General features: G+C 40.9%; 1 protein-coding gene across 2 annotated transcripts; it reads right to left on the reverse strand.

Annotated features, from left to right (window-relative positions):
- Positions 1 to 22,726: 22,726 nt before the first annotated feature.
- LOC118794352 (coiled-coil domain-containing protein 28A-like) lies at positions 22,727 to 45,813 on the reverse strand. Of its 2 annotated transcripts, XM_036552587.1 has the most exons (6): positions 45,718 to 45,813; positions 45,100 to 45,275; positions 36,710 to 36,873; positions 24,134 to 24,288; positions 23,962 to 23,984; positions 22,727 to 23,557 (listed from the first exon to the last, which is right to left on the reverse strand). In XM_036552587.1, the coding sequence occupies exons 2-6, from the start codon at positions 45,249 to 45,251 to the stop codon at positions 23,503 to 23,505; spliced, it is 549 nt and encodes a 182-aa protein (XP_036408480.1). In that variant the 5' UTR covers positions 45,252 to 45,275; positions 45,718 to 45,813; the 3' UTR covers positions 22,727 to 23,502. The 2 variants fall into 2 exon arrangements, with proteins under 2 accessions (XP_036408480.1, XP_036408481.1); XM_036552588.1 differs by lacking the exons at positions 22,727 to 23,557; positions 23,962 to 23,984; positions 24,134 to 24,288 and adding an exon at positions 24,798 to 25,063.
- Positions 45,814 to 72,089: the final 26,276 nt, after the last annotated feature.

Raw genomic sequence — 72,089 nt, forward strand, 5'->3', positions numbered from 1 at the left:
TGTTTTTCCCCGGTACATGAGAGATTGTGTATCTGTAACGCATTAATCTCATGCGTAGTCTTTGAATTCTTGGAGGTAGCTCATCCAAGTCTTTTGAACCTAACAGGGGTACCAGTGGTTTGTGGTCAGTTTCAATGTGGAAATCTATGCCTACCAGAAAGTCAGAGAACCGTTCACATGCCCACGTTGTAGCTAAGGCCTCTTTTTCGATCTGGGCATATCTTCTCTCTGTGTCGCTAAGGGCTCGTGAAGCATATGCCACTGGTTTCAGAGTGTCATCCTCTTGCTGCTGTAGTAGGACAGCTCCTAGTGCATACGAGGATGAATCTGCAGACACAACTGTATGTGCCTGTGTGCTGTACAATGCCATAACAGGTGTGGTGCTCAACTCTTTCTTGATGCGGTCAAATGCTTGCTGCTGGTCGTGCCCCCACGTCCACATGTTTCTTGCCCGCAGAAGATCTCGCAGTGGCTGTGTCTTCGCTGCCAACTGAGGTATGTATTTCCCGAGGTGATTAACCATACCTAGGAAACGTCTCACCCCACTGATATCTCTTGGTTCCTCCATTGCAGTCACAGCTTTCACTTTATTTGGATCTGCTCGTACTCCCTCAGCATCAATGATTTGACCTAGGAATTTCACTGAGTCTTTTGAGAATTCACATTTTTCTGCTTTTAATGTGACTCCGTTCTCCTCTAGTCTTTTCAACACTTTCAAGAGGCGCTCATCATGACACGCCTGTGTTTCTGCATACACCAGAACATCATCCATCTGGCATACTACGCCTTCCAAGCCTTCCAGTATGCGTGACATCCTTCGCTGGAAGTGCTCTGGCGCCGAAGAAATGCCAAAACACAGGCGGTTGAAACAGTACCGCCCGAATGGCGTAATGAACGTGGTCAGTAGTCTGGAGTCTTCAGAGAGGGGGATCTGCCAAAATCCGGAATTGGCGTCCATCTTTGAAAAGACTTTGGCTCCCTCTAGCTGACCTAAGGTGTGCTCTACTGAAGGCAGCATGTGTTTTTCTCTCTGCACCGACTGATTCAGCTTCGTCAAGTCTACACAAATGCGGACCTCACTGTTAGGCTTTGGAACCGGAACCATGCCATCACACCAATCAGTTGGTTGTTCGACTTTGGAAATAACGCCTAGGTCTTCCATGCGCCTCAACTCCTGTTTGACTTTAGACATGAGTGGTAGTGGTACGCATCTTGGGGTTGAGAGGGAGTATGGCTTTGCATCTTGTTTGAGCTTAATCTTGTATTCACCCTCCAGTTTTCCCAGACCGCTGAACAACTGTGGGAACCGCTCAGTCACAGTCTCTGGGCAGAAAGTGGCGTCAATTCTAGCAACAAGTCCCAGTGCTACACTTGCAGTGCGGCCTAATAATCCTGACTTCAACCCTGATACAACATACACCTCTTGTAGGCTGTTGTTTTGGTGGCTGCTTGTCAGTGTGGCAGTAAATTTCCCTTTAACTGAGAGACGATTCATTCTTGCTCCGTATAAAACTTTGTCAGTCGTCTGTAAAGGTGGGAAGTCTTTACATGCAGTGTACTCTGTTTCCGGAATGACTGTAACATCTGCTCCTGTGTCTATTTTCAACTGTGTGCTATGATCATTAATTTTGACTTCTGTAATCCATTCATTTTCTGAGTTCTCTGAGTTTACTAACCCCAAATATGCTGTTTCCTCATCATCTGTTGCTTCATCAGGCATGATTTCTATTTCTCCTACAGCTCTGTTCCTGCACACCCTTGCAAAGTGCCCTTTCTTGTGACAACTGTTGCAATTTTCCTCCCACGCTGGGCACTGTTGTTTGCTATGTGCTGGAGCTCTCCCGCATCTGTTGCATGCATTGTCCTTCTCTACTACTAGCTGTTGCTTTGGAATAAAAGTTTTCTTTTTAGCCTGTGCGCGCGGTCTGTCTTGGGTTTTCGTGTATGCTTTCTGATAGAAACGAACACTGTCTACGTTTGTGCCAGCTTCAGCTTTGAAGTTAGTTTTCATGAGCTCCTGCTGTTTCTTTACATGCTCGCTTTGCCGTGCACGAGTAACTGTTCTTTCTAGCGTTAGCTCAGCGTCCATTTGGAGTTGCTCTGATAGCTTTTTATCTCGTAAACCCACAACAAGTCTGTCGCGTATCATCTCGTCATGTAAGGCTCCGTAGCCACAGTGTTCCGCTAAACAATAAAGCGCAGTGATAAAGTTGTCTACAGTCTCTCCGTTTTCTTGGTGTCTTTGGTTGAACTTTGCACGTTCGAAAATCACATTTCTTCTCACTACAAAGTGCCCCTCGAGTCTGTTCATTACAACTGCATAATCTGCCTGCTCTTCTTCTGTTAGAGCGAGAGACGTTATAACGTCCTCGACGTCCTCTCCCATAATGTAGATTAAGGTGTTTACCTGATGTTCACCCGGCTGTGCGTCTAGCCGTGATGCTATTCGGTATCTTTCAAACCTTTTTCTCCACTTTGGCCATTCCTCTGGTTTCGAGACGTCGAATTTTGGTGGTGGGGGGATCTGCAAACGCTCCATGTTCGGTCCTCTCTTCCACCGTCAGGCGGCTAGGTCCCAAGCTCCCAGGCTAGCTCACACGTGTTTTCCAATTTCCAAATGTCCTTAAAGTTAGACCGAAATGGTCTCTGTTCGTGTCTAATACACTTCTGACACCATGTTATGTTACCTGATGCAGACTTGATGTATGAAATATAAGTAGGCAACACTGGAATTATACTTGAGTTGGAGCTTTACTGAAACGTGTCAACATCTCCATACAATTGAACATTCTCCTAACCTCCTGCACCAGTAGGGGGCAGTAATAACTCTTCTAGTTATTTACTTGCTAACACAACACAATGTATCTATTGCTTTGAGGAAAGGTTATGACACAGGAGGCAGAATGAACATTACCTCAGAAATGCTGACACACAAAGATTCACTTCAAAGGATTTTTAATTTTGATGAGGGCTACAAATTTCTGAGACCCATAAGAGGCACTCCTGTCTTTTGGCAAAGCGTACAAAAAGATCTATTCACTATGGTCAGACAGCTGGGTATCCCAACATGGTTTTGCTCTTTTTCTCCAGCTGATATGCGATGGAAAGAAATGACGGAAAGTATTCTAAAACAAGAAGGCCGAGACATGAGCACTGATGATTTAGACTGGTCAGAGAGATGGCATACTGAAAAGAAATCCTGTAACTGCTGCCAGAATATTTGATCACCAATTCCATTGTCTTCTAAAAGATGTGATCATGTCACCAGCACAGCCAATTGGTAAAATTATAGACTTTTACAGAGTGGAATTTCAGCAACGGGGTTCACCTCATACTCATTGCCTGTTCTCGGTGGAAGATGCACCTCAAGTTGAAAAAGATGATGACCATGACGTTGTATCATTTGTTGACCGCTATGTGACATGTGAGATGCCACCTGTTGATGATGCAGAAATGCATGAAATAGTGTCCAGTGTGCAACAACACAGCAATAAACATTCAAAGACATGCAAAAAAAGGGAACAACCTGCAGATTCAACTCCCCACGCCCACCATCTGAAAAGACTTTTATCACAAGAAGTAAAGATGCTGAAGAACAAGCTAAGCCCACCTATGACAAAAGATGTAGCCGAAGTGATTATGAAAAGAGTAAGGGAGGTTTTGACAAATGCTGAGATAAACTTTGATTCAGTAGAGTCTTTGTTTGCTTCTATTGGTATATCTCAAGTCATATTTGAATCTGCTTACAAGAAAATGAACAAAAAAATCAAGTGTTGTTTTAAAAAGAAAACCCAGTGACATTTGGGTAAATCAATACAACAGAGACCTTTTGCGGTGCTGGAATGCAAACATGGACATTCAATATGTTGTTGGTGCATACTCTTGTATAGTTTACATCATCTCCTACATTTCAAAAGCAGAGAGAAATGGGATTGCTGCTGGATCATGCACAAAAAGAGGCATCAAATCAAGGCAATCTTGACGCCAAACAAGCTTTAAAAAACTTGGCAGCGTCTTTCTTCATAATCGTGAAATTTCTGCACAAGAGAGTGTCTATCGCCTGACAAACATGAGGCTAAAAGAGGGTTCTCGAAAGGTACAGTTCATCTCAACTGGTGAACATGCAATAAGGATGAATCCTCCACTCAGTGTTATTCAAAAGAAAACTGTGTGCGGTGACATTGACCAAGAGAACATATGGATGAACAGCATCATAGACAAATACAAAGGGAGACCAAAAACAAAGGAAGTTGCTGAAATGTGTTTGGCAAGCTTTGCATCTGAGTACAGAATATTGTCAAAATGTGAGCGCTTAGCACCAAACAGTATAAAGCTGGAAAATGGACTAGGATTTGTAAGGAAAAGGTCATGCACAGATGTTGCAGTTGTACGATATGCTTGTTTTTCACCAACCAAAAACCCAGAGAAATATTACCATAGCATCTTACAACTTTTTTGCCTCATTATGTTGACTGTCAACTGAAACCATTCAACTTAAGATTTCTACAACACAGGCTTTGTTAAACAGTTTGATCATGAACTCGAGTCTGTGAAATTCATTGTGGACTCAAACAGGAAAATATTTGAGAAAGAAGCTGATGATATAGAAAAAGCTCAACAAGATCTGGAAATGAATGGTCTGATGGAAGATGCTTGGGCACAAATTTGTCCAGAAGCTGACCTGGAACTGTTAGAATGTATTGAGAGCATGACAGCTCAAAGTACAGATGCTGAGAAAAGTGGTGAAATCATACCAGATCTCGAACCAAATAAACATAACACTTGCACAATTGATCATAACCCCTATGGAATGTGAAAGGAGGATGCAATGCTCTTGCCCCGTTCACTGAATGAAAAACAGGTCACAGGTTTTTTATACAATTCGTTACTGGTGTTTAGAAAAATCACGTGGTGAAAACCCTGAGCCATATCATGTGTTTGTATCTGGCAGTGCTGGGACTGGTAAATCTCACTTAATAAAGGCAATACATTACAAAGCATCCCGTATTCTATCACAGTTGTCACACAAACCTGATGAGACACGTGTTATTTACAGCTCCAACTGGTGTTGCCGCGTAGAATATTAATGCTTCAACAATTCACAATTGCTTTTCAATTGGAACAGATGTGACACTACCTTATCAACCACTCAAGGAGAAAAAAATCAATTCTTTGAGAGCAAAGCTGGGAAACCTCCAAATATTAATTATTGATGAAATATCAATGGTTGATCATAAAATCCTTACATATATTCATGGAAGACTGAGACAGATTAAACAGACAGGTGATTACTCTCCTTTTGGAAAAGTTTCTATAATTACTGTTGGGGATTTTTAGCAGTTGGCACCAGTGAAAGGAAAACCTCTATATTCTCAGCCAAAAGGTTTCAATTTATGGTCAAATCATTTTGCTCTGACTGAACTAACATTGACATTGTTCGACAGAAAGACGCACAGTTTGCACGACTGCTGAATCGCATAAGGAAACACACAGAAACACACAGAAAAGACGAACCTTTACAAGATGCTACTGTGCTAAAGCAATGTGAGACAGGTGAAGGAGAAGAGAATACTGACATTCACATTTATGCAACTAACAGTGAGGTTGATGATCATAACTTTAAGATGTTGCATAAAGTATGCCCTGATGTCATTTCCATTGAGGCTCAGGATTTTGAAAGGATCGCTAAAACTGGTCGATTGGAAAGAAAAAATGTGTCAAAGTTTTTAATACTTGTCTGGAAAGATCACTCACGCTTGGTGTACATGCACGTGTAATGCTACTTAAAAACATGTTTCAGATGGACTTGTAAATGGGGTATTTGGCACTGTTTCTAAAGTATGTTATGAAGATGATGAAACTTTCCCATCAAGAATATATATTACCTTTGATGATGAAAAGGTTGGTACGACAATTAAAAGCCAAGAGGCAATCTTTAGAACCCGGACTGCAAACAGCGACCCCAATTGAGGCAGATGAGGAACAAGTGACAAATAGTGGTGGTATAAGGCGTCAATTTCCTTTGAAATTAGCTTGGGCTTGCACTGTGCACAAAGTACAGGGTTTAACAGAGGAAAAGGCTGTTGTCTCACTCAAAAAGATCTTTGCTCCTGGACAAGCATATGTGGCATTGAGTCGTGTGACATCTTTGAAAGGACTTACAATAGAAGATTTTAAGCAGACAGCTATATATGCAGAAGACACAATTGAAAAGTCAATGGAAGACATGCCTGCATTCATCAAACCTTTAAATAAAGTCCCAGAGCCATCACACAAGATCATTTTACACAATGTTCAAGGACTCACATCATATGTTGAAGACATAAGACAAGACCAAAGGTATATGGAGGCAGATGTCATTTGTGTGACAGAAACATGGCTAAAACATGAACATTCCATTGAGGAAACTCATCTGACAGGTTTTTTTATTTCACAGCAAACCTAGATGCCTTGCATATGACAAAAGTGAACAAATATTTGCTGAATTGAAAAAACAGCAGCATGGCGGTGTTGGTGTGTACTACAAAGAAGGCACTGATTGTAGTATTACAGATTTGCCATGTATTAATATTTTATGTCTGATGTTTACTATTGATCCTCTGAAAACAGTTGTGGCAGTTTTGTATAGACCTTATAGCTTTGATTGATCACATGAATACATTTTCAGGAGGCAAGATAATCATGGGTGATTTTAATGAAAATCTGTTTGTCAAGTCATCTGTTCAGAAGGTTATGCAGCAATATGGATTCACTCAAGTTGTAAAAGATGCAACCACTGAAAATGGCACATTAATCGATCACATATATATTAAAGATATTACAACTGATTGCATTGATGTTGATATAATGCCAACATATTTTAGCTGCCATGAATGTGTTGTAATACATTTTTTTCATTAAAGTGGTCCAGAGAACAAGATGTTTCTCCAGTTGGTGGTCCAAATGTGAAGATGTTTTTCCAGTTGGTATAGTGTGATGATCATCCGGACTTCAATGACATGGTTGCATCCCAGAAAGGTCATCGATGTGAGCTTATCTTCAAATAAGGTAGGCTCAAGTCTATAGATCTCTTAAAAGACCATCACACGTTTCCTTTAGCTTTCCTGTCTACGTATTGCCTGTCTCTCTTCTATAATGACGATTATTTTTGCTGTGGTTACCAAATTGTTTTATTCGGGACATAATGTTTAACACAATGTGTTGCAAAACGGTTGTGATAAAAACAGTTGCAGTATCTATTGGCAGTCGTTACACTTGGAACACGTTTTATAGTGCATCCCTCGGTGTACCCTTTTCTGACATTGTAGGCTACATGATAGACAGAGCATTCTGTTCTATCATGTAGCCTATCATTCCATCATTCTTGCATATTTTGTTTTTGTTAAAAATGGCATGTGCTAATGTGTACAGAGAAAATAGTCAAATGGTATGTGTGTGTGTTTGTGTGTGTGAGAGAGAGGAAGAAAGAGAAAGACAGATACAGAGAGAGTTTTTTGGCATCAGGCCATTCTTGTGGGCACTCCTCTATAGTGTTGTTGTAGAGCACTTGTTATAACAGGGTATGTAGTGTTGTTGCTGTGACTTGGTATCTCGGATGTCATGCTGCTGTTGCTGCAGCATGAACTATTGATGGGACACATGTAGTTCCGTGCAAAACATTTTATTATTGTAAAGTGTAATACCTTTTAATACCACCTTTGGCCTGAAAAACTGCATTACTGTAATTTCTGATAACATGAAAGTGGGGTAGCCATCCATTCCTCCTTTAATGCAACGATGAGCTTGTTGATTGGCAACACCCATTTTGGATGTACCCTAAATCTAAAAAGAAAAAAATCCAAATAAAAAGAAAAGAAAAAAATAAACAAAAGAAATAATTAAAAAATGTAAAAATTTCAAAAATAACTAAAAGAAAAAAAACACACCTAAAATAATAATTCTAAAATAATTCTAAAATAAAACTTTTAGAACTTTAAAAAAAAACAATTAAAAATGAAAAGAAATAATAAAAAAATGTAAAAATGTAAAAAAAGAAATAATAAAAAAAATGTAAAAATGTAAAAAATAACTGAATGAAAGTAAGAAAAAAACATACCCTAATTCTGAATTACATTTCATCCCAGATCAATTCAAATCTGGGTTTTGTGCTGGCCAATCAATTGTTCTGCCATTGTTGTCATGAAACCATGCATGTGCAGTGCCCACTTTGTGACACAGGGCATTATTATGCTGAAACATGTAGGGGCCTGTTCCATAGAACTGCCACAGTGAAGGATAGATAGGGTTGTCCAGATGCAAAAGGTGGCATTCAGTACTGAAATTCATCCTAAATGGCATCCTACAGTCACTGCATCTGAAAGTCTGTTATCTCATTACCTTGTGGCATTTTCTACTGTCTCAATTTGTAATACCCCCCACTTAACCAACCAGTTTCCCAATACTTTTGGCAGGGTAGTGTATATGGGTATAAATGAGTGTTTTCGTAAATTAGGCTGCCAGTTTCTGACATTAGCAATGTCTGCCTGAAGCAGAAAAGCAAATAACCTACTAACCGCATATGATTACATTGTCTTCATATGATCGGTTTATTGAAAGGTGATGAATATAAAAACATTAAGCAGTTTATTTCTTGAATGTGTATAAAATGTTACAATAATATAATTAAGTGCAGATGGTGTCTTTATGAGTTATTGTGTGTGTATCAAGTGACTGTGAACGGAATAATTTAACTGACATTGATATTGTACATTTGTATATGAATGTTCAAATCGAACCTAAACTTTTATACCTAGAGATTTATGTGTGTTTCACAAATGTACATGTTTTCTGATCATAAACCAATGAATGTTTGTACAAATGTATGTATTTATGTATTTTATGTAGTGTCAGCTGGGCAGGTCAGTTATTTGGGTCTGTAAATATGTATGTGTATACTGTATATAAATATTTGTCATTCAAATGTTAAGCTACATGTTTTGTGACATCAGCTGATAAAACATGATATATCATGTCTGTTTGCAATTTGGAAGACGGAACACTGTTACTCAGTGTAGTATAGCTCAGTGTAGACCAGAGGCACATATCAATGACGGGTAAGACCTCCTAAGGGCGGGAGGCATCCTAAGGCAGGTGTGTGCCGCCACTGAGATTTAATAAAAGATGGCAAGATATGCCTATCAAAGCTTTACCAGTGAAGCTGTGCAAGTTTGAAAAGTGTAAGATCTCCTGCCCAGAGTCAACCAAAGGGTGTTGCACCACTGCTGGCAAAAATAAAACAGACCACTCTAATCCACCCAGGCAAATACAATAACATTAAGAAGCTTAAAACAGCAAACTCCTTTTTTTACTTTCAAAATGTTCTGCTAATGGAATTATTGCCATTTACCCAACCACATACATGTCCTGAATGCAGAGCATCCACACCAATCCAGGACTGCAAAGACTACCACATGCCTCCTTCAGCCACCTAGCAGCATGTTGTTCCCAAGGACTGATGACAACAGATAGCCATTATGGCACAGCTGACATTCAAAACTGTCATCTCAGATGCAAGACACCTGTCAGGACTGCAGTGCAGTGTATGAACTGGATGCAACTCTTAAAGAGGAACTTACAACACACAAGATGCAGTTATTCCCATTATACTTTCATGTTTTCTGTTATATTTATCATCTCTGTTGATTGTTAAATTCATTGATTGAACACTGAAATAAATGTGAAATATTCAAGTATATTTTTGTGCTTTTGACATTTCATACATATGCTTAATAAAACAGGAACTGCAAAAATGGGGTGCAATTTCATTGTACCAAATGGGAGATGTAAGAAGTGTTCCTTTAGCACCACCATGAGACTAAATAGAAAAATTCAACAGCAAAGCTGTTTGTCTCACTGTAATCAAGAGGTTTCATGAAAACTGGTCGTGACATTCCAAAGTTGAAGTACCTTTACTCACTAGTTAATTTCATTGGATCATGGTAGCCATGTTGCTTGAAATAATTCCACTGTTCAAGCAGTAGTAGCCAGCTGCACAAAATACGCTGCAAAACTCAAGACTTCGTGATCCAGTTGTTATGATTAAGTTTGTAGCTATGTAAGTAAAGTCTGTTCTGTGTTCTGTCTTCATTTTGAATAATTGTGAAAAATGAGATCAACTTCCAAAATGCAATATTGGCATGTTATGAACAAACAACAGATTTAACATTGTGAAACAACCCATGCATGGACATGAAGTGTAAAAAGACAATTGTTTTACTTCTTATTCCCTATGACATCTATTAAATAAATTGAACAACTGGTGGCCATTTTTTGACACACACTTTTCCTTCACAATTTAACTAGAGAATAGCACAAAGATGTTAATACCAAGTTCCATGTCAATATCACTTACTGTTCATGAGAAAAAGCATAAATTCCATTTCCAAATAGCTGAAAATCCAATGTAGCACATCTTTTTGGTCCAAGAGACCAAATTTCATGTGTCCAGGACAAACAGATGGAAAAATACCTTAGTAGTGGGTCACCATAGGAACCTATCTACCTAAGTTTGGGTAGCTCTAGCATCTATAGTTTTTGCTGTGAAAACACTTTTAGGGCAGAAAAAAAAATAAAAATAATAAAATTCAGAACAAACACAATAGGGTTCCAGAACTACGTGCTTGGACCTCTAAAAATCGGAACAAACACAACAGGGTTCCAGCACTACGAGCTTGATCCTCTAAATATAGCTGCAAGCGGCAATGAAGGGGCCAAGCACCTCAGGGCCACCAGGTAGACAACTAATGAGAACAACCCCTGACCAAGACACCAATCCATCACAAGCTGAACAGACACATTGACACCCATTCTTGCACTCACACCTATGGGCAATATAGCATGTCCAATTGACATTACCTGAATGTGTTTAGAAAACACTGTGGTAAAAAAAAACAGAATACCCAGAGGAAAGCCACATGAACACAGGGACAAGGTACAAACTGAATGCAGACGCACCCCGAACTTTAAACCTCCATAATGTTAGGCAGTACTGCTACCCATTTGCACCACTTTTGCGTATATGTCAAGCTTAAACATAAGCAGTGCCATAAAATGCAGTGTGCCTTCTTGGGACATTGCAATGAGAAGTGCCAATGCTGTTGGAGGAGTGCAATTTTTGGGTATTTGAAAAAATCCAAAATCATGGGGAAAATGGCAGAGAAGATACCATATTAGCTGAATATAATAAAATGTCCCTGATTAGAAAAGGACCCCTCATTTTTTAACACCTTTTTCTGGCAAAAGACTTTTTGAATATCAAATCTTCGCTCCGGACGCTCTTGCTCTCTACCTGCTGCTCCTCACTTGTTTCCTGCTCCACACTTACTGTTGCTTGTTCCCTGAACGCCAGACGCAAGACGCTGATCGGCTAGGACCCAGCCAGGACCCAAACCCGGAGTACTTGCCGATTCCAACACCCTCACAGACGTAAGTAGCCAGCTAGTTACGTACGATGGCCCCTCGCAGCTCTGTCTTTCCCATCCTTAGCTCTCCTCCCTCTCGCTGTCTCCCCAGCTCTGTGTGCAACATGTTTAGTTATTCCTTCTCCGCCATTACCACCAACTTAACTTGTGTTAAATGCGAGCTTAACGCTAGGTTGACGGAGAAGGTAGCAGAATTAGAAGCACGCATCCGCACCTTATACGAGTTTATCGAATCTTTTTCAGTACCAGATGTGTCAATTAGCCTTTCCCCTAGTTCAACCCCGGCAGAGCCTTCGCAGCAAGGCGAGTGGGTTACGGTTCGGGAAAATAGACGCAAGCGCAAGCCCCCGGTGCACCACCAACCCTCGGTTCACGTTTCCAACAGGTTCTCCCCCCTCAGTAACACACCTGCTGAGAAGCCTGTTAAAAGAGCCCTGATTATTGGCGATTCTATTCTTAGAAACGTGAACGTAGAGACACCAACGACCATATCCAATTCCATTCCTGGAGCCAGAGCTTCCGACTTAGAAGCCAATTTGAAAGTACTTGCTAAAGCTAAAGGTAAAAGTAAAGCTAAATACTCTAAAATTGTTATTCACGTCAGTGCTAACGATGTCCACATGAGACAATCGGAAGTAACAAGGTTAACTATTAAATCGGTATGCAGGATTGCTAAACAAATATCGGAATCAGTAATTTTCTCTGGCCCCATCCCCATGCGGTGCGGTGACGAGATCTATAGCAGATTAATGTCACTTAATCGTTGGTTGTCTGAGTGGTGCCCCTCTAACAACTTGGGTTTTATACATAATTGGCACAAGTTTTGGGGTAGGCCTGGTCTTTTAAAACGAGATTGCATCAACCCCTCGTGGGAGGGTGCAGCTATCATCTCTAGAAACATGGATCATAGTGTGACTTCCTCTAAACCTTGACTTATCAAAGCTATCATTATCAAAGCTGTCTGAGATGGGCATCTCTGGAACCGCCCTCTCCTGGTTCACGTCCTACCTGACTGGTAGATCCTCCCAGATCTACTGGAAAGGCTCCACCTCTGAACCCACCCCCCTCACTACAGGATTTCCACAGGGTTCAGTACTGGGACCCCTACTCTTCTCAATTTATATCAACTCTCTTGGCTCAGTTATCAAATTACATGGCTTTTCCTATCACTGCTATGCTGACGACATCCAACTCTCTTTCTCTTTCCCTCCCTCTACCTCCCAGGTCAATGAAAGAATCTCTGCATGCCTGGCTGACATCTCCAAATGGATGACATCCCACCATCTGAAGCTGAACCTCAGTAAAACGGAACTGCTCTTCATCCCAGCCGGCCCTTCCCCCCTGCATGACCTCTCCATCACCTTCGATGACACCACAATACCATCCTCTCAGTCAGCAAAGAGCTTGGGCGTCATCCTCGACAGTAACCTGGACTTCAAGGAGTACATTGCTCGCACGTCACGGGCCTGCCGATTCCTCCTCCACAACATCAGGAGGATTCGTCCGTTCCTGACAACATACGCCACGCAGCTCCTTATCTAGGCCACGGTTCTCTCTCGACTAGACTACTGCAACGCTCTCCTCGCAGGCCTCCCAGCCTGTACCACCCAGCCTCTCCAGCTCATCCAGAATGCAGCTGCCCGACTGATCTTCAACCTCCCCAAATTCTCCCATGTCACTCCCCTGCTGAAATCCCTCCACTGGCTTCCTGTCGCTGCCAGGATCAGATTCAAGACCCTGACCCTCGCCTTCTCTGCAATCAACAGGACAGCCCCTGCCTACCTCCAAGAACTCATCCAGCCCTACATACCAGCCCGACCCCTGCGCTCAGCAGCAACTGGACGCCTCCCTCCTTGCATGGTCAAGGCAGGAGGTGCTTGTTCTGCCAGACATCGGCGTTTCACCTACATCGCTCCCCAGTGGTGGAACGAACTCCCTGTCTCGCTACGAAAAGCTTCTTCACCCCATTCCTTCAGACGGGGCCTGAAGACGCACCTATTCAGACTCTACCTGGACTGACTCAGCACACAATTGCTGCCTCCCCCCACCCCATCTGTGCTGTCGTAAATTGTACTGTTGTTGTACCGTGCAGTGTTGGACAGTTGTACCGTACTGTTGCTATACTTGCTGTATGCACTTTTGTAAGTCGCTTTGGATAAAAGTGTCTGCTAAATAAATAAATGTAAATGTAATGTTATCAGGGCCAAGGCCAGGCAGCAGACTTTCTGTCCTACACAGATGTCTTTTTTTTTTCCCTGGAACCACCACTTAAAGTCAATCCCATAGAGACAGTGTCTGTTCCACGACCCTCGGTCCCAAACTTCTTAAAAACATCCAGTAGGGGCATTTGTGCTGATAATTTGATAAAAATTTTGATAAAAAAAAGTTTGACAAACCTGAAAGTAGTACCTGTAGACAAATGGTCCTTAAGATTGGGTTAATAAATATCAGATCGCTAAGCTAACCTAAAGCTGTATTAATAAACAAATTGATTACTGATCACCAATTTGATATCTTATGCCTGACTGAAACTTGGCTTAAACCTAATGACTTTGTTGCTCTTAATGAATCAACTCCTCCCAGTTACTGTAATCACCAGGTCCCTCGACCTACTGGTAGAGGTGGCGGTGTTGCTGCTGTACACAGCCCCAAACTCTGTGCCACCCTTCCAACTTCCATTCATTTGAACTGTTAGTACTTAGCTTTGCACATCCTGACAAGACTGCATTTCAGCTATTTACCCTTGTAATAGTTTACAGGCCACCTGGCCCTTACAGTGTTTTCTTATCGGAATTTGCCAACTTTTTATCTGACCTGGTTGTCAATACAGAAAAGGCTGTGATAGTAGGCGACTTTAATGTGCATATGGATAATGAACATGACCCGTTCAGAACAGTATTTTTGTCCATCATCGAATCCATTGGACTCTATCAAGCTGTGGATAAACCCACACATTACCGCAACCATACTCTAGATTTGGTCCTCACATATGGAGCAGATATTAACCAGGTATAAATTATGCCACACAATCCTGTGTTATCGGACCACTATCTCATCTCTTTCAATTTACCACTAACGTGCTTCACATACTCAGAGCCTAGATCTTCTTCTAGGCGCACATTTTGCTCTCTTACAGCCAATGCCTTTATCGACGAGCTCCCTACATCATAGTACCTGCACAATGAAATCTCCTCTAGTTTATGTTCAAACCCTAGCTCAACTGAAATTAACCTACTCGCAGACAGTATTGACTCTACTTTCCGTAAAACTCTGGATGCCGTTGCTCCCCTCAAAAGGAAGAAAATCACAGACAAGAAGCTAGCACCTTGGTATAACGACCATACTTGTGCTCTCAAACAAGCTAAAAACCTGTTTGAGAGCAACTCAAAAACTCGAAAGAAAATGGCGCTCCACCAAATTACAGGTTTTTCTCCTGGCATGGAAGGAAAGTCTCCTAACCTACACGCATGTCCTCACAGCTACCAGATCCAAATATTTCTCTACCCTTATTGAGAGAAATAAGGACAATCCTAGGTACCTGTTTAGCACTATCACCAGATTAACCAAGAGTCCTGCATCAGTTAACACTACCATACCAGCAATTTATAGTAGCAATGACTTCATGAACTTCTTTGATAGGAAAATCTTAAAGATAAGAGACACAATACAAAAATTCTCATCGACTTCTACCTCCTGCCTGGCCAGTCCCGTTCCAGATTATGTAGGTATGTCTATTAGGCCCGCCTCACGCTTTGACTCTTTTATACCCATTGAATTTAGCGACTTTTCTTCTTTTATCAATTCATCTAATAACTCTACCAGCCAACTTGACCCCATACCAACTGGCTTCCTAAAACAGCTATCAAGCCCCTCTCCTGTGGAACAACTTACCCACCGAGATTCGGGGAACAGACTCTCTCTCCACCTTTAAGTCTAGGGTCAAAACATATCTATATAGTAAATCCTTCAGCTGAGGGACATGGCCTGGTGCTAGCGTGGATCATAGAGTGTCTGGTGGACTAAGTGGTCATTGCTTTCATGGACTCTGTGCCGTGATCTGGTGTTGACTGTCTTAGGGTCACCCTCATGACTATGCCAGTCCCTTGCCTCCCGTCCCCTAGGTATGCTGCCATAATGTTAACCTGCCGGGGTTTTTTCCTTGTTGCACACTGGCACCTTTGTCACTGCCCCTCCCCCCCCGCCTCTCTGTTCTACATCCCTGACATTCTTATCATCCACTAACCACTGTTTTCTGTTTGCTTCCTATCCCTGCTCCGGGCTCCTGTCCGGAGCTGTAGCCCAAGCGTCTCATCCCGTTTTCCAGTCCTGCTACCTCACTGCCCTGCCCATCAAAGCCAACTGAGTTCCAAGAACCGGACATCCTAGGGGACATTCTTATAATCACTCTGCTGTTAATTACTATTGTCTATCAATCTTAAATGTCTTAAAGTATATTGTATAACTTGTCTTTAACTCTATCTGCCCAGTGCCAGCCAGAAGAAGATGGGCTCCCCCTCTGAGGCCGGTTCTGCTTAAGGTTTCTTCCTGATAGGGAGTTTTTCCTTGCCACTATTGCCTTAGGCTTGCTCTCAGGGGGTCAGGCCTGGGAACAATGTAAAGCTGCTTTGTGACAACTTGTGTTGTAAAAAGCTACATACAAATAAAAATGAATTGAATTTATTTAAAGAAATAATTTCATTTGATACCCCAGGCTGTGAAGATCATGAACACTCTTGCCCCCCCCCCCCCCCCCAGTCCTCACTGAACCATTAATCCCCCCATAGGACCAGACAGACACTATTCTGCACTAGTGCAATCCATTTCATTCTGCACCTGGCACTTTTTGTACAGACAAAAAAAAAAATCATTTATTGACAGTACATGCTGCTATTCCCCTCCAAATGTTTACAAAACTGAGTGTTTTTTTTATGGATATGTGTTGCTTTAATTCTCTTTGTAATTTGTATACGCTGTTGATATAGGAGAAACCGCATTTCATTCTTGATTGTACACAAGTGCGTGACAACAAAGGAAATCTCAATCTGAAATCAATTTAATAAAATACACCGAATAAAACAAGGTAGTCTGATATATTTCCTACATCTGTTAGATGAAATTAACACATTTAAATAAAAATAAAAATAAAAATAAACTAGTCTACTGGGATTTCTAATACCACTCAACAATCTCAGATAAATGGTGCCATCTGCTGTTGTTAATATATAATGACATTAAAAAGTCTAGTCCTCCCATGTAAGACAACCCCGCTTTTCAGATGTAATTTCTGAAGTAGTAAAAAAAACCGCTGTCTAACATTCAGGTCAATATGGAAAATCCAAGTGTTTCTTCAACAGTATTTAGTGTATTAGTTGTGGCAATAGGTCAAAAGGTCCAGGAGATGTGCCTACTTCAAGTGCTACAAACTGATTGTATCTTAGCAGCCATGCCATTTGGACACTGAACTATGTGTTCATTTTCCAGTTAGGACCTGATATGTAATGATGTAATGACCTACAAAAATGTCCATTAGAACAAAATGTCATTAAAATCTAAGTACATGGACGCATGGGTGTTTAAACCTGTTTTTCAGTATAGCACCCCAAAGTGGCCAAATTTCACTAAACTTGCTGTGTGGCACCCAGGCCTAATTGTAAGCATGTGTATCGACTTTTATGCCAATGAACAAAAGCATTGCAGAGATATGGCCACTCTTCCTTTATGGCAATTTCACTGGTGGATTTGTGGGTACACTGCGGCCACATTGTTCAACCTGGCAACTATCCTTTAACAACTGTTAAAGACAATGGTCCAAAGAAGTAATACACAAAACCTCATTGTGCCGTAACTCTAGGAGGAGGTGGTTAAATGTGTTTTTGACAAAATCAAAGATGGATGAAACACAAAATGGCTGATGTGGAGGTTTCATAAGTTCCCAGATAGGATCCTTAACTTTGATGAAGCACAAGAAATTTAGTTGAGATATCTGCTTTTCTGCCAGAGTAATGGGTATTTCAATGATTTTTAATGGTACAGCGCCCCAAGTGGCCAAATTTCATGAAACTTAGTGCATACCCAGTGTTGCTAATACCAACAAAGTGTATCAATTTTGGCATCACTCCAACAAAGCATTGCTGAGATATGACTTCCTGTTTTGGTGTCTTCACCGTGGAATTTCATTGGACAACAGCGGCCGTATCATTTGCCCTAGCAAAATTCTTTAAATAACTGTTGGTCAGCACCTTCTGTAGATGATACGGACCAAATTTGGTGGTGATAGGATCAATGGTCTAGGACTAGTTCGCAAAAGTAGGTTTTTTGAAAAATTGAAAATATGATTTTTTTTTCAAAAATCCATTACAGTGGATGAGTCTATTCAATTCATCATGACCCAGGGATTCAGCAGAAATAATGATCACAACTCTAGGACAAACGGTTCACAAGTAATAAGCAAAAATGTGTTCTGAAATTTGGCCTGTTGGTGGCGCTACAGGGATTGATGGATTGACTCCAAATTTGATGCCTGGATACCTTGGACTGTACTCTATGAGGGTGCCAGACTCCACCAACATCCACCTAGGGCTTCTATGGCCTGCCATAGAAAACCATTGAAAAAATGATAATACCAAGATGGCCGAAAAACAAAATGCCCGACACACAGGTTTCATGCTTTCCCAGCTGGGGTCCTTCATTGTGATGATGCACAAGAAATTTGGTTGAAACATCTGCTTTGGTTCCAAAGCTATAGGCATTTGATTTTTTTTCTCTGTTTTTCTGGTATAGTGCCCCCATATGGCCAAATTTCATGAAACTTGGTGGGTACCCAATATTCCCCCTGGCAATAAAGTATACCAATTTTGGCGTGACTCCAACCCAGCATTGCTGACATATGGCTCACTTCCTGTTTTGGTGTCTTCGGCATGGAAATTCATTGGATGACAGCGGCCACATTGTTTGCCCTAGCAAAATTCTTTGAATAACTTCTGGTCACACCCATCTGTAGATGATACATTCATGCATGCATTCGAATCGTCATGACCCAAGGATTCAGGGGAAAAAAGACAGACAACTCTAGGACAAATGTTTCAAAAGTTATAAGTAAAAATGTACCTTGACGTTTGGCCTGTTGGTGGCACTACAGAGATGGATGGATTGACCCCAAATTTGAGGCCTGGATACTTTGGACTGTCCTCTATCAATGTGCCAAATTTCATAAAAATCCACCAAGGGGTTCTATGGGCTGCCATAGACTCCCAGAGGAGAAAGTATAATAATAGTGAAAAATTCAAACAATTACAATAGGTGCCTAGCACCTTTGGTGCTTGGCCCCTAATTAACAGATCTTCTTGAGATAAAGCACAAGTGACAGCGGAAAACCACTGATGGGAGAAGGAACCAGACCAACACCTGCAAAAAAGAACAGAAAATGGAAAAACCGACACCTCCCGGGAAGAACAGCAGGATGGGGGACTGGTGAAGGTCCAATATCACCTTGAGTTGGGAGAGTTTTCCCTTTTTATTTCTTCCTATTCCAGGCTGTGCATTCTGGTAGTTAGTGCTCTCCTGGCATCTGCCAAACCCAGCTTCGTCCATCAGACTGCCAGATAGTGAAACGTGATTCATCACGCCAGAGAGCGCGTTTCCACTGCTCCAGAGTTCAGTGGCGGCGTGCTTTGCACCACTCCAGCTGTCGCTTGGCATTGCGCATAGTGATGTTGGGCTTCTGTGCAGCTGCTCAGCCATAGAAACCCATTTCACGAAGCTCCCGATGCAGTTCTTGTGCTGATGTTGTAGCCAGAGACAGTTTGGAACTCTATAGTGAGTGATTCAACAGAGGATAGGCAGTTTTTACGTGCTATGCCCTTCAGCACTCGGTGGCCCCGCTCTCTAAGTCTGCATGGTCTACCACTTTGTGGCTGAGCTATTGTTGCTCCTAGATGCTTCCACTTGACATTAATAGCACTTACAGTTGACCAGGGCAGATCTAGCAGAGCAGAAATTTCACGAACTGACTTGTGGCAAAGATGGCATCCTATGACAGTGCCACGTTTAATGTCACTGAGCTCTCCAGTATGAATAATGTAATGTAGTAATAACGTAATGTAATAATATAAAGCAGGGCACCTGCTGGTCCCAGGACATGCTGCTGTCTGTACTGCCCCATGCGTAATCGGACATTACAAACTGCAGCGACTAACTACTGTATGTAAACACAGAATACACATAGTTCTTGTGTGCACACCACAGCAGTTACTGCATGTTCAAGTCTCTGCATGTCAAGTGTGAGCTGCTACACAGATTAAACAACTGCCACAGAAACACAAGCACAGTGTCTGATAAATCCATTGTAAAACTGTCTTACAAGCCTATGCAAGGCTTATTCATGACTACATTTGATCACATTTCTTTTGATCACTTTGGCCTGATGAAATGCTTTTTTATGAAATGCACCGTGTGTAACCAGTTACCTACTTCCAAGGTCAGCAACACAGTTGAGGTGTTACATATTAATCCACAGTACACACATTCCGTGGATGTATACAATACAAATCACAGCATCTCCATTGTTCAGTCCTGCAACGTAAACCTAACACGCTTAGCCCTATGTGGTGCAGCTTCTATTCTGGGCAAAATCCTCTCCCCTTGATGACACAATGTACTGGTGTGTATAACTGGACCATGTGTTATTGGATACAATGCAGTGCAGGGTTTTACAGATGTAAACCACCACCAGTATGTCACTTCTTGTACATGTAACAAAATGGTCCACGATAATCAAATGTATTGCTATGAACTGTTCTATACTCATTGCACTTACTAACACACAGTATAACACACACGGAACCAACACCTCAACAGAAGCATGATGACAACTTAGTGGATGTCTGTCTCTTACGTGTGTGTGTGTGGTTTCTCTGTACTGTGACATGAAGCTGACAGGAGACTAGGTGGACAGATAAATCACCTGATATTTATTGTAGGACAAACACAAATGCCAAAAGGCAGGGATGATGAAAGTCATCTGGTGTAGCTCACAGAACACATCCACAACTTGTAATTCCAGCTCTGCTGTTAACAGTGTGCACTGCAATAACACTGGGATAATACTGATTATATAGCAGTATAATTATTACAAATATATAAGAATAAACTAATACAAGCATACAAAGTGTAATTGTTTCAACCACTTTTAAGACACAGTACCTTGGTGCTGCCTATCAGAGTAAGAAATTGCTATGGCCAGGGAAGGCTAAGAAGCATACCACGTCATTGTCATCAATGAACTCCCCGCCCCCCTGAAAACAACCCCTTCAATCCAACCCTTCAGACGTGGTCTAAAGACACACCTCTTCAGACTCTACCAGGACTGACACCCTTGCCATTTTGACCTTGTTGACCCAAGATTCTTGGCATGTACTTGTAGCTCTCTCTCTCACCTTGTATTTGTAGCACGTTTTACCTAGGTAGCGTAGCAGTACTCCTTCGTCCCTTGATTGCATTTGATACATGTATCCCTAGATCTGAGTAGCTCTGTCTCGCTTCACTGACCTTGTGCTCAGCCTCACCACTATCTGCTTTGTATGACCTGTTCACATCTTGCCCTTGTGCCTGTTGTTTGCCCACTATTTGCACTTTTGTATGTCGCTTTGGATGAAAGCGTCTGCTAAATGAATAAATGTAAATGTAATGTACCTAGAACACAAGAAAACATGCCAGAAGACAGGAATGATGAAAGTGATCTGGTGTAACTCACAAAACACATCTTGAATGAAATAAAAATTTCTATGTTAGCTGAAAGAACATGATCGTTGTAGTGGTAATAACAAAGAGAAGCATGCTATAAATGCAAAAATATACTGACAGAGCATACACCAGCACAACTTCCCCACATCTTGGAGCAAACTCAGACAATGATGTGTAATGTCCCAATTTAAGCGTGAACAAAAGAAAATTAACAAAACTTTATTTACATAGTTACATGTGTGCATCACACCACATAAATTCTATGTTCAACAGTGCACGCGATCACGTTCGTGACTATGTAAAAATGTACAAATAATGATGTGATTGTTTTCATTATTGACACTGGAATTAAAGTGGGTGCAATCCATTAGTAGTGTGCATTTCCATAGTGCTAAGTTTTCATTTCGATAAGACTTGTCCTGGAGCATGCACTGCCAAGTTTTTTAGCAAGTATCTACGGCCAAGCGAAATAATACAATGTATGTATTACAATATAGTGCTCCATTTTTAGTTTTTTTTTCTAAATTTTTCAATACTTTTTGAATTTTAAATTTGGAATCTGAGACAATAAGGGGCTTCATACCTTTTCAAGGCACTGTGTGTGTGTGTAAATATATACGCATACACTCACTGAGCACTTTTATTAGGAACACCTGTACACCTACTTATTCATGCAATTATCTAATCAGCCAATCATGTGGCAGCAGTGCAATGCATAAAATCATGCAGATACGGGTCAGGAGCTTCAGTTAATGTTCGCATCAACCATCAGAATGGGGAAAAGGTGTGATCTCAGTGATTTCGACCGTGGCATGATTATTGGTGCCAGACGGACTGGTTTGAGTATTTCTGTAGATGCTGATCTCCTGGGATTTTCACGCACAACAGTCTTTACAGTTTACTCAGAATGGTGCCAAAAAGAAAAAAACATACAGTGAGCGGCAGTTCTGCGGATGGAAACGCCTTGCTGATGAGAGAGATCAACGGAGAATGGCCAGACTAACTCGAGCTGACAGAAAGGCTACAATAACTCAGATAACCACTGTGCACAATTGTGGTGAGTAGAAAAGCATCTCAGAATGCACACAGATGGTAGGGTCAGAATTTGGCACCAGCAGCATGAATCCATGGACCCAATCTGCCTTGTGTCAACAATCCAAGCTGGTGGCGGTGGTGTAATGGTGTGGGGAATGTTTTCTTGGCACACTTTGGACCCATTAATACCAATCAATCATCGCTTGAATGCCACAGCCTACTTGAGTATTGTTGCTGACCATGTGCATCCCTTGATGGCCACAATTTACCCATCTTCTAATGGCTACTTCCAGCATGATAATGCACCATGTCACAACGCAAAAGTCGTTTCAAACTGGTTTCATGAACATGACAATGAGTTCTTCAGTGGCCTTCCCAGTCATCGGATCTGAATCCAACAGAACACCTTTGGGATGTGGTAGAACGGGAGATTCGCAGCATGAATGTGCAGCTGACAAATCTGCAGAAATTGCGTCAACATGGACCAGAATCTCAACATCTTGTGGAATCCATGTCATGAAGAATTATGGCTGTTTTGAGAGCAAAGGGAGGCCCTACTCTGTATTAGTATAGAGTTCCTAATAAAGTGCTCAGTGAGTGTATATATACACACACACACAAAATCAATATAATGTACCTATACTATAATACAATTAGAAAGACAATTACAAATAACAAAAAGGTTACAAAGGTTACAAAGCAGCCTCAGTGATAGCCATATACCTTCATAGTTTAAGGTATACAGTTTGGTACACGTTACAGTAAGGCAAGTGGTCAACACTATATTAACTCTCAAATGATCATTTACAGAGCAGTACAAGCCAGCCCTTCGGGAGAATTGATGTTTCTGTCACATGTTAACTACAATTAATTACAGTTACCACCTGTAAATGTGCAATTAAGCAATTACTTCTCTAGGCAGACACAGAGATTCCTACAGGCTAGGATTGATCTAGAATATTCATATATTTGGTTAAAACTCTTACTCAACTCAGTAGTTGTATTTCTGGGTAAAATGCTCATTGAGACGAGAGCCTTGAAGGCAGAAATGAACAGTGAAAATGACTGCAGAATCACTGCAACTCATAGTCTATAAAAACACTGTTCAACAAATATACTCATTCTGATACTCATTCCATAAACCATTATCTTGACTTCTAGGATTGACACCATGTAAGTTTAAGCACTCTGTTATGCTGTTGATGTGCACCATTCATAAGGCAGGTCCAGCTACATCCATTCAGAGGCCGATCAGAGCCACATCTAATCAGAGGCTAGATGTCCTTGGTGCCTCTTGGCTGTCAGCAAGGTTGAGCTTTTGACTAGGGAAAACATGTGTTAAGGATCAATTGGGAAAGCAACAATGCATTGCAACAATGGGAACAAGCCAGTTAAGCCAAGACAGAGTTAACAGGACAGACTGAAATATAAATCAACTAGTAAGAAGCAAAATGCCCTGAAAGTAACAGACCCTTGATATCTGCAGCAGGTACATATCTATGTAGTGAGTTCAGTCTGTAAGTAATTAGTGAGAACATCACCCTGCTTTCCAATAGTTCCTTCCTGAACATACTGTCAGTCCCAGGGAGTAACTTTATCTTTGATATGCTCTTACATCTGAGGAAGCACCTTATAGTGGACATTTACTGCTTCCCGTTCCCAAGTTGATCAGGATCATCAGGTGTGTGCGATATACCCCAGATTCTACCCCACAGTGAAAGGATACATGGATGAACTCAATTCTTCCAGCTGAAAAATGAAGAAGACAAGACGATTACATATAGGGATGGCAGGTGCTCCTCTTCTCACCTGAGAGGAGAGCGGTGTTGGAGACACACTGTTTCTATATTTAATAGAACGTGAGATTACAATATGCCCCTCAGACTCAGGGAACTCACATTAAGCAGCAGTTTGTCCATGTTGGTGTCACTGGCACCCTTGCGTTGCTCCTCTGGCATCTCGTCCACTTCTCCATAGAGATCAAAATGCAGTCTGGCCAGCTTCTCCTGCATTTCTCGCACATGCTCCATTTGATCAATGGAACACTCATTACCTACAGCACAGAGGAAGAATTATGCCAAGTGTCTTGGCTGACCTGGGTCAGATCCGTATTTTAAAATAATGTAAGTACTGTCAAATGTTTAAGTGTTTTGCTTAAGCAGTTCAGGCTGTGGTCCTCTCATGCCTGGCCTACTGTAACTCCCTCTTTGCTTGTACTCTTGCCTGTGCCATCAAACCCTTGCAGCTAATCCAGAATGCAGCTGCACGACTTGTCTACACTCTCCCTAAAAGGAATCAAGTCCCACCCCTCCTAACCCCACTTACATTTACATTCATTTATTTAGCAGACGCTTTTATCCAAAGCGACATACAAAAGTGCATGCAGTAAGTATAGCGACAGTACGGGGACAGGATGTGTACAGTTCCACAATGAGACAGTAGTTCTCATCTGAGAGCAAGGTCTGTTTGAGGACACAGTACTATCTAATTTATACAGCTACAGGGTATAGTGCAAAGAATAAGATCCAACTTCAAACAGCGCAATGAATGCTGTGTGGGGGGGGTTACTGTGTGATAGGTCAGTCCAGGTAGAGTCTGAAGAGATGTGTCTTCAGACCACGTCTGCAGGACTGGAGCAATGGAGCTATCCGTAGCGGGACAGGGAGTTCGTTCCACCACTGGGGAGCGATGTAGGAGAAACGCCGTTGCCTAGCAGAGCAAGAACCTGCCACTTTGTCTGTACAAAGAGCAAGAAATCCAGTTGCTGCTGAGCGCAGGGGCCAGGCAGGTGTGTACGGTTGGATGAGGTCTTGGAGGTAGGGGCTGTCCTGTTGATTGCAGAGAAGGTGAGGGTCAGCGTCTTGAATCTGATTCTGACAGCGACAGGAAGGTCAACCTCCCAGAGAGGTTGAAGATTAGTCGGGCAGCTGCGTTCTGGATGAGCTGCAGAGGCTGGTTGGTGCAGGCTGGGAGGCCTGCGAGGAGAGCGTTGCAGTAGTTCAGGCGAGGGAGCACTGTGGCCTGGACAAGGAGCTGCGTGGCGTATGTCGTCAGGAACGGACGAATCCTCTTGATGTTGTGGAGGAGGAATTGGCAGCCCTGTGACTTCTTCTCTGGAATTCTACCAGTACCACGTGCAAGCAAAGGGAGGCAAGCCTTTATATAGAGGTTTAACATGTGGCTACAAACCACAGATAGTACCACAAACCTCAGATAATAATAGTAATAGTAATAAGATTGAATACAGTAATATGCGAGCTCAAGTTAAGAAAAAATAAGGGAAGCTAAAAGGTGTTTTGAAAGACTAGATGCAAAGAGCAACTCTAAACGTTTTTTTCAATATTACAGTCAAAAAAGGACAGTTAAGGATGAAATAAGAGGTATAAAAAATAAGGATGGGGTTATGGTTTATGATAACAAAGCTATTGCTGATACACTAAACAGTTACTTTGTGGAGAGTTTCACTAGTGAAGTGTTTTCACATATGCCTTCAGGTGCAGTCAGTCCTCAGAGAGTTATAGAAGAAATTGATTTAAATGATGCAGAAGTACTAGATAAACTTCAAAAACTTAAAACAAATAAGGCAGCAGGCCCTGATGGAATATATCCAAGAGTTCTCAGAGAACTAGCAGAGGTGGTTTACAAGCCTCTGACAGTTATTTTTAAGCAATCCCTTAAAACTGGAGAAATACCAGATGACTGGAAACATGGCAGTGTAGTACCTATCTACAAGTAAGGAGACCAGACTGAACCAGGAAATTATAGGCCTGTCATCTTAACCTGTATCGCATGCAAAATACTGGAATCCATCATTAGGGATAATTTGGAATTATTCCTGGAATGAAATGGTGTTCTAAATGATAGCCAACACGGTTTTCGCAGAGGGAGGTTGTGCTTAACAAACCTCCTGGACTTCTTTGAGGAAGCTACAGCATTTCTGGACTCAAACCAAACTTATGATATTATCTATTTGGACTTTCAAAAGTCATTTGACAAAGTTCCGCACGAGAGGCTCATATTGAAAATGACATCTGCGGGAATTACAGGAGCTATCACTGAGTGGGTTCGAAGTTGGTTGTCTAATAGAAAGCAGACTGTAACTGTGGGAGGAATTGTATGAGAGCAGGGTCCTGTACGAAGTGGAGTCCCGCAGGAATCGGTGTTGGGGCCTTTGCTATTTCTTATATACATAAATGATCTTGATGCAGAGGTTAGTAGTAAAATTGTAAAATTTGCAATGACACAAAACTAGGGGGTCTAGCCAACAGTATAGAATCAACTAAGGTAATACAGGAAGACCTAAACAGCATCCAAAAGTGGGCAGATACCTGGCAGATGACATTCAGTTTAGATAAATGTAAAGTCTTGCATGTGGGAAATAAGAACCTTAGACAAGACTACTTCATGGGTGGAAAAAAACTAGAATGTGCTCAATTTGAAAAGGACTTGGGAGTAATGGTTGACCCAAGCTTAACAGGATCTAGGCAGTGTGCTGTAGCAGTAAAAAAGGCCAACAGGATGCTGGGATATATAGCCAAAAGTATTGAGTATAAATCTAAAGAGGTTATATTGAAATTATACAATGCCTTAGTCAGACCGCACCTGGAATACTGTGTGCAGTTCTGGCCATCGCACTATAAAAAAGATATCGAAGCCCAAAAAAAGTTCAAAGAAGGGCAACTAAATTAGTTCCTGGCATGAAATATAAAAGCTACGAGGAAAGACTCAAGTTACTTAACCTATTTAGACTAAGCGAGAGGAGGCTTAGGGGTGATTTAATTGAGGTATTTAAATTTATAAAAGGAATCAATAAGGTTGACTATAATAGATTCTTTAGGGTGAGTTCAGTCTGTAAAACAAGAGGACATAAATGGAAACTAGTTAAGAGTAAGTTCCGCACTGATATAAGGAAATATTATTTTACAGAAAGAGTTATCAATACATGGAATAGGTTGCCAGGTCATGTAGTTGAGGCAGAGACCCTTGCTGTGTTCAGGTCTAGACTTGATGCAGTTTTGGATACTCTTTAATTAAGAAATGGCGAGCTTAGTTGGGCCGAATGGCCTGTTCTCGTCATCATATGTTCTTATGTTCTAAAACCTTGTTTCTGGTCTTCAAACCATATACCCCGCCCAAATCACTAAGTTCTGCAATAACTGGGCAACTGACTGTCCCATCCAAACAGCGTCACTCCTCGCAGACAGGATGCCTCTCTGTACTGGACCCTGTGGTGGAATGGACTTCCCATGGGCATCAGGACAGCAGAATGACTGGCCATCTTCCGACGCAAACTTAAGATCCACCTCTTCAGAACCACATCTCGGTTTCACCTCAATCCCCACCCCGACAACTGCTACTTGTATTACTTGCTGTTTATTTTACGTGTTGTATCACAGAGTGTTTTGGATTCTGTGATCTGGTGACCGCATGTAGTGCATGTACTCAGCTTCCCTTCGTTTCTAGGCTGTCTAATCAGGTTGCACAAGTTCCCTCGTGGTAGGGTTTGAATAGTGTTATGCTCACACTCAGTGGTCTGTAAGTGTTGTTAGCCTGGTCTGACATTGTTGCTCATTCAACCTGAATGGGCCTACTTCTGTTCTTTTTTGCTGAAAGTCTCTCTGGATAAGCATCTGCTAAATGATTGTAATGTAATCTAAAAGTGCTAAACAGATGTGTGGATTTAAGGAATGTGTTTAAAATACATTCAGATACTTAACACTAATATGGAATAATAAATACAATTTGAAAAAGCACACACTTATATTTACTGTAATGTAATTCAACTTGCAATTACACTTATTCCAGAGTTACTGCAGTTACCCATGTTATATGCCTAAAATAACACTTAAAATCACTGTTTTCATTGAAGAAAAAAAAACCATAAACAATTCTAAAAATAAACTGAACAGGCCACAAATAAAAATCAGGCCTTAAAACAGGCCTTCTAATATTCAATGCACTCTACAGACAGCAGATGCATGTTTATAGTAGAATAAACAGAAATGTGGGCTTTCCAGAGTGAAATCATTGATTGATAGCAGACAAAGAGTGCTCAGATACCCTTTTCATAGCTCAGGAGAAGTGATCTGATGACAGGCAGTCACACTGTTCCTGTTAACTTAAGGACAGCCATTTCATTGCTGCTGCACCATACTGACCAATGACTTCTCAGGGGACGCCTTCAGGATACTGATGAGCTTGGATTCATTGCAACAAAAGCAAAAACAATAGGGTGCCAGTAAGGGCTGGGCAGTATGGCCTAAAATTTATATCACGGTATAATTTGAAGCACAGACGGTAATGGTATATATCACAGTATATTTGTTTTTCTTAAAATTTCAATATAAATGCTTCTGAAGGGGTAAAGCACTGGTATGGCAACTGCATGGCAGCTATTACTGTACTCTTAACTGTATTACTAGGACATGTTTCACATAGTACAGAGTAGGGCTGGGCGATATAGCCGCACCAGTATATCGAATAGCTATTTTTAGGGCAATAACAAATATCCCCGGTATGCGGCATTAGGTTTCCTTCCTGCACAATATGAAGAAAATCTGCGATGTGCAATAACATTGTTCAATACTGCAATGACGATATGACTTGCGATAAATAAAAAAATATTGAAGTATGCATTGTATGTATCAGCTATACAGTTCCTATGTCTTTCTGCTTTAACAGGTACACTGCTAAGTACATAGACCCCAAACATTGAATAGCCTATGCCCATTGAATAAAGAAATGAAATAAATTTCGAACATGCTTTTATTGAACAAATTGCACATGAATACCAAACCAATTAAACAGAACATTAATTTAAATAAGACATTATAACTATAAGAAATTAAAGTTTAACTTCCCCTGCTCCGTTTAACCCATTAAGATCTAGGCCACCTATTAAAAAAGCTTTCTAAAACCTAAGCCTTTTCTGAAAACCACCTCCTAAAACCTGAGGGTTTTCTGAAAAAATGGACAGAATTGTCAACGTTTACTAAAATCTTTACTTCTCAGCCTCTGAAGCAGGTAGAGACATGAAATAAAAAGCATCTGAAAGCTTAGACCTGTGGCTTTCATTGTCAAGTACTTCCTTTGCCCTAATGTTCCCCAATATTTTTTTAAAAAATCAATAAACAAAAAAACATTGAACTGAATAGGAAAAAGTTAACAATTGTGTTTTTTTTCCCAAACATATTTTCCAAAAAATGAAGTGGTAGTGCATTAACTTTAACTAAACCACATTACAGTTTGTTCAGTGTACACAGTTAGTTTGTGTCAGCATAATAATGTCACTGAAAATGTCACTCAATGTGTACAGCTCATCATAAACTCGTCATAAAACATCCACTGAGCCTTGTCAAGTGGGTCAGCAGGCACTCCGTTTGAGTTTAAATCATCAGTGTCTTTGTCGTACTTATCCAAATTAATGCTGTAATCAGCTTCAATATCACTCCCCTTGCTCAGATCATCAGCCATTTTGCTGCGCGACACTTCAAAAACTTTTCCAGAAGCTAATAGCGCTAAAAAACCAAAACAAACATTTCCCATAATGCATTTAGCAGTCTCCATGTGTATGTCAGTGAATCACTATACATTTCTTCGGCTACGTGTCTTGAAAACGATGACATCTTATGAAACTCGTACACGTCGCATCCGGCTTTAAAGGTAGAAAGACTCCGATGTCGCAGCCGGTCTTAAAGGGAGAACGACTTATACAGTGCATCCGGTCTTAATGGGTTAAAATATTTTCTTCTAAACCAGAGGTGCCCAAATTCTTTACTATGAAGGTCCAAAAATGAATCTGGATGGAGGGCCGCAGGCCAAAAATAAATGTTGGTGTTATGTGAAATTACATTACATTAAAATGTGTTATATTTTATAGAAAATTAGCATTCTAAATCTAAAATAAAATTTCAAAATAAAATTATTATAACATTACTCTTTAATCTACTTAACAGTAATTTTATTAATTTACATGATGTTTGTCATCCATATGCTTCTTTTTGGGAGCATAAACATATTTAAAAGGAAAGACTCCTTTCTGACAGAAAATGCATGCAACTCAAGGTGCTTTAGAAAATTAAGTTGAAAACAGCTGTATTGTCCACCTTTGTAATCAAGAGTGGAAATTTGACTTCAACTTGAAAAATGAACAAAAATATAAAGTTAAAAATCATAGTGACAACACTGAACAACAAATCAATATTGGATCTTAAGTTTACATTGAGCAACGTTTCAGTTACACATCATCACAAAATGCCCTCGTATGGTAGCTAATAAGCCACAATATCAAAACTAAAATTAGCTTCTCATTTCAATTTCGTTTTTTAGTAACATTGGCTAACTAATAACACCAACAACAGATTATTGGTCGGAAATACAAAAGAATCCGCTCACCCTGGCTGCTTCTTTGGTGCAGATGCGCTTCTTTAGTGCATTTTATTTGATATTCAACCAGTGCTCACTACGCTCCTGCCCCTTTCCGCTCATTGGTGGAATATTTTAAGGGGTGCCTCATCTTAACCGGAAGAAGGTGGCGGCGGGAGCACATAGCTCATGGCGGGCCAAAACAAAGGGAGCGAAATTGGGCAGCCCTGTGATAGGTCAAATGTTCGCATGCTGAGTGTGAATGCATGGCCCATGTAAATAAAAATGATTTTTCTTATTCATCGTGTTTCAGGCAGTTTTTTGCAATGTGTTGATCGCGCATGTTCATACTGCAATGACGATGAAAATGCAATTTATCGGTCAGCACTATCCAAGGCCATGTGAAATGCTTACGGGGGAAAAAAACGCCACTCGTATCCCGTGACGGCAGGTGAACTGGAAACGGGGGAAGCCCGAACAGTACCTTTAAATCTATCATTACTTTCAACCTGTTCCCCTTTATCCTCCTTGATTAACAATAAAACAAATAATTCACAGAATAAACGACACCAATTGCATAATTAGAATAAATGATAATGCGCGCAAAACACTGCAGACTGTCTGAAGTTTATGTGTATGAAAAAGCTACAACATGAGATTAATTAACAAGGATGGCATTTATCAATTTAAATTACGTTAATTGCTCATGACACATCACAGCTTTTGTGAGGTCTGTGTTCTAAACGTTATTGTTCATTGCACTCAACCTAACCTAACCTAAAAGTTTATTCTCAGTAATTTAAATCGATTTAACTAAATTTAGCTCCATTTTGTAATTTGAATTTTGTAACACAAGAAAACTATAATGTGAAACATTTAAGAGAAAGCTTTGGGATTACTTGCCACTTAATTATTCAAACTGCCATCCTTGTTGATTAAACAATCTCATGCTGTATCTTTTGCAATAGCACACAAATTTCAGACAATCTGCGGTGTTTCACCAGCATAATCATTTATTCTAATTGGTGTCAACTATTCTGTGAATTATTTGTTTTATTGTTAATCAATGAGGATAAAGGGGAACAGGTTGAAAGTAATGATAGATTTAAAAGTAGTGTTCGGGCTTCCCATTTCCAGCTCACCCACCGCCACTGCTCGTATCTATTCAATGTTGATATCAACAGCACTATGCTGCTTCCATGTGGTATATAGAAACACATGGCTACGAAGATAGAGTGAAAACATATGCTATGTGTTTTCAAAGCTAATAGGTAAGTTAACCAACATATACATACCTTGAAAGAAATTGTTAAACACTGGCATTTATTTGGAAAACATGACTGATAATGCAAAAGAATTTTTTCTTATTTAAGGATAGTGGTCACGTGAAGTCATTTATTATCACATAGTTGCTTGACTCCTTTTTAAATCATAATGATAACTGAAATCATCCAAACAGCCCTGATCAAAAGTTCACATATCCTTGAATGTTTGGCCACATTATAAACACACAGGTTGACACACACAGGTTTAAATGGCTATTAAAGGGAAGTTCCCACACCTGTGATTCATTGCAATTGTAATTAGTGTCTGTGCATAAATAATCAGTGAGTTTCTTAGCTCACGAGGTGATGCACTGACTTGGCTGGATACTGCACCATGGGGAAGACAAAAGAACTGCCAATGGACCTGCGTACTAAGGTAGTTGAACTTTATAAAGCAGGAAAAGGATATAAAAAGATATCTAAACACTTGAAAATGCCAGTCAGTACTGTTCAAACCCTGATAAAGAGGTGGAAAATAAGAGGTTCTGTTGATACTAAGCCACGGTCAGGTAGACCAAGAAAGATTTCACCCACAACTGCCAGAAGAATTGTTCGGGATGCAAAGAAAAACCCACGTCGAGAGAAATACAGGCTGCTCTGTTGTTGTTTCAAGGAGCACAATAAGGAGGTACTTGAACACAAATGACCTGCATGGTCGAGTTGCCAGAAGAAAGCCGTTACTGCGCCCATGCCACTAAAAGGCCCGCTTACAGTACGCCAGAAAACACCTAGACAAGCCTCACAGCTTCTGGAGCACAGTCATTTGGAGTGATGAGACCAAAATTGAACTTTATAGTCACAACCAAAAACGCTATGTTTGGAGAGGAGTCAACAAGGCCTACGGTGAAAAGTATACCATTCCCACTGTAAAGCATGGTGGTGGATCTCTTATGTTTTGGGGCTGTGTGAGCTCCAGTGGCACAGGGAAGTTAGTCAAAATTGATGGCAAGATGAATGCAGCATGTTATCAGAAAATACTGGCAGACAATTTGCATTCTACAGCACGGAAGCTGCGCATGGGACGCTCTTGGATGTTCCAACATGACAATGATCCAAAGCACAAGGCCAAGTTGACACTCCAATGGCTACAGCAGAAAAAGGTGAAGGTTCTGGAGTGGCCATCACAGTCTCCTGACCTCAACATCATTGAGCCACTTTGGGGAGATCTCAAACGTGCAATTCATGCAAGACAGCCTAAAAATTTACAGGAACTGGAGGCATTTCGCCAAGAAGAATGGGCAGCTATACCACCTGAGAGAATTAAGGACCTCACGCACAATTATTACAAAAGACTGCATGCCATCATTGATGCTAAAGGGGGCAATACACGGTATTAAGAACTAAAGGTATGCAAACTTTTGAACAGGGATTATTTCCTCATTTTCTTTATTGTCATGTTTTGTTTGATGGTTGTGCCATTCTGTTATGCCTTACATATGAACTTGAGTCCTACAAGAAATAAAATACATGTGTTTTGCCTTCTCACTCATGTTTTCTTTAAAAAAATGGTACACATCTTGCAAATTCTCCCAAGGAATGCAAACTTTTGAGCACAACTGTAGATACGAGTGACATTTTTCTATCCCCGAAGCATTTCATTGAACTTTGGAGGTGTGCTCCTGCATCAGGTATGACTAAAGCGAAAACAATACGGGAAGAAACCTAATGCCGCATACCAGGGATAGCTGTTACTGTGCTAAAAATAGCTACACGATATACTGGTACAGCTATACCGCCCAGTCCTAGTACAGAGGTATTTTAAGAACATTTATTGTGCAGAACTGCATTAATGAATAGAAAAAAATACAAAACCTTTTCTCAAGTAACTTCCATCTCTGAAAAACACTTTTTCACAAAATAAATAAAATCAAGCTACACAAAATTAAAATAAAAACTGACTCGGGGATAGGGCTGTGATGGTAATGATTTTTCCTTCCCGCGGTAATAAAGTAACAAATTACCGCGATTCAGCGGTTTACCCCCTACCCTCCAGACCTTACGGTCACACCGGTGTGATTAAACTGGTGTGACTAGAACACTATATTGGAGAAATTCTAGCTAATTTTAGCTCTGAGGAAACAGCAATTTAACTCTAAAAATATAGCAAATACTAAGTGAAATCTATAAGAAACCTAATAACGTAAATGAAAACATAATGAACCATATAAGGTAACACGCGCCCTACATACCGTAACAAATAAGTTGCATGTGAAAGGGTTAAAACGAAATTTGCCGTTCAGCACATCTGCGTTTGCCACGCCTTTCAGTAATTCAGCCAGGTAAATATCCATGCTGGAATTACGGAAGGAAGTTGCGGTCAAACTTGATAATATGATTAATTTGCATTCAAACATTAACGCGTTAAAGTTTCCAGATTAATCGCGAACGAGCGTTAATGCGTTAACGTTGACACCCCTAAAATAAATAAATAATTGCGGCGATGCGGTAATGAGCTCAACCCCGCGGTAGGCGTCTCATGACCACGGTATTGCGGTGATGCGGTTATCGTCACAGCCCTACTCGGGGATTAAAGTTCTCCATCGCTATGACGGATTTCCGTCAATTGGATTCCAGAGAGGCCATGATAGGTAGCTGATTTGTGTAGGCATGCAATCTACATTGGTGTCAGTTAAATATATATGTGTATATATATATATATATATATATATATATATATATATATATATATATATATATATATATATATATATATAGCCTATCAAAACAATTGGAGACGATAATTAATATAGCCCCACAGTGTATTGAAGTAGGCTAATCAATCAAGCCAACACTAGATTAACACCAAAATATACATTCATAAACGTGACAGCATACCCCAAAACCCCCAAAATCTGAGAGTCTTAACGTCCAATAAGCAATAGAAATAGTTCAAAACTATGAATAAAGTTAATCAAGATTGCTATCAAAGTCAAAGTTTGTGACGAAGAAGGATTGGGAAGCCGCGGTTCAAAAAGGACCAACCTGACCATCTCACCACTCCGACGAATGAGAAGAAAGCAATCCTTTTGCAAGCACCCATATCTTCCAAACGAGAATAATCCACAAGGAAAGTTTATTCCAGTAGCTACGAATCTTGACAGTTTGCAATCAGCTGAGCCCAAAAATGGTGTTCACCTACATGTGCACACTAATTTGCCCTCATCCCTAGCACTTGGCCTGTGAGGACGTCCTATCCGTCTTCATTATACAATATAATCAAATGATAGCACACACATTGCATAGCATAATTCATGATTAATGGAAAGAGAATAACATGTTGTTATTAAAAGAAAATAACATGCAGATAGACTTTTAATGGGTGGCCATTATAGTGGGACATAGGGGTTTTGTCACATCGTTGTATGTAGGCTACATTTTGTAAGGTTAGGCTACTGCTTTGTGTGTGTGACTGAGACAGAATGGGTGCGCGTCTGACAGTAGCTCAAACTCAGTGTCCCGGACAACAATATTTTAATTCTTCAGAACAGATTAATCACTGTCAGGTCAGCAAAGATTTGTGTATGTAGATAAAGCTTAGTATCATGTCTTTTCAATGAAGTTACACCTAGATCTGTGAGGGCTCTACCGGCCAGCACGGTATAGTCAAAATCCATACCGTAGGGCAAATTCATACCGGTGTACTTTCTATACTGTTTATACTGTCCACCCCTAGTGCCAGTGTACCAGTGGTGCTTGGCCCCCTAAATATCAATGAAGAATGAAGTCAATGACAGCTAGGTGCTTTTTAAAGAAAATAAATCAACAACATTAATGAGCACAGTTTGTACAATTACAGAAAATGGACCCTAGAAAGCCACAGCAACCCTGGGACGGGTCCAATGGATCTCTGCACGAGAATAATAAATCAAAATATAGGCGATCAGACCTATGACAAGTTAATTTTTATGCGCTGTATCTTACAGTTAAACTATGTCATATCCAGGCAAGTATAAATTAAGTTTGGATAAGAAGATTTCTGACCCACTTGCTGAAACCAGGTAAATGAGAAAAAGCCTTAATGTTGAACCCTGAACACTGGATGGCTTAATCTGGTATACATGGGCCCATTCTGTTATTTTTTAGTTTCTTATATTCTTATAGGCAACAGTGGTTCTTGAGGGCCAGAGTTCTGCCAAATTTAAAGCTACTTATAAATGTACCACTTGACTTATACCAGGAAAATCAGAAGAATACAAGGAATTTACTAAAGAGGACATGTCATTCAGTCCCGTGTGGCTCTGCTTTCTGTGTTTAGCCTAGTCTACATCTAGACTGGGTGAGAACAGTCAACCCACCTACCCACCTGAGAACAAAACCCACCTACCATCTGCAATCTTATATTCCTAACCGTAATCTAAACTGAAGGCAGTTTATTCTTTACAAAATCTGTATATTCTACAAAGATGTATTTGGTTATTAACCATCATATAATTCCTACGACTGACAGATTTTTAAAAATATGTTGAAATGTTTATTGGGACAGATTAATGGCATTCCAGGACTTCCACTGTAATTTAGAATAGCAAGGTTGGATCCTGAGGTGAACAATGAAGTGATTTCCCAGAGAAAGTGAATAATTGCTAATATGAAAGTTGTACTATAATCATATCACCTACTCAGAATGATAAGGTGAAAACGAGGGCACAAAACTGATTCCTTGATTTCCTGTTAAAAACGACTAAGAAAAAGCTGAATGAGGCTAGTGTATCATTAAAACAACAAATATTTCTAAAACAACAAAACAAATGTAATCATTGCTTAACCCAGATTGGAACGTGTGCTCACCGAAGGCCTGCAGCTTTCCAGAATGGAAGTCATTCAGGAGACTCAGCAAGCCCTTCTCCATCTCCTGGACGTCAGACACATCTGTGAGGAATGAGTGCTGGATAGGGGCAGTCTGGCTGCTCTTCCCTGTCTGGCCGTGGGGCCTGGGCTTCTCTCTTACGCCTCTGCCAAGCAAAAAACAGAGGGTGCTAAAGTGTCGAGTAGATGTGCAGTAGTATTCATTGCCATTTCCATTCATTCATTTGGCAGATGCTTTTATCCAAAGTAACTTACAAAAACCATATAAGGAGTATTTCAATAACAGAAGCACTGTATGACCAAGATTCAATAGCTGGCCAGACAAGGTACAAGCTAATTGGTAGAGATACAAGTACATGACACCATAGACTTGATCTTTCCCATTCAAAGTAGTCATTGATGGTGACAGGTCTTTGGTGAAGTACTTATGACCAGTGGAAAACGTTAAGTGCTTCACTGAGGTCTCAGATTGTATACTGTACGGTATTTATACATAAAAAATCTAATGTATACTATATAGACATCAGGATATAAGGAGACAACTGGGGGTGCACCCCTATGCACCTCCATAGCACCGGCCCAGAGACTAGTGTTATTTTAATGCAAAAAGAATGCAATTCAATCTTATCAGCCTGAAAGAACATTGTACATGTTATTTGATGTTGATATTACCATAGAGTAAATGAGGCAAACTATAGTAATATTTTGTTAATTTCTGCCCTCATGTAAGCCTATGTTGTCACTTACTTTGACTGTGTGAAATAAAAGCTATATAATCATATCTCTTTATATTGTCCTATAATTAAGGTTTGCGGAGATAACTTTCTACATCTCCTTTGAAAAATTGTAGGCTGTTTTTTTTCTAATCACAAAGACAGACAAAACACGCTTAATTTAAATATTCTCTATTCATCACCAGGATTTTTGGCACCGTCAATTTTCAAGAAATTTATATATATATTAGGGCTGTCAACGTTACCGCTCCTAGAATGGAGAAAGTCTAGCTAATTTTAACTCTGAGGAAACAGCGATTTAACCCTAAAAATATAGCAACTGCTAACTGAAATCTAGAAGGAACTTAATAACACAAATGAAAACATAACAAACCATATAAGGTAACACGCACGCTACATACCATAACAAATTTACAAAGTTACATGCGAAAGGGTTAAAACGAAATTTGCCTTTCAGCGCATCTGCATTTGCCATGCCTTTCAGTAATTCAGCCAGGTAAATATCCGCGCTGGAATTACGGAAGGAAGTTGTGGTCAAACTTGATAATGTTTTAACGAAAATTAATCATATTAACGCGTTAAAGTTTCACGATTAATCGTGAACGAGCATTAACGCGTTAACGTTGACAGCCCTTATGTATACACTTGTGCCCAAAAGTCTGCATACCCTGAAAGAAATTGTTAAATATTGGCATTTATTTGGAAAACATGACTGATAATGCAAAAGAATTTTTTCTTATTTAAGGATAGTGGTCACGTGAAGTCATTTATTATCACATAGTTGTTTGACTCCTTTTTAAATCATAATGATAACTGAAATCATCCAAACAGCCCTGATCAAAAGTTCACATATCCTTGAATGTTTGGCCACATTATAAACACACAGGTTGACACACACAGGTTTAAATGGCTATTAAAGGGAAGTTCCCACACCTGTGACTCATTGCAATTGTAATTAGTGTCTGTGCATAAATAATCAGTGAGTTTCTTAGCTCACGAGGTGATGCACTGACTTGGTTGGATACTGCACCATTTGAGCACAACTGTATATGTATGTATGTATGTATCCCCTCCACAATTACTGGCACCCCTGGTAAAGATGAGTAAAAAGGTGAATTAGCTTAGTCTCACATTGAAACAATGAGAAAAAGCCAACCTTTAATTGAAGTAAATTCATTCAGAGAAAAAAATACCTCATCAAGAAATAATAATTTTTTAACAAAACTACATGTGCCACAATTATTGGTACCCCTGCATTTAATACTTTGTACAACCTCCCTTTGCCAATAAAACAGCACTGAGTCTTCTCCTATAACATCTTTTTTAGGTCAGAGGACTGAGATGACCATGGCAGAAGCTTGATTTTGTGTTCAGTAAACCATTTTTGTGTTGATCTGGACATATGTTTTGGATCATTGTCCTGCTGGAAGATCCAACGACAACCCATTTTTAGTTTCTTGGCAGAGGCAGCCAGATTTTGATTTAAAATGTCCTGGTATTTCATGGAGTCCATGATGCCATGTACCCTAACGAGGTTCCCAGGGCCTTTGCAGGAAAAACAGCCCCACAAAATCACAGACCCTCCACAATACTTAACAGTGGGGATGAGGGTCTTTTCGGTATAGGCATCCTTCTTTTTACGCCAAACCCACCTTGAGTGTTTGTTGCCAAAAATTTCAATTTTCGTTTCATCTGACCATAAAACACGGTTCCAAACTCCACGCGCTTATGTTTGTGGTGAAATGACAGGAAAGGCTTTTTTCTGCCATGCCTTCCAAATAATCTGTTGGCATGGAGGTGGTGTCTGATGGTAGTTTTCGAGGCTTGGTGACCCCAAGATGCTACTTTTTTCTGTAACTCTCCAACAGTGATCCTTAGGGATTTTTTTGCCTCTTTTACAATCCTCCTCACTGTGCGTAGTGGCAAAATAAACTTGGGCAAGTCCAGGCAAGTTTGTCACAGTTCCAGTTGATTGGAACTGATTATTGCCCTAATGGTAGATATGGGCATTTTCAGGCAAGTGGCTATTTTTTATAGCCATTCCCTGACTTATGAAGGTCAACAACACTTTTCCCTTATTTGATTTATGTGTTCTATTATCTTTCCCATGTTGAAGAATGACTAATGGAATTTGGCCTCTGTGTCACCTCATATTTATACCCCAGTGGAACAGGAAGTCATGGATTACTGCTTGAAAGTTCCAAAACACTCTGATCAACTTAAAAAAGTAAAATATAAATGGAAAAAATGCTTCAGTTACATTTTGTTTATAAGAATTTCTAGGGGTGCCAATAATTGTGGCACATGTGATTTTGTTCAAAATAATTATTTCTTGATGAGGTTTTTTTTTTCTCTGAATAAATGGCTGGATTTTTCTCTTTCTTTTTCAGTGTGAGACTAAGCTAGTTCAGTTAATTAATTAGTTGAGCTAGTTAATTTCTTATAACCCTTTTTACTCATCTTTACCAGGGGTGCCAATAATTCTGGAGGGGACTGCATATATATATATATATATATATATAAATGTTATATATGTATATTATAATGTTATATAAATGTTGTTTTGTTGAACTTGAAACAAAAAAAAAAACCAACATGTATGACACCTGTGTGTTCTGTTAAAATTCAAAATAAAAACGTATTTAAGATTTCCAAGATTTTTAAGATTTTTGTATTTCAGCCATATCATAAAGATTCAACCCCCATTCAATATCACCATTTTTAAAATATTTGCTGGTCTGTACAGTGGCAAAATTTTGCGGAAACACACTTAAGCCCTTAGGAAATCCATAACGATACTTAATTTGCTTCACCTGTGATAAACATATAAATCCCACCGATGCACTTCTTCACATCAATTTGAAGCTGACTAGCAAACATGCCAAAGATAAAGGAGCTCTCTCAAAAGTTAAGAAAAGAAATTATTTCATTGCATAAAAAAGAAAATGGATACAAAAAGATCTGCAAGATATTCCAAGAGACAAAATTGGCAGCATCATAAGGAAGTTTAAAAGTCATGGAATAGCAGTAAACCTACCTGGACGTGGAAGGAAGAGTAAAGTTACATCAACTGGTATCAGGCACATCATAAGAACTGCTGAGAAAACCCCTCATATCACTGCCAAAGGCTTACAGGATAACCCTTTGAAAGCTGGAACAAAAGTATCAGTACAGACAATAAGAAGGGTATTGAACAAGCAAGGCCTTCATGCCCGGACACCTCGCTGCACTCCACTCTTAACCAGTAAGCATATGAAAAATCGACTTGAATATGCAAGACGTCATTTGGAAAGTCTATGGAGTTTTGGGAGAATATTTTATGGAGTGACAAGACAAAACTGGAATTGTTTAGACCCATGGATAAGCGGTATGTCTGGAGCAAGAAAGGTGCAGCTTATGACAACAACACCATCCCCACAGTCAAGTATGGAGGTGGGTCAGTCCTTCTGTGGGAGTGTTTTGCTGCTTCTGGTACTGGCGATCTTCACGTGTGACTGGCACCATGGATTCCTTGAAATACCAGGCCATTCTGGAGAAGAATGTGATGCACTCAGTGCATTGGACTTTCCAGTAAGTCAATGATCCCAGTCATACATCCAAGTCAACCAAAGCTTGATTCAGGGAACGATCTTAGAATGTCCTTGACTGGCCTTCTCATTCCCCAGATTTAAATCCGACTGAAAATCTTTGGTGGGATTTGAAGAAAGCAGTGGCATCACAAAAACCAAGGAATATCGGTGAACTTGAAGCATTTGCACAGGAAGAATAGACCAAGATTCCAAAAGAGAGGTGTCAGAGGCTTGTGGGCACTTATGGGAAGCGTTTATTGGAAGTTATAAAAGCTAAAGGATGTTCCACAAAGTATTGATTTTGGGGGTTGAAGAATTTCATTTTTTCCTTATAACAAATAGTAAACTCAACTGTATGTTTTTAAAATCACTTGAACATGCTCTAATAAACATGTATTTCTGTTTACAAAGGCCTTAGTTGATACATTGTCGTGAAATTTTATTCACATCACAAAGACATCTTATGAGTTAGAAGGGTTGAATAATTTTGATTGCAACTGTATATATAAATAAAACAAACAATTTAGCGATCAAAAACACATTTATTTCACAACCACTCTTATCCAAAACAAATGTCTATGCACGTCCCTGAGTAATGATAATAATTCAAACATGATCCAGACCAAAATGCTAATAAATCGAGGGTTACAATAAAGTCGTAACTTTAGTTCCCTTTCAGACACTTTCATGACGACAGGATCCAGGAAGGGTCTTATTACATATTTATTGCAGGGAAATAAACTTTATTTTTGGCGGATGTGAAGTCAATTGTATGAGAAATATATAAGCCTAATAACAATTACAATAGCCTGTAATATTTATATTACATTGAGGATCCAACTCAAAGAATCCTAAATTATGTCATTAAGTGGCATTCTTGTTAACTATGTTCTGGCAGAGGATATCTATATAGAGAAAGAGTGCATTTAGGCCACGCCCACACCATGGAGGAAAACGCTGCTGCACTTTCCATTGATTTGTATTGCACAGTTCTCTTTATTGTCTTAAAACTAAAATCACAACCATGCCAAAAAGCTGTTGCGCGGTGGGTTGCATGGCAATTAAGATAACTAATCCTGATTTAAGCTTTTACAGGATTCGAAGATGCAAAATGGAGCCAAAAAGACGTCATAGTTGGCTTAAAGCTATTAGCAGACAGGAGGGCTCCCTAGCCACGGGGACCTTATGGGATCCCAGGCGTGGACTGGCCATTGGGAAGTTCGGGAAGTTTCCTGGTTGGCCTGGTCTTGTGATGGCCCTGGTATTATATGGCCTACATAGGCCTACAGATATTCAATAGGTCATCTTAGCTGCAGCGACGTGGCTGGTGCAATTCGTAATAGCAGGTAGCAGTTGCCATCACAACTGAAAGTAGCACTCAGGCAGTTAGTATCTAGCACTCGTAAAATATCTAGCACTCGTTGCAAAAACATGGATAGTGGGGATGTGCATCTCCATCACTGAGGCCGACGCGATACACATGTCGATGCATTGCCAACAATCTGATACATGTAAGGCTACATATGAAGCAACTACTAATGCAATACGATATGATTCGCCCCTACTGCGATGCAGTGCGATTCGACACAATTTGATTCAACACAATGTGCTTCAACGCGATACGATGCGATGCAAAAGAATATGATGGTATGCAATTCAATATGGTACAGACAGTTTGATTTTATTTCCTTGGTTAGTTGTGCTGCCTGTGTACTTTATAGAGGCATGGCATATTATTGTATGTTTTTTTTTTTATTATTTTACATTTACATTTATTCATTTGGCAGACGCTTTTATCCAAAGCGACTTACATAGGTTACAGTTCTTTACAATGTTATCCATTCATACAGCTGGATATTTACTGAGGGTTAAGTACCTTGCCCAAGGGTACAGCAGCAGTGTCCCAGCGGGGATTGAACTGGCAACCTTTCGGTTACGAGTCCTGCTCCTTAACCACTATGCTACACTGCCGCCCACTATCCGTCTCTCTTGAAAAATCCAAAGTGTTGCCAAACATTTCATTTGTAGCACTTCGGTGGAACGTATAGCTCTTCCTCCTCCATGATAATCTGTGACAGGTGCTTTGTCATGCTATGTGCTATGTGCTGTGAACTAAATGAACTAACTAAAGAACACTTTTTTTTGTGTTTTTTTTTTGTTAACCTTGGGGTTTCAATGCTAGAGTCCCACTGCAGGTTTGACCATTTCTAAGGTTAGTCAGACTCAGTGCACAAACGTTTAGAGAAGTTTACCCTAAATTTCTCTAAAGTGTTTAAAAAATGGTCATCAACTTCGACTATATATGGGTAAAATAAACATGTAAATTTGATCATTTTCTTCTAGACTATTCATCAATTCTTTTTCGCACTATAGCCTATAAGGCATATAATATTTGATAGCCAGCCCAGCAGTAAAAATTATTTGTTAAATACTTACTCTACACTCTAAACAAACAGGTGAACAGGGCTCTGAACAAGAAAGGGAAAGGATGGAGGAGGAGGGAGCAGGAACCTGCACAGATCCAATTAGAGGTGCACTATTGAATGTTATTGTGTGACTGTGATGTAAATGAGAGCACAAAACATCATTCATATGATCAGGTTGGTCTGCTTCATTCAAGTTATTTATTGTTGCATTACAAGAAATAGAATGAATGGCAATAGTGTTCTTTATATGAATTTAGTTTGCTGTAAATATACTGTGCTTTGTGTGAATATGTAGTGTGAATATAGCGTGCTCCTGTGGATAGCGTCTGCTGGTTCTAATTTAGCTCTGTGTTTAAACAGAACTAAATTAATGATTGATTCCAATTCCCCAGATACATTAGTTTAGCTAGTTCGCTAGCTAGCTATCTAGCTACGGTAGCTAGCTACCAAAGTGCTCAATCTATGGTCGATCTTCCTGTTTGCAGGGACTAAATGGCTTATCCTCACCCGTTATTCACTTTTAATAAAACCTTCTGGAAAGTGCATGTGAAGAATAACATTGTAATCAGGGTTTGACATTAACATTTAGCTACCAGCCACTGTGGCTAGTTGATTTCCAAAGTTAACATTAGTCGCCAGCCATCATTTTCACTTTCACTTTCATTTTCATTTTTCATTCTTTATGCCTCAAGTGTAAATGCAATTTATATTTTAAATAGTGCCAGTAATATGTAATATTAGGCCTACAGTTAGACTTGAGCATTTGATCTTACATGACAATACAGCAAGTTCATACGACAGTGATTCAGATTGATACAGAACAATAAGGGTAATGGTAAAAGTAGTGCTAATAATATATAATAGTACAGCTGTACTTGAGCATTTTGACCTTAGATGACAAGTTAGCAAGATGACAAGTTCATTCGTCTTTGATTCAGATTGATACAGAACAAGGAGGATAATGGTAACAGTAGTGCTAATAATATGTAGCCTAATAGTAGGCTGTAGACTTGAGCATTTTGATCACAATGTTAGCGAGCCTTAGCTATGTAGATGACAGTATTGACTAGCTTCAAAGTCAAAATAAGTGACAGCTGGCCACTCTGTGGGGTCATTTTTCCCCACACTGATTTTGGGACAGAAAAGGGACACTGAGGGAGTCCAATCAGACTTAGTTTCTCTATATATCTGGCCCTTTCTTCGTGCAGAAGGGTATTGAAATAGTCTGGTATTGAAATTTTATGTTAAAGCTGTTTCAAGATACGGTGTCCCGCAATTTCCCATCCACTCCCTTTCAACTTCGCGGAATGTTTTCCCCCACGGGGGTCGTGGTTTTCCCTCCGATTACGCGTTGTGCACTGTCTCTGGGCTCTGGTTCTGGGTAGATCTCCAACTTCCGGTTTCCAGAAAGTTTAACTGCGAATCAGCTGAACCCGTGCGTGTTGTTACATAGCAGTCACGTTTATCTTAACACACGCCTGCGCGTTAAATCGTGATAGTTCCGGTTTAAGTAGTACAGGTCTAAAGCACAGCTAAAACAGCTGACAGAGCAATTGCCCCAATGTGTTTCAGAACACAGACATACGGCACACTGAAACATAATCTCATAAATAATTTTGAATATACACGTTCCTCTCACGCACCTTTTATACTTGGTTTTCTGGCTGGAGTGCGTTCCCGTGTTAATGAAGCCCATACTCCGGCTGGATGCGGCAATCTTTCGGGCAGTGACGGGGGGAACTGGCTGGTTTGTAGAGGGCCTCGGGCTTTTACGTTTTAGCTTCCTTTCCTCCATTTGCCAACGGTTGTTCCTCCCTCCCTTTGAGTCAAAACATGAATAATAAACACATTTACTTAGGACAAATAAGTCAGACTCATTAACTTAGCATAATATTTTCTACGGCTACAGATAGTGTTTTGTCGAAATAATTAGCTAAGTTTGTAGTAATCGTTGTTTAAACAAGTCTAAATTGTACGTTTACTTTAGAGTAAAGGCAAGTTAGTTTAAGTTACACCCAGAAGTTAGAGTAGTAAGATAGCTGGCTGCACATCAATGAATAACATTGCAAGCAAGCTACCAACGGACGTTAAGAAGCCAGACAGAGAACTAACGTTACTCATATCGCCTACCAGCTACTTCTAACTTAACACGCTAACACACAAACCCTCCATATCATTAAAAACAAAAAAGATATTTTCATGTCGAAAAATAAATGCCTTGCCTACTGAGTTTGTATGGTCCGATATGGCTAGCTGCTTACCTCTTTATTTATAAAGGTAGACTATATCTTTGTAAGTTCGATAGCTGGCTACATTTCTACTTTTGGTGTTATTATACTTCCACTTCCTCATTCTGCGCTTACGTATTACGTATTACCTCGCTGTTACGTATTTACGACAGTTATTTTGCATGCCGCGCATGGGTCCATGGGAAAAGTGGTTCTTCAAGGATTACGCAACGTAAATCTCGATCGCATAGGTTCCACAGACACAAACCGAATTCTACTTTCAAGCATTCTGCGAGAAAAAAAGTTTAAAAGAATGCCCAGTTAACATGTGGAAGATTCTAATGTTACACATTCTATACCACACAGGATTCATACTGAACTTAACTGACCTTATGAAACTTTTTGTGAACTTAGGCGGCAGATGTCTGCTATCTACATTAGTCTTTGAAATGATCGAACCTCGGCGATAGAGTAGCGGCTTTTTCATATAAACTAAACATTTTTTTTTCTGGACACGTTTGTGTTTGTTGGGAGTCTCACGTCGATCATATTTTTATGAAAACTAAACTTACGTTTAATAAACTGATTAGGCAAACGGTAGGGAATACTATAATGCAAACCAATCAAAAACTCGTTCTAGCGTCACCTGACTTGAAGTCTGCCAATGATCTTCGTTCAAATAGGAAGTAAACTGATCAGAGGAACTGACGACTGAAGCTCAGAAGCTGCGGATACCGTTGTTAGATAAGGTGTTTAATTTCATAATTTCATGAATTTTCACATTCATACTTTCTTTTTAATAGTAATACTTAATACTTTTCTACATCTTTGATGCAGTCAACATTGGCAACTTACCTTAGATGGAGAGAGAAATATGTGATGACTGTATGGATTGTAGTAGTAATGCTTCCAAAGTTAGTTTGTTTACAACTCTCCTAATCTGTTTCCCCAGGTAACACCAGATGCTCAGCCCTGCTATCAGACATCATCTGGACCTGACCTGACCCTGACCCTGACCCTGACCCTGACCCATCTATGATGCTGAAACAATGAACGTGCTCTTTGTTTTTTTATGATTCAGCTTAAAATGGATTCTTAGCATTTATACACACAAATGTATGAGGTCAACTGTACTACAGTACAACTACAGTTATCCAGTTTAAAGCTGCTTTACAAACCGTCAACCTCCTGTACTGTCTTTTCTGTCATCTTGCGGGCTCGTTCAATATTTCTCTTGTTGGCATATTGCACGTAGCATTCTCTATGGTAGCCAACATGACCTGGTACATATGGAATGTGGCTGTCTTTTAGTTCATATTTTTCTACAGCTCTTTCTGCAGTTTGGCTTTCTTTTGTATTCAGATTCACCCACTCCAGAGAACTTTGTGCAAATTTTGTCCAACTTGCAACTGAAAAGGGTATGACGTTTGTTGTTCAGCTTGTTACATGCATGCAACACTCCATATTTTTTCCCGTTTGCATCCAGACATACTAGCTAAGGTATACACATGTTTGGGTTTATACAAATGAGATGTCAGACATCAAATGAGATAGATATCACATATGAAATGAGGTGGCAGACATCAGAAAAATAGTTGGATGAAGTAGTTTATTTGGACATTCTTCTGAACAGATCAAATTATACATTAGAAGCTCATAAAGTAGTAAATTTACAGTCTATAAAAATATACAAGATCTTTACTCTCTGTTTAATGTTAGAACAATATGAGAAAATTACATAGCAGAATAAATCAGGACACTGACCATTTTAAGCACCTGCAAAGGAATGTGTTTAGACATCTTAGATTAGATTAGACTTTTTTTAAGCTTCCAAACTTGTTTGAAACCAAGCTAATGTATCATACTGCTATGTTAGGCCAAGACCCACTCTGCATGTTCATATTTTGGGGTCCTATTTAAGCCGTATGCAATTGGTTGATATTTATAATAACGGTAAACACTACAATCTGATTGGTTCATCCAGGGCCGGCTCAAGCCTTTATGGGGCCCTAAGCAGAATTTCGGCGCCACCAATAGGCCTACTATTGACTATTGTCAATGCTTGATCATTCGCATGTACTGTAACCTAACGTTAGTCTGACTGTGCTTGCATGATGGGCCGTAGCCAGGGCAAAATTTTAACTGAGGTCCAGAAGCATAAGTAGAGTGGGTTTATTTTACAGCTGTACATGTGTACTTTTTAACCTTTTTTCCCAGGAAATTTTGTAATTCTAATAGGCTATTGTGTACCAAAAAATGTAGGCTAAACAAACACCCCTTCTTTCTTACCACCAACTCACTTTTAAGGCATTTTGAACCATTCCTGTGAAATCAGTGGGCTAGTCCCTTCTTGTGAGCAAAGATGTTTCAGTTATGGACATGAATAGGTTAAAAAAAGACAGCGGCCCAAGGTGACCAACATTAGCTAGCCAATCTTAGCAAGCAAGCCTAGCTAATTAGCTAGCTAACATTAGATTACATTAGCTAACGCTAGCTTATTAGCTCGCTAGCTAGCTCAATAACATTTAGCTGATACAAAATGATACAATGTCATTCGGTAGCGCTGCTGTCTTACAGGTAGTGAACAGACCGGTTCAACAGATATGTGAACATGGTAAATATGTAACATTAATATTTACCAAGAGTGACCATATTTTGGTTTTCAAAAAAGAGGACACTAGTTAGTAGACACTAAAATGCTACCCACTGCTAGTAGGCTCTCGTTGTTCTTATCCCTCCGACTATCAGATGTGACAGAAACACGGTCACTTATCACTGAGGAATAAGTTCTAATTGGGTGAAATAAGTCTTATTTGGTGGATTGACACGACCATAGGGCCTACAGAGGATTCGCTCAGATTTGTTGACTGTTCTGCCTAGGTTATGCTCTAACATTAGCCTAATAGATGCGTCAGGTGGGGATTTTTATAACATAAAATCATGTTCATTCACACACACATATAATGCAAAACGTCAGCCTGAGAGGGAAAAAAAATACCGAGATCCAGATCTCGGCGACCTCATAGCATAGGGGTGCTTGCATCAAAATGCAGTCCGTTACAGTGTGCATGTGCATGAACGTGGCACCAGCTCTGACAGAGGCATCAGTAATTGATTAGACCAGTAGTATTAGCTAGTCAGCCCGTTAACATAATATTGCGTTTTTGTATGATTACCATTGACATAATATATCTCTTGGGGACCCTCTGGTTGCCACGGGGGACCTAAGCAGGTGCTTAGTTCTCTTATGCAAGGCCCCTTAGTTCCAATGAAGGATAACATTAATGCGACAGCATACAAAGACATTTTAGACACTTGTATGTTTCCAACTTTGTGGCAACAGTTTGGGGAAGGCCCTTTCCTGTTCCAGCATGAATGTGCCCCTGTGCACAAAGCAACGTCCATAAAGACATGGTTTGACGATCTGGTGTGGAGGAACTCCAGTGGCCTGCACAGAGCCCTGACCTCAACCCCATTGAACACCTTTGGGATGAATTAGAACGCCGATTGCGAGCCAAGCCTTCTCGTCCAACATCAGTGCCTGACCTCAAAAAGCTCAGCTCTTTTGGCTGAATGGACGCAAATTCCCACAGACACACTCCAAAATCTTGTGGAAAGCCTTCCCAGAAGAGGCTGTTATAGCTGCAAGGGGGGGGGGACTCCATATTAATGCCCATGGTTTTGGAATGGGATGTCCAATAAGCTCATGTCGGTGTGATGGTCAGGTGTCCACATACTTTTGGCCATATAGTGTATCTGTGGTGCACACATAAGATTGTGTGTTCATTACAGAGGTTTACATTGTAGGACATTGGACCTTGCATTCAATTTCAAACAGGACAATGCACTCATCAGCATGTTCTGAGACCAGACAATGGCATTGTGTATGAGATTTACATTGGAAGACTCGGCAACGCAGACAATGTGTTGTCTGGTCTGTGTACTATGAATTACATTTTAAAAGTTAAACTGAGTTATTGCTCTTGAATATTGATTTGTTGCAGTTCATACCAAAGACACTTCATTGGTTCAAGACTGCTCACATTGACAGAACCATAGACTAAGGAATGCAAACATTCACTTCTGGTGTGCAATTTATATCTATTTGAGTTTGGGTTGTATCGATGTAGGACACTGCTGTACTGAGACTGTAAGTAGGGATATGCCAGCATATCAATGAGTGCCCTGCTTGAGCGGAAGTCATTATACAAGAGGATGATGTTCCAGTGGTATGTTTTGTGTTATACTGTGTGCATTCAACAAGACTCAAGAGATGTGTTACTCCACCACATCCATGGCATCATCTTGTGAGGCCATCAAATAAAGATTTCAGAATCATTGCATTCCTTCTTGATTTTCTTAAACAGCACAGCACTTCCCACTGACAGATATTTGAAGTTGAGCTGTGGGGTGCATACAAGATTCTGCAATCATGAGAGATGTTCGTATCATTAGATAATGCACGCATTACATTTCATTTTAAGCATGAAAATTCTGTCACTAGCATGTGCCTCAAGCAAAAAAGAGATAAAGAGAAAAAAGAGTAAGCATCACACTGGGATCTAGAGAGAAAGAGGGGTGGGGAGACAGAGAAATAGAGGTACAAAGAGTTAAGGGTTGTTGGACTGTTATTATTCTTGTGCTATTAATTATGCACATTTAACTGTCGTGCCAATCAAGATTTTTGAATTGAATGAAATTAAATTAAACTGGGGAGGGATACATTTTTTCTTTTTAATTACAGTCTGCTTTCTTAATGTTGTGTTTTATTGATCACTGTACATCCTTCATATTTCTATGGCTTTTACAAGGCAAGATAACTTGTCATGAAAATAAAGCATTTTTGAATGTGAGATTGGTTGATAACGTTAAATGATTGACTGACCTTAGGTACCAGGGCCTAGTTCTTGGCTGTATTTCTAGAACTTGTCAAGTTTGAACCAGGCACTTACTAACCAGGCACTAACCAGGAATACATTACATTTGAAAAAATGCCTGCAGGGAGAAACAGACAGCAAAGATGATGTCCCTCATATGGCACTCACACAGGCATACACACTTTCACGTACTGGCAGCTCATTGCATGTTTGTGTGCACTGTTGAAGTCTTTTCTGGACATGAGTACAATTGTGATTATTGTAATGAATTACTGACCCCATATTTTGAAAAATTATTACTTTGTAATGCTGTTGAAATTCTAACAGATTTGGATGAACAATAAGACTGAGGATACATGTCCTACATCTTGAATTCTCATCTAAATCAGAAACACGTTTCACACTGATATCTCCAGTATACCTTTCAAAAAGCAAGGAGGTTAAAGGTTGGTGGGGCTGCAGGTGTAAATCAAGGCTTTTGTGGGTGGTTAAAAGGAAAATGGAACATATCTGAGCGTCAGGACGACATACCACATGGACATGAAAGGGGCAAATAGACCATTAACTTGGTGTAGAATAAAGTTGTCTTTATTATTTTGAATGTAATATTAGTACATTTATCCTGCTGGAATGGTTTATTCCTTTCTCTCAATGCTGCTATCACTAAGGGTTTTTCTTACTCTCAGTGCTATTATCCTTCTTCTTTCTGTCATTCAGAAGCCAAGCTGGAGTAAACCACAAAAGTATCATAAGCTTTAGATTCTTGGACATCTAAACGGAGAGAAAAAAATGGTTTTGAAGACATTTAAATGCATCAAGAACATCATATGCGTTTCCTTTTAACAATGTAAGTCACAAATTACCTTGTGTTCCATCTGGGAGTGTTTTACTTCTTTGAGTTTATTAAATTGCATTTATAACTACACTTGTGTAACAATATAAAAAAAAGATGAAGAAGCTTCCTGTCAGGGCTCCGCCCCCTTAAGCCGCGGTGTTTTTGTTTTCCCTGTCCTTGTGCTTTTGTTTTCCTTGTGTTCCCTCTCCGCCCCGCTCCCCACCTGGTCCCCGCCCACCTGATTTCCTCATTGCCTGCACCTGCCTGCCTGCTCACCTGCTTCCCTTCTTCTCGTTACCCCAGCCCTATATCTTCCCTGCGTGTCTCTGTCTTGTTGCTAGTTTGTTTCAGTGTGTTTCACCTGTCTCGTCCCCGCGCTTTATTTCTCGAGAGTTGTTGCTACATTGCCGATCCTGCCTGTTTCCTGACCACGATTCCTGCCTGCCGTTTTGGATCTGTTCGCTGCCCCTCACCTGCCTGATTCCTGACCCTGTTCTCCCTGACTCCCGATTTTGGATTTGCCCCCGGATTGCTTCTCTGTGTTTCGAACCCTGCCTGTCCCTGGATTTACGAACTGCCTGTCCCTTTCTATTAATTGCCTGGAACCGGAACATCCTGCGGTCCGCGTTTGTGTCCTGATCACCGGCGCTAACACTTCCAGCATTTGGCATTACATTACATACATCTAGCAGATGCTTAGGGAGTCAGCCTGAAAAAATGGTTCTTCAATCTGCACCAGAAGATGGCCAGTGATTCTGCTGTCCTGACCCGGGTGGGATGTTCATTCCACCATTGAGGGACCAGTACAGACAGGCATCATGGTTTGGAAGTGCAACCCCTCCAAAATGAGAGTCAGTTGCCCCATAGTTGCAGAGTGTAGTAATCTGGGAGGTACATATGGTTTGAAGACCATGGTTTTGATAGTATCTCCCAAATTCCAACAGCACATAGACTTTGCCCCGCGGGGGGAAAACATGCTGTACCTTGTTTACATGAACATTCACAGGGCATACAAGGCCGCACCCCATCCCCACCTCGGACACTCAGACCACATCTTCATTCTACTGACTCCAGCCTACCAACCCATACAAAATCGAGTCAGACCAGCCCTGAAGGAGGTAAGAGCCTGGCCTCAGGGAGCCACATCAGCACTCCTGGACTATTTTTGACAGCACAAACAAGCATATTCAGAGATGCTGCCTCCTATGGCAGCTCAGTGGACCTGGAGGAGTACACAGCCTCAGTACATTAGCAAGTGCACTGAGGATGTTACTGTCTCCACAACTGTCACCACTTGAGCAAACGAAAAACCCTGGTTCTCTGCAGAGGTGCGCGTTCTGGTGAGAGCCAGGGATGCTGCATTTAAGTCTGGAGACAGGGAGGCACTCATCACAACCAGAGCCAAACTGTCCTGGGCCATCAGGGAGGCAAAGCGCACCTATGCAGAGAAAGTCCACGGCAACTTCATGGACTCCAGGGACATATGGCACATGTGGCAGGGAATACAAACCATCACTGACTACAAACCCAACACCTCAGGCAAGTTGCCAGATTGGCTGAGTTACTTCTATGCATGTTTTTAGGCACAGAACAAGGAACTCGCGAGGAAGACCACTCCTCCTCCCAACAACCAGGTCATCTGCCTATCCACAGCTGACATAAGGAATAGTCAACCCATGTAAAGCTTCTGGACCAGACAACATACCTGGTCAGATGCTAAGAAAATGTGCTGTCCAGCTGGCAGGCATTCTCATGGACATTCTCCCTGAGCACAGCAACAGTACCTGCATGCCTCAAAGCAACCAGAATTATACCAGTGCCTAAGAAGTCAGCCGTGTCCTGCCTCAATGACTACTGGCCTGTAGCACTCACACCCATCATCACAAAGTGCTTTGAGAGGCTGGTACTGAGGCACATGAAGGCCCATCTCCCAGACTAACTGGACCCACCGTAGTTTGCCTACCGCTCCAACCAGACAACCGATGATGCCATCAGTACTGCCCTCCACCACACCCTCTCCCACCTAGACAGAAAGGACAATTATGCCAGAATGCTGTTCATAGACTTTAGTTTAGCATTCAACACAATCATTCCACAGAGGCGGGCAGGGAAGTTGAGCCTACTGGGCATGAATACCTCTCTTTGTAATTGGATCCTAGACTCCCTGACTGACAGGCCTCAGTCTGTTAGAATAGGAAAAAACACCTGCAGGGTTGTCAAGCTGAGCACTGGCGCCCCCAGGGCTGTGTGCTGAGCCCACTGTTGTTCACCCTGCTGACACATGACTATGCTGCCCAGCACAGCTCTAATCACATCATCAAGTTTGCAGATGACACTATAGTGGTGGGGCTCATCAGTAACAAGGATGAGTCCGCATGTAGAGCAGAAGTCAGTTGTCTAGTGGACTGGTGTCAAGACAACAATCTGTCTCTTAAAGTTGAGAAAACTAAAGAGATGGTTGTTGACTTCAGGAAGAGCCCTGCTATTACATTCCTTTGAACACCAATGGCTCTGCCATGGAGGCAGTCAACAGCGTCAAGTTCCTGGGAGTGCACGTAGCTACAGTCATGTGTGTACAAAGAATACAGCAGGGGACTGAGGACACGACCCTGAGGAGCACCGGTGTTGAGGGTGAGAGAGGTGGAAGTGAGGCTGCCCACCCAAACCATTTGTGGTCTACCAGTCAGGAAATTTAGGATCATTTGCACAGAGAGCTGCGCAGTCCAAGGTCCAGCAGCTTACTGACCAGTAAAGGGGGGACTATAGTGTTAAAAGCTGAACTGTAGTCAATGAACAGCATTCTAACATAGTTCCTTCTGCCGATGTCAAGGTAAGATAAGGCGGTGTACAGTATGTGAGTGACTGCACCATCAGTGGAGCGGTTGGCGCGGTAGGCAAACTGAGGGGGTCCAGAGTGGACAGCAGAGAGGAGCAGATGTAGTCCTTCATAATCCTCTCAATGCACTTCGTTATTTCTTATGCGAGGGCTATAGGGCAGTAGTCGTTTAAATTGCTTTGGGAGGGCTTTTTAGGCACAGGAACAATAACAGATCACATGGGTACTACAGCTTAAGGTGATATACATCAAAGTGTAAATCTGTGGCACTGTAGCAAAGAAATGGCCATATCTCCTAAACCAATTCCCTAACAAAGTTAGAATTTTGTATACTGCATCTTGGTCAAAGGTCCTGATAAAGTCTTCAAGGACAAGTTGATAACTCAGAAACAATGGTAGCCATCATTACGGCTGAACTGCTTGGACCCCGTAATCGCAATTTGCAGCTATATTTATTATTAGGGGTCCAAGCATGTAGTGCTGGAACCCTATTGTGTTTGTTCCGATTTTTTATTAAGGTCTTTACACATACAGCGCGATTTGTTTCTGTTCTCAGCTTTGAACAACACTCAGCATTCAGATTTCAGTAGACTATCAGAAACACAATTGTCACACTCTTCAAGCCCAAAAACTCTGTTCCCAGCTTTGAACAACACACAGCACTCATTTTCCAGAAGTGCATCAGAAACGCTGTTTTCGACACTTTCACAACGCAAAAACGCGATTCCCGGGTTTTAACATCATTCAACGTGCAGTTTCAACGATATTGCCAGAAACGCTGTTTTCGACACTTTCAGAGCGCAAAAACGCGATTCCCGGGTTTGAACATCATTCAGCGTGCAGTTTCAACGATATTGCCAGAAACGCTGTTTTCGACACTTTCAGAGCGCAAAAACGCGATTCCTGGGTTTTAACATCATTCAACGTGCAGTTTCAACTATACTGCAAGAAACACGGTTTTCAACACTTTCAGAGCGCAAAAACACGATTCCCACGTTTTCAACATCGCTCAGCATTCAATTTAAAGGAGAATGCCTGGAAAGGTTTTTGGAGTCACTCAGAGCCCAAAAACTCTCTTCTCAGCTTTGAACAACACTCAGCATTCAGATTTCAGTAGACTATCAGAAACACAATTTTCACACTCTCCAAGCCCAAAAACTCTGTTCCCAGCTATGAACAACACACAGCATTCATTTTAAAGAAGTGCATCAGAAACGCCGTTTTCGACACTTTCACAACGCAAAAACGCGATTCCCGGGTTTTAACATCATTCAGCGTGCAGTTTCAATGATATTGCGAAAAACCCTGTTTTCGACACTTTCAGAGCGCAAAAACGCGATTCCTGGGTTTTAACATCATTCAACGTGCAGTTTCAACTATATTGCCAGAAACAATGTTTTCAACACTTTCAGAGCGCAAAAACATGATTCCCACGTTTTCAACATCGCTCAGCATTCAATTTAAAGGAGAATGCCTGAAAAGGTTTTTGGAGTCACTCAGAGCCCAAAAACTCTGTTCTCAGCTTTGAACAACACTCAGCATTCAGATTTCAGTAGACTGTCAGAAACACAATTTTCACACTCTCCAAGCCCAAAAACTCTGTTCCCAGCTTTGAACAACACACAGCATTCATTTTCCAGAAGTGCATCAGAAACGCAGTTTTCGACACTTTCACAACGCAAAAACGCAATTCCCGGGTTTTAACATCATTCAGCGTGCAGTTTCAACTATATTGCCAGAAACACGGTTTTCAACACTTTCAGAGCGCAAAGACACGATTCCCACGTTTTCAACATCGCTCAGCATTCAATTTAAAGGAGAATGCCTGAAAAGGTTTTTGGAGTCACTCAGAGCCCAAAAACTCTGTTCTCAGCTTTGAACAACACTCAGCATTCAGATTTCAGAAGACTGTCAGAAACACAATTTTCACCCTCTCCAAGCCCAAAAACTCTGTTCCCAGCTTTGAACAACACACAGCATTCATTTTCCAGAAGTGCATCAGAAACGCCGTTTTCTACACTTTCACAACGCAAAAACGCGATTCCAGGGTTTTAACATCATTCAGCGTGCAGTTTCAATGATATTGCGAGAAACCGTGTTTTCGACACTTTCAGAGCGCAAAAACGCGATTCCTGGGTTTTAACATCATTCAACGTGCAGTTTCAACTATATTGCCAGAAACACGGTTTTCAACACTTTCAGAGCGCAAAAACACGATTCCCACGTTTTCAACATCGCTCAGCATTCAATTTAAAGGAGAATGCCTGAAAAGGTTTTTGGAGTCACTCAGAGCCCAAAAACTCTGTTCTCAGCTTTGAACAATACTCAGCATTCAGATTTCAGTAGACTGTCAGAAACACAATTTTCACCCTCTCCAAGCCCAAAAACTCTGTTCCCAGCTTTGAACAACACACTGCACTCATTTTCCAGAAGTGCATCAGAAACGCTGTTTTCGACACTTTCAGAGCGCAAAAACGCGATTCCTGGGTTTTAACATGATTCAACGTGCAGTTTCAACTATATTGCCAGAAACACGGTTTTCAACACTTTCAGAGCGCAAAAACACGATTCCCACGTTTTCAACATCGATCAGCATTCAACTTAAAGGAGAATGCCTGAAAAGGTTTTTGGAGTCACTCAGAGCCCAAAAACTCTGTTCTCAGCTTTGAACAACACTCAGCATTCAGATTTCAGTAGACTGTCAGAAACACAATTTTCACACTCTCCAAGCCCAAAAACTCTGTTCCCAGCTTTGAACAACACACAGCATTCATTTTCCAGAAGTGCATCAGAAACGCCGTTTTCTACACTTTCACAACGCAAAAACGCGATTCCCGGGTTTTAACATCATTCAGCGTGCAGTTTCAATGATATTGCGAGAAACCCTGTTTTCGACACTTTCAGAGCGCAAAAACGCGATTCCTGGGTTTTAACATCATTCAACGTGCAGTTTCAACTATATTGCCAGAAACACGGTTTTCAACACTTTCAGAGCGCAAAAACACGATTCCCACGTTTTCAACATCGATCAGCATTCAATTTAAAGGAGAATGCCTGAAAAGGTTTTTGGAGTCACTCAGAGCCCAAAAACTCTGTTCTCAGCTTTGAACAACACTCAGCATTCAGATTTCAGTAGACTGTCAGAAACACAATTTTCACACTCTCCAAGCCCAAAAACTCTGTTCCCAGCTTTGAACAACACACAGCATTCATTTTCCAGAAGTGCATCAGAAACGCCGTTTTCTACACTTTCACAACGCAAAAACGCGATTCCCGGGTTTTAACATCATTCAGCGTGCAGTTTCAATGATATTGCGAGAAACCCTGTTTTCGACACTTTCAGAGCGCAAAAACGCGATTCCTGGGTTTTAACATCATTCAACGTGCAGTTTCAACTATATTGCCAGAAACACGGTTTTCAACACTTTCAGAGCGCAAAAACACGATTCCCACGTTTTCAACATCGCTCAGCATTCAATTTAAAGGAGAATGCCTGGAAAGGTTTTTGGAGTCACTCAGAGCCCAAAAACTCTGTTCTCAGCTTTGAACAACGCTCAGCATTCAGATTTCAGTAGACTATCAGAAACACAATTTTCACACTCTCCAAGCCCAAAAACTCTGTTCCCAGCTATGAACAACACACAGCATTCATTTTAAAGAAGTGCATCAGAAACGCCGTTTTCGACACTTTCACAACGCAAAAACGCGATTCCCGGGTTTTAACATCATTCAGCGTGCAGTTTCAATGATATTGCGAAAAACCCTGTTTTCGACACTTTCAGAGCGCAAAAACGCGATTCCTGGGTTTTAACATCATTCAACGTGCAGTTTCAACTATATTGCCAGAAACAATGTTTTCAACACTTTCAGAGCGCAAAGACACGATTCCCACGTTTTCAACATCGCTCAGCATTCAATTTAAAGGAGAATGCCTGGAAAGGTTTTTGGAGTCACTCAGAGCCCAAAAACTCTGTTCTCAGCTTTGAACAATACTCAGCATTCATATTTCAGTAGACTGTCAGAAACACAATTTTCACACTCTCCAAGCCCAAAAACTCTGTTCCCAGCTTTGAACAACACACAGCATTCATTTTCTAGAAGTGCATCAGAAACGCTGTTTTCAACACTTTCACAACGCAAAAACGCGATTCCCGGGTTTTAACATCATTCACCATGCAGTTTCAACGATATTGCCAGAAACGCTGTTTACGACACTTTCAGAGCGCAAAAACGCGATTCCTGGGTTTTAACATCATTCAGAATGCAGATTCATCGATATTGCCAGAAACGCTGTTTTCAACACTTTCAGAGCGCAAAAACACGATTCCCACGTTTTCAACATCGCTCAGCATTCAATTTAAAGGAGAATGCCTGGAAAGGTTTTTGGAGTCACTCAGAGCCCAAAAACTCTCTTCTCAGCTTTGAACAACACTCAGCATTCAGATTTCAGTAGACTATCAGAAACACAATTTTCACACTCTCCAAGCCCAAAAACTCTGTTCCCAGCTTTGAACAACACACAGCATTCATTTTAAAGAAGTGCTTCAGAAACGCCGTTTTCGACACTTTCACAACGCAAAAACGCGATTCCCGGGTTTTAACATCATTCAGCGTGCAGTTTCAATGATATTGCAAAAAACCCTGTTTTCGACACTTTCAGAGCGCAAAAACGCGATTCCTGGGTTTTAACATCATTCAACGTGCAGTTTCAACTATATTGCCAGAAACACGGTTTTCAACACTTTCAGGGCGCAAAAACACGATTCCCACGTTTTCAACATCGCTCAGCATTCAATTTAAAGGAGAATGCCTAGATAGGTTTTTGGAGTCACTCAGAGCCCAAAAACTCTGTTCTCAGCTTTGAACAACACTCAGCATTCAGATTTCAGTAGACTGCCAGAAACACAATTTTCACACTCTCCAAGCCCAAAAACTCTGTTCCCAGCTTTGAACAACACACAGCATTCATTTTCCAGAAGTGCATCAGAAACGCAGTTTTCGACACTTTCACAACGCAAAAACGCGATTCCCGGGTTTTAACATCATTCAGCGTGCAATTTCAACTATATTGCCAGAAACAAGTTTTCAACACTTTCAGAGCGCAAAGACACGATTCCCACGTTTTCAACATCGCTCAGCATTCAATTTAAAGGAGAATGCCTGAAAAGGTTTTTGGAGTCACTCAGAGCCCAAAAACTCTGTTCTCAGCTTTGAACAACACTCAGCATTCAGATTTCAGTAGACTGTCAGAAACACAATTTTCACACTCTCCAAGCCCAAAAACTCTGTTCCCAGCTTTGAACAACACACAGCATTCATTTTCCAGAAGTGCATCAGAAACGCCGTTTTCTACACTTTCACAACGCAAAAACGCGATTCCCGGGTTTTAACATCATTCAGCGTGCAGTTTCAATGATATTGCGAGAAACCCTGTTTTCGACACTTTCAGAGCGCAAAAACGCGATTCCTGGGTTTTAACATCATTCAACGTGCAGTTTCAACTATATTGCCAGAAACAATGTTTTCAACACTTTCAGAGCGCAAAGACACGATTCCCACGTTTTCAACATCGCTCAGCATTCAATTTAAAGGAGAATGCCTGGAAAGGTTTTTGGAGTCACTCAGAGCCCAAAAACTCTGTTCTCAGCTTTGAACAATACTCAGCATTCATATTTCAGTAGACTGTCAGAAACACAATTTTCACACTCTCCAAGCCCAAAAACTCTGTTCCCAGCTTTGAACAACACACAGCATTCATTTTCTAGAAGTGCATCAGAAACGCTGTTTTCAACACTTTCACAACGCAAAAACGCGATTCCCGGGTTTTAACATCATTCACCATGCAGTTTCAACGATATTGCCAGAAACGCTGTTTACGACACTTTCAGAGCGCAAAAACGCGATTCCTGGGTTTTAACATCATTCAGAATGCAGATTCATCGATATTGCCAGAAACGCTGTTTTCAACACTTTCAGAGCGCAAAAACACGATTCCCACGTTTTCAACATCGCTCAGCATTCAATTTAAAGGAGAATGCCTGGAAAGGTTTTTGGAGTCACTCAGAGCCCAAAAACTCTCTTCTCAGCTTTGAACAACACTCAGCATTCAGATTTCAGTAGACTATCAGAAACACAATTTTCACACTCTCCAAGCCCAAAAACTCTGTTCCCAGCTTTGAACAACACACAGCATTCATTTTAAAGAAGTGCTTCAGAAACGCCGTTTTCGACACTTTCACAACGCAAAAACGCGATTCCCGGGTTTTAACATCATTCAGCGTGCAGTTTCAATGATATTGCAAAAAACCCTGTTTTCGACACTTTCAGAGCGCAAAAACGCGATTCCTGGGTTTTAACATCATTCAACGTGCAGTTTCAACTATATTGCCAGAAACACGGTTTTCAACACTTTCAGGGCGCAAAAACACGATTCCCACGTTTTCAACATCGCTCAGCATTCAATTTAAAGGAGAATGCCTAGATAGGTTTTTGGAGTCACTCAGAGCCCAAAAACTCTGTTCTCAGCTTTGAACAACACTCAGCATTCAGATTTCAGTAGACTGCCAGAAACACAATTTTCACACTCTCCAAGCCCAAAAACTCTGTTCCCAGCTTTGAACAACACACAGCATTCATTTTCCAGAAGTGCATCAGAAACGCAGTTTTCGACACTTTCACAACGCAAAAACGCGATTCCCGGGTTTTAACATCATTCAGCGTGCAATTTCAACTATATTGCCAGAAACAAGTTTTCAACACTTTCAGAGCGCAAAGACACGATTCCCACGTTTTCAACATCGCTCAGCATTCAATTTAAAGGAGAATGCCTGAAAAGGTTTTTGGAGTCACTCAGAGCCCAAAAACTCTGTTCTCAGCTTTGAACAACACTCAGCATTCAGATTTCAGTAGACTGTCAGAAACACAATTTTCACCCTCTCCAAGCCCAAAAACTCTGTTCCCAGCTTTGAACAACACACAGCATTCATTTTCCAGAAGTGCATCAGAAACGCCGTTTTCTACACTTTCACAACGCAAAAACGCGATTCCAGGGTTTTAACACCATTCAGCGTGCAGTTTCAATGATATTGCGAGAAACCCTGTTTTCGACACTTTCAGAACGCAAAAACGCGATTCCTGGGTTTTAACATCATTCAACGTGTAGTTTCAACTATATTGCCAGAAACACGGTTTTCAACACTTTCAGAGCGCAAAAACACGATTCCCACGTTTTCAACATCGCTCAGCATTCAATTTAAAGGAGAATGCCTGGAAAGGTTTTTGGAGTCACTCAGAGCCCAAAAACTCTGTTCTCAGCTTTGAACAATACTCAGCATTCAGATTTCAGTAGACTGTCAGAAACACAATTTTCACCCTCTCCAAGCCCAAAAACTCTGTTCCCAGCTTTGAACAACACACTGCACTCATTTTCCAGAAGTGCATCAGAAACGCTGTTTTCGACACTTTCAGAGCGCAAAAACGCGATTCCTGGGTTTTAACATCATTCAACGTGCAGTTTCAACTATATTGCCAGAAACACGGTTTTCAACACTTTCAGAGCGCAAAAACACGATTCCCACGTTTTCAACATCGATCAGCATTCAATTTAAAGGAGAATGCCTGAAAAGGTTTTTGGAGTCACTCAGAGACCAAAAACTCTGTTCTCAGCTTTGAACAACACTCAGCATTCAGATTTCAGTAGACTGTCAGAAACAGAATTTTCACACTCTCCAAGCCCAAAAACTCTGTTCCCAGCTTTGAACAACACACAGCATTCATTTTCCAGAAGTGCATCAGAAACGCCGTTTTCTACACTTTCACAACGCAAAAACGCGATTCCCGGGTTTTAACATCATTCAGCGTGCAGTTTCAATGATATTGCGAGAAACCCTGTTTTCGACACTTTCAGAGCGCAAAAACGCGATTCCTGGGTTTTAACATCATTCAACGTGCAGTTTCAACTATATTGCCAGAAACACGGTTTTCAACACTTTCAGAGCGCAAAAACACGATTCCCACGTTTTCAACATCGCTCAGCATTCAATTTAAAGGAGAATGCCTAGAAAGGTTTTTGGAGTCACTCAGAGCCCAAAAACTCTGTTCTCAGCTTTGAACAACACTCAGCATTCAGATTTCAGTAGACTGCCAGAAACACAATTTTCACACTCTCCAAGCCCAAAAACTCTGTTCCCAGCTTTGAACAACACACAGCATTCATTTTCCAGAAGTGCATCAGAAACGCAGTTTTCGACACTTTCACAACGCAAAAACGCGATTCCCGGGTTTTAACATCATTCAGCGTGCAATTTCAACTATATTGCCAGAAACAAGTTTTCAACACTTTCAGAGCGCAAAGACACGATTCCCACGTTTTCAACATCGCTCAGCATTCAATTTAAAGGAGAATGCCTGAAAAGGTTTTTGGAGTCACTCAGAGCCCAAAAACTCTGTTCCCAGCTTTGAACAACACACAGCATTCATTTTCCAGAAGTGCATCAGAAACGCAGTTTTCTACACTTTCACAACGCAAAAACGCGATTCCCGGGTTTTAACATCATTCAACGTGCAGTTTCAACTATATTGCCAGAAACACGGTTTTCAACACTTTCAGGGCGCAAAAACACGATTCCCACGTTTTCAACATCGCTCAGCATTCAATTTAAAGGAGAATGCCTAGATAGGTTTTTGGAGTCACTCAGAGCCCAAAAACTCTGTTCTCAGCTTTGAACAACACTCAGCATTCAGATTTCAGTAGACTGTCAGAAACACAATTTTAACACTCTCCAAGCCCAAAAACTCTGTTCCCAGCTTTGAACAACACACTGCACTCATTTTCCGGAAGTGCATCAGAACCCTGTTTTCGACACTTTCAGAGCGCAAAAACGCGATTCCAGGGTTTTAACATCATTCAGCGTGCAGTTTCAACTATATTGCCAGAAACACGGTTTTCAACACTTTCAGAGAGCAAAGACACGATTCCCACGTTTTCAACATCGCTCAGCATTCAATTTAAAGGAGAATGCCTGAAGAGGTTTTTGGAGTCACTCAGAGCCCAAAAACTCTGTTCTCAGCTTTGAACAACACTCAGCATTCAGATTTCAGTAGACTGTCAGAAACACAATTTTCACCCTCTCCAAGCCCAAAAACTCTGTTCCCAGCTTTGAACAACACACTGCACTCATTTTCCAGAAGTGCATCAGAAACGCTGTTTTCGACACTTTCACAACGCAAAAACGCGATTCCTGGGTTTTAACATCATTCAGCGTGCAGTTTCAATGATATTGCGAGAAACCCTGTTTTCGACACTTTCAGAGCGCAAAAACGCGATTCCTGGGTTTTAACATCATTCAACGTGCAGTTTCAACTATATTGCCAGAAACACGGTTTTCAACACTTTCAGAGCGCAAAAACACGATTCCCACGTTTTCAACATCGCTCAGCATTCAATTTAAAGGAGAATGCCTGAAAAGGTTTTTGGAGTCACTCAGAGCCCAAAAACTCTGTTCTCAGCTTTGAACAACAATCAGCATTCATATTTCAGTAGACTGCCAGAAACACAATTTTCACACTCTCCAAGCCCAAAAATTCTGTTCCCAGCTTTGAACAACACACAGCATTCATTTTCCAGAAGTGCATCAGAAACGCCGTTTTCTACACTTTCACAACGCAAAAACGCGATTCCAGGGTTTTAACATCATTCAGCGTGCAGTTTCAATGATATTGCGAGAAACCCTGTTTTCGACACTTTCAGAGCGCAAAAACGCGATTCCTGGGTTTTAACATCATTCAACGTGCAGTTTCAACTATATTGCCAGAAACACGGTTTTTCAACACTTTCAGAGCGCAAAAACACGATTCCCACGTTTTCAACATCGCTCAGCATTCAATTTAAAGGAGAATGCCTAGAAAGGTTTTTGGAGTCACTCAGAGCCCAAAAACTCTGTTCTCAGCTTTGAACAACACTCAGCATTCAGATTTCAGTAGACTGCCAGAAACACAATTTTCACACTCTCCAAGCCCAAAAACTCTGTTCCCAGCTTTGAACAACACACAGCATTCATTTTCCAGAAGTGCATCAGAAACGCAGTTTTCGACACTTTCACAACGCAAAAACGCGATTCCCGGGTTTTAACATCATTCAGCGTGCAATTTCAACTATATTGCCAGAAACAAGTTTTCAACACTTTCAGAGCGCAAAGACACGATTCCCACGTTTTCAACATCGCTCAGCATTCAATTTAAAGGAGAATGCCTGAAAAGGTTTTTGGAGTCACTCAGAGCCCAAAAACTCTGTTCCCAGCTTTGAACAACACACAGCATTCATTTTCCAGAAGTGCATCAGAAACGCAGTTTTCTACACTTTCACAACGCAAAAACGCGATTCCCGGGTTTTAACATCATTCAACGTGCAGTTTCAACTATATTTCCAGAAACACGGTTTTCAACACTTTCAGGGCGCAAAAACACGATTCCCACGTTTTCAACATCGCTCAGCATTCAATTTAAAGGAGAATGCCTAGATAGGTTTTTGGAGTCACTCAGAGCCCAAAAACTCTGTTCTCAGCTTTGAACAACACTCAGCATTCAGATTTCAGTAGACTGTCAGAAACACAATTTTAACACTCTCCAAGCCCAAAAACTCTGTTCCCAGCTTTGAACAACACACTGCACTCATTTTCCAGAAGTGCATCAGAAACCCTGTTTTCGACACTTTCAGAGCGCAAAAACGCGATTCCAGGGTTTTAACATCATTCAGCGTGCAGTTTCAACTATATTGCCAGAAACACGGTTTTCAACACTTTCAGAGCGCAAAGACACGATTCCCACGTTTTCAACATCGCTCAGCATTCAATTTAAAGGAGAATGCCTGAAGAGGTTTTTGGAGTCACTCAGAGCCCAAAAACTCTGTTCTCAGCTTTGAACAACACTCAGCATTCAGATTTCAGTAGACTGTCAGAAACACAATTTTCACCCTCTCCAAGCCCAAAATCTCTGTTCCCAGCTTTGAACAACACACTGCACTCATTTTCCAGAAGTGCATCAGAAACGCTGTTTTCGACACTTTCACAACGCAAAAACGCGATTCCTGGGTTTTAACATCATTCAACGTGCAGTTTCAACTATATTGCCAGAAACACGGTTTTCAACACTTTCAGAGCGCAAAAACACGATTCCCACGTTTTCAACATCGCTCAGCATTCAATTTAAAGGAGAATGCCTGAAAAGGTTTTTGGAGTCACTCAGAGCCCAAAAACTCTGTTCTCAGCTTTGAACAACACTCAGCATTCATATTTCAGTAGACTGCCAGAAACACAATTTTCACACTCTCCAAGCCCAAAAATTCTGTTCCCAGCTTTGAACAACACACAGCATTCATTTTCCAGAAGTGCATCAGAAACGCCGTTTTCTACACTTTCACAACGCAAAAACGCGATTCCAGGGTTTTAACATCATTCAGCGTGCAGTTTCAATGATATTGCGAGAAACCCTGTTTTCGACACTTTCAGAGCGCAAAAACGCGATTCCTGGGTTTTAACATCATTCAACGTGCAGTTTCAACTATATTGCCAGAAACACGGTTTTCAACACTTTCAGAGCGCAAAAACACGATTCCCACGTTTTCAACATCGATCAGCATTCAATTTAAAGGAGAATGCCTGAAAAGGTTTTTGGAGTCACTCAGAGCCCAAAAACTCTGTTCTCAGCTTTGAACAACACTCAGCATTCATATTTCAGTAGACTGCCAGAAACACAATTTTCACCCTCTCCAAGCCCAAAAACTCTGTTCCCAGCTTTGAACAACACACTGCACTCATTTCCAGAAGTGCATCAGAAACGCCGTTTTCTACACTTTCACAACGCAAAAACGCGATTCCCGGGTTTTAACATCATTCAGCGTGCAGTTTCAATGATATTGCGAGAAACCCTGTTTTCGACACTTTCAGAGCGCAAAAACGCGATTCCTGGGTTTTAACATCATTCAACGTGCAGTTTCAACTATATTGCCAGAAACACGGTTTTCAACACTTTCAGAGCGCAAAAACACGATTCCCACGTTTTCAACATCGCTCAGCATTCAATTTAAAGGAGAATGCCTGAAAAGGTTTTTGGAGTCACTCAGAGCCCAAAAAACTCTGTTCTCAGCTTTGAACAACACTCAGCATTCATATTTCAGTAGACTGCCAGAAACACAATTTTCACACTCTCCAAGCCCAAAAATTCTGTTCCCAGCTTTGAACAACACACAGCATTCATTTTCCAGAAGTGCATCAGAAACGCCGTTTTCTACACTTTCACAACGCAAAAACGCGATTCCAGGGTTTTAACATCATTCAGCGTGCAGTTTCAATGATATTGCGAGAAACCCTGTTTTCGACACTTTCAGAACGCAAAACGCGATTCCTGGGTTTTAACATCATTCAACGTGTAGTTTCAACTATATTGCCAGAAACACGGTTTTCAACACTTTCAGAGCGCAAAAACACGATTCCCACGTTTTCAACATCGCTCAGCATTCAATTTAAAGGAGAATGCCTGGAAAGGTTTTTGGAGTCACTCAGAGCCCAAAAACTCTGTTCTCAGCTTTGAACAATACTCAGCATTCAGATTTCAGTAGACTGTCAGAAACACAATTTTCACCCTCTCCAAGCCCAAAAACTCTGTTCCCAGCTTTGAACAACACACTGCACTCATTTTCCAGAAGTGCATCAGAAACGCTGTTTTCGACACTTTCAGAGCGCAAAAACGCGATTCCTGGGTTTTTAACATCATTCAACGTGCAGTTTCAACTATATTGCCAGAAACACGGTTTTCAACACTTTCAGAGCGCAAAAACACGATTCCCACGTTTTCAACATCGATCAGCATTCAATTTAAAGGAGAATGCCTGAAAAGGTTTTTGGAGTCACTCAGAGACCAAAAAACTCTGTTCTCAGCTTTGAACAACACTCAGCATTCAGATTTCAGTAGACTGTCAGAAACACAATTTTCACACTCTCCAAGCCCAAAAACTCTGTTCCCAGCTTTGAACAACACACAGCATTCATTTTCCAGAGTGCATCAGAAACGCCGTTTTCTACACTTTCACAACGCAAAAACGCGATTCCCGGGTTTTAACATCATTCAGCGTGCAGTTTCAATGATATTGCGAGAAACCCTGTTTTCGACACTTTCAGAGCGCAAAAACGCGATTCCTGGGTTTTAACATCATTCAACGTGCAGTTTCAACTATATTGCCAAGAAACACGGTTTTCAACACTTTCAGAGCGCAAAAACACGATTCCCACGTTTCAACATCGCTCAGCATTCAATTTAAAGGAGAATGCCTAGAAAGGTTTTTGGAGTCACTCAGAGCCCAAAAACTCTGTTCTCAGCTTTGAACAACACTCAGCATTCAGATTTCAGTAGACTGCCAGAAACACAATTTTCACACTCTCCAAGCCAAAAACTCTGTTCCCAGCTTTGAACAACACACAGCATTCATTTTTCCAGAAGTGCATCAGAAACGCAGTTTTCGACACTTTCACAACGCAAAAACGCGATTCCCGGGTTTTAACATCATTCAGCGTGCAATTTCAACTATATTGCCAGAAACAAGTTTTCAACACTTTCAGAGCGCAAAGACACGATTCCCACGTTTTCAACATCGCTCAGCATTCAATTTAAAGGAGAATGCCTGAAAAGGTTTTTGGAGTCACTCAGAGCCCAAAAACTCTGTTCCCAGCTTTGAACAACACACAGCATTCATTTTCCAGAAGTGCATCAGAAACGCCGTTTTCTACACTTTCACAACGCAAAAACGCGATTCCCGGGTTTTAACATCATTCAGCGTGCAGTTTCAATGATATTGCGAGAAACCCTGTTTTCGACACTTTCAGAGCGCAAAAACGCGATTCCTGGGTTTTAACATCATTCAACGTGCAGTTTCAACTATATTGCCAGAAACACGGTTTTCAACACTTTCAGAGCGCAAAAACACGATTCCCACGTTTTCAACATCGCTCAGCATTCAATTTAAAGGAGAATGCCTGGAAAGGTTTTTGGAGTCACTCAGAGCCCAAAAACTCTGTTCTCAGCTTTGAACAACACTCAGCATTCAGATTTCAGTAGACTGCCAGAAACACAATTTTCACACTCTCCAAGCCCAAAAACTCTGTTCCCAGCTTTGAACAACACACAGCATTCATTTTCCAGAAGTGCATCAGAAACGCTGTTTTCGACACTTTCAGAGCGCAAAAACGCGATTCCTGGGTTTTAACATCATTCAGCGTGCAGTTTCAACTATATTGCCAGAAACACGGTTTTCAACACTTTCAGAGCGCAAAAACACGATTCCCACGTTTTCAACATCGCTCAGCATTCAATTTAAAGGAGAATGCCTGAAAAGGTTTTTGGAGTCACTCAGAGCCCAAAAACTCTGTTCTCAGCTTTGAACAACACTCAGCATTCAGATTTCAGTAGACTGTCAGAAACACAATTTTCACACTCTCCAAGCCCAAAAACTCTGTTCCCAGCTTTGAACAACACACAGCATTCATTTTCCAGAAGTGCATCAGAAACGCCGTTTTCTACACTTTCACAACGCAAAAACGCGATTCCCGGGTTTTAACATCATTCAGCGTGCAGTTTCAATGATATTGCGAGAAACCCTGTTTTCGACACTTTCAGAGCGCAAAAACGCGATTCCTGGGTTTTAACATCATTCAACGTGCAGTTTCAACTATATTGCCAGAAACACGGTTTTCAACACTTTCAGAGCGCAAAAACACGATTCCCACGTTTTCAACATCGCTCAGCATTCAATTTAAAGGAGAATGCCTGGAAAGGTTTTTGGAGTCACTCAGAGCCCAAAAACTCTGTTCTCAGCTTTGAACAATACTCAGCATTCAGATTTCAGTAGACTGTCAGAAACACAATTTTCACCCTCTCCAAGCCCAAAAACTCTGTTCCCAGCTTTGAACAACACACAGCATTCATTTTCCAGAAGTGCATCAGAAACGCTGTTTTCGACACTTTCAGAGCGCAAAAACGCGATTCCTGGGTTTTAACATCATTCAACGTGCAGTTTCAACTATATTGCCAGAAACACGGTTTTCAACACTTTCAGAGCGCAAAAACACGATTCCCACGTTTTCAACATCGCTCAGCATTCAATTTAAAGGAGAATGCCTGAAAAGGTTTTTGGAGTCACTCAGAGCCCAAAAACTCTGTTCTCAGCTTTGAACAACACTCAGCATTCAGATTTCAGTAGACTGCCAGAAACACAATTTTCACACTCTCCAAGCCCAAAAACTCTGTTCCCAGCTTTGAACAACACACAGCATTCATTTTCCAGAAGTGCATCAGAAACGCCGTTTTCTACACTTTCACAACGCAAAAACGCGATTCCCGGGTTTTAACATCATTCAGCGTGCAGTTTCAATGATATTGCGAGAAACCCTGTTTTCGACACTTTCAGAGCGCAAAAACGCGATTCCTGGGTTTTAACATCATTCAACGTGCAGTTTCAACTATATTGCCAGAAACACGGTTTTCAACACTTTCAGAGCGCAAAAACACGATTCCCACGTTTTCAACATCGCTCAGCATTCAATTTAAAGGAGAATGCCTGGAAAGGTTTTTGGAGTCACTCAGAGCCCAAAAACTCTGTTCTCAGCTTTGAACAATACTCAGCATTCAGATTTCAGTAGACTGTCAGAAACACAATTTTCACCCTCTCCAAGCCCAAAAACTCTGTTCCCAGCTTTGAACAACACACAGCACTCATTTTCCAGAAGTGCATCAGAAACGCTGTTTTCGACACTTTCAGAGCGCAAAAACGCGATTCCTGGGTTTTAACATCATTCAACGTGCAGTTTCAACTATATTGCCAGAAACACGGTTTTCAACACTTTCAGAGCGCAAAAACACGATTCCCACGTTTTCAACATCGCTCAGCATTCAATTTAAAGGAGAATGCCTGAAAGGTTTTTGGAGTCACTCAGAGCCCAAAAACTCTGTTCTCAGCTTTGAACAACACTCAGCATTCAGATTTCAGTAGACTGTCCAGAAACACAATTTTCACACTCTCCAAGCCCAAAAACTCTGTTCCCAGCTTTGAACAACACACAGCATTCATTTTCCAGAAGTGCATCAGAAACGCCGTTTTCGACACTTTCACAACGCAAAAACGCGATTCCCGGGTTTTAACATCATTCAGCGTGCAGTTTCAATGATATTGCGAGAAACCCTGTTTTCGACACTTTCAGAGCGCAAAAACGCGATTCCTGGGTTTTAACATCATTCAACGTGCAGTTTCAACTATATTGCCAGAAACACGGTTTTCAACACTTTCAGAGCGCAAAAACACGATTCCCACGTTTTCAACATCGCTCAGCATTCAATTTAAAGGAGAATGCCTGGAAAGGTTTTTGGAGTCACTCAGAGCCCAAAAACTCTGTTCTCAGCTTTGAACAACACTCAGCATTCAGATTTCAGTAGACTGCCAGAAACACAATTTTCACACTCTCCAAGCCCAAAAACTCTGTTCCCAGCTTTGAACAACACACAGCATTCATTTTCCAGAAGTGCATCAGAAACGCCGTTTTCTACACTTTCACAATGCAAAAACGCGATTCCCGGGTTTTAACATCATTCAGCGTGCAGTTTCATCTATATTTCCAGAAACACGGTTTTCAACACTTTCAGAGCGCAAAGACACGATTCCCACGTTTTCAACATCGCTCAGCATTCAATTTAAAGGAGAATGCCTGAAAGGTTTTTGGAGTCACTCAGAGCCCAAAAACTCTGTTCCCAGCTTTGAACAACACACAGCATTCATTTTCCAGAAGTGCATCAGACACGCCGTTTTCTACATTTTCACAACGCAAAAACGCGATTCCGGGTTTTAACATCATTCAACGTGCAGTTTCAAACTATATTGCCAGAAACACGGTTTTCAACACTTTCAGAGCGCAAAAACACGATTCCCACGTTTTCAACATCGCTCAGCATTCAATTTAAAGGAGAATGCCTGAAAGGTTTTTGGAGTCACTCAGAGCCCAAAAACTCTGTTCTCAGCTTTGAACAACACTCAGCATTCAGATTTCAGTAGACTGTCAGAAACACAATTTTCACACTCTCCAAGCCCAAAAACTCTGTTCCCAGCTTTGAACAACACACAGCATTCATTTTCCAGAAGTGCATCAGAAACGCCTGTTTTCGACACTTTCACAACGCAAAAAACGCGATTCCCGGGTTTTAACATCATTCAGCGTGCAGTTTCAATGATATTGCGAGAAACCCTGTTTTCGACACTTTCAGAGCGCAAAAAACGCGATTCCTGGGTTTTAACATCATTCAACGTGCAGTTTCAACTATATTGCCAGAAACACGGTTTTCAACACTTTCAGAGCGCAAAAACACGATTCCCACGTTTTCAACATCGCTCAGCATTCAATTTAAAGGAGAATGCTGGAAAAGGTTTTTGGAGTCACTCAGAGCCCAAAAACTCTGTTCTCAGCTTTGAACAATACTCAGCATTCAGATTTCAGTAGACTGTCAGAAACACAATTTTCACCCTCTCCAAGCCAAAAACTCTGTTCCCAGCTTTGAACAACACACTGCATCATTTTCCAGAAGTGCATCAGAAACGCTGTTTTCGACACTTTCAGAGCGCAAAAACGCGATTCCTGGGTTTTAACATCATTCAAGGTGCATTTCAACTAATTGCCAGAAACACGGTTTTCAACACTTTCAGAGCGCAAAAACACGATTCCCACGTTTTCAACATCGCTCAGCATTCAATTTAAAGGAGAATGCCTGAAAAGGTTTTTGGAGTCACTCAGAGCCCAAAAAACTCTGTTCTCAGCTTTGAACAACA

This window comes from Megalops cyprinoides, chromosome 19, assembly GCF_013368585.1.
Source record: "Megalops cyprinoides isolate fMegCyp1 chromosome 19, fMegCyp1.pri, whole genome shotgun sequence".
NCBI classification, from domain to species: Eukaryota; Metazoa; Chordata; class Actinopteri; order Elopiformes; family Megalopidae; genus Megalops; species Megalops cyprinoides.

Coding starts and splice junctions, on each gene's coding strand:
- LOC118794352 (XM_036552587.1), bottom strand. CDS start 45,251: ATGGAGGAAAGGAAGCTAAAACGTAAAAGCCCGAGGCCCTCTACAAAC. Junction 24,289..36,709: donor TGGAAAGCTGCAGGCCTTCG/GTGAGCACACGT, acceptor TCTGTGCTGTAG/GTAATGAGTGTTCCATTGAT. Junction 23,558..23,961: donor GAAGAATTGAGTTCATCCAT/GTATCCTTTCAC, acceptor TGTTTTCCCTAG/TCAAAAGCTCAACCTTGCTG.